Source organism: Ursus americanus, chromosome 20 (assembly GCF_024610735.1).
Source record: "Ursus americanus isolate L20-20 chromosome 20, mUrsAme1.1.p, whole genome shotgun sequence".
NCBI classification, from domain to species: Eukaryota; Metazoa; Chordata; class Mammalia; order Carnivora; family Ursidae; genus Ursus; species Ursus americanus.
In genome coordinates, this window is record NC_142146.1 from 46349595 (window position 1) to 46421683 (window position 72089).

A 72089-nucleotide genomic window follows, 5' to 3' on the forward strand; every position below is an offset into this window, starting at 1 on the left:
ATGATGCGAGATAATAAAATGCCTACGTGATGAAATAAAGTGAGGTGGGTGACACAGGCAGTGTGACATAGCATTAGGCTACTATGACCTTTTGATGAACTTCAGAAGGAGGATCAGTTGACCAGGTAACTGAAACCATGGAAAGAAAAGCTGCAGATGAGGGTGACTACCGTGGACTGACTCTGTCAGAAGATACAGTGGGGACTTTGGATCCAATCAGTGGAAACTAATCCCTGTGTGACTTAGTTTCTTTACCTGAGAAGAAAATGGGAGCATGTTCCCACACCATACAGTGATTGTATCGAGTAGATTATATGGCTTGAAAGCAATGGAATGTGACTGTGGCTAGTGCAAAGGAAAAAATAATAGTACATCTTGGTAGGACTTTGGGAATAGCACAGAACTGAAAGGAAAGCAAAGTACCACATTGTACAATGTATGGGAGCTGGTAAAGTTCCAGAATGCTAAAGCAATAAGCACTCAGTAGCAGTAACTAGAGTGACTTCCAGGATATAGCTGTGGGGATAAATCAGTTTCCAACATTCTTGTACTTTGTCTTGCTGTCTCAGATCCAAATCCCAGTGAATGAGCACCTGATTGAACACTTGGGTTACCTTCCCGTCTATTGACTAAAGGAGGGCAGCCTCTTTATCAACAGCCCTGTCAAAGGCCCCAACCAAGGGAAGGGGGGAGTGGTAGTTCCCTGGATCAAACCAGGGCACTATTACCAAAAAAAAAAATGTTCCCATGAGAAAATCTTTGGCTCCAAGTGCCAATGAGACACATGGATCCTTTGAGGCCACATAACATGCCATTCACATTCATTATACCTCACTCACTTTTTGTAATCTCAGACATTCTTCACAGTAAAAGTCAAGTTCGTTTTTCTTTGAAAAGCCTCTTCTGATTTATCTGGTCTTCATTAATCTTTTTTTTTTTTAATTCCAGTGGGCTCTTTCACAAAATTTAGAAGTTAATTTTATGTTTTTTAAAGCAGATGGAACGCTGACCTAAAAAATGGTGTTAGATCCAGCTTTGCCATCTCCTAACTGTGCAAATTTGTTCAGTCAAACTTCTAGGCTTCAGTTTTCTTATCTCTGAAGCAGAAGGGTTACATAATTTTTAATACTCTGTAAAATCCTAACACAGTAATACACAAAAGTGTAAAATAAGTATGATGTGACTTATAAGTGCCCACAAAATTTTTTAAATGTCCTTTTTGTGGGTACTCAGCAATGATACCTCACACAATGCTAAAAAGCCTGGGCAGAAATAGTAAGAGGGATTTCATATCAGTGACAAAAGTATGGGAATCATGTCCTTTCTCTAGTTTTTTTTTTTTTTTTTGAGGAAGGACATGAACACGTTTTTAGTGAAAAATAGAAAATTCAACCTTTTAATTAACACAATAATTTTCAAAAACTTGAGTGAAATTGAAGGAATAAATAATGAAAGGAAATTTTTGAAAATAAGCCGACTGAGAAAATAAAACAGAATTATGAAATCTGTTATTTTCAAGTAGCCTACAATTGAAAAATAATTAGGCCAGGTATAAAAGCAATTGCCAGTATAGTAATGGCTTTCGAACGAAGTTACTCTTTTTCTAAAACTAATTGTTTAAGATTCCTTCAAAGACAATAGTAAGGCACTACTTTATGCAATAATGTCTCTACAGGTTTATTTGGAATTAATATTCATAAAATATATCTTTTATTTCATTTATTTCTTTTTCATATGCATTTACCATATTTTTGGTTTCTTTGTGTTTTTCTCTGACCATATTTGTTTTGTTTTGTTTTGAAAGCATGAGTCTTATAATTGAGCATTGGGATAGCAGACAATATAATGGAGTCGGGAAAAATGAAGTAATTTTGGGAAAAGAAAACTATTACATAGAGCTTCCCAAAGGAAGGTTAGAGCCAGATATTAATCAGACAGTTAAAAGTGTTAAAGGCAATTTTCTGGAACCATTAAGGGGCCTTGCAATTAGGGCTACCCCCATCTGTTCAGTGGCCTTCTCCACGTCAATATCCCTCCCCCAAGAAGGGATTCTTGTGCTGCGGCTGCTGCTTTGCAAGGTATACCAGCGTCCCTAATGTGCTGCCAGGGTAAAAAGCTGCTGCTGCCTCTCTGAGCCATCCCTGGTCCTCCATCCTGGTTGCTGTGGGTGGGGAAAAAACCCAACACAACAACTTTGATGTTCTTCCTGTGCCGCCTAAAAGATTTAAAGCTAATTTTAATTGAATAAATGGCCTTCGTAGACTCACCTTCATACTGTATTTCTCTCTATGTTCTGGAAAAATTGCTTTTGAGGACAGTTCAGTTACTCAACTGGAGTTCTCTTTCATGGCTCTGACACCAGCTCTGGTCTGGGACGAAGCCTTCCCTGAATTACTCCAAGAGTCTAACTGCGGCACCAATTCTAAAGAACACAGCTGCTCCCTTTCTGAAACACTGTCAGATGTGAGATGTTCTAGAAATACGGCAGACTTCACTGGCAGCTGGCCATGTCTAATGCACTGGACACTGTCACATGACTCCAGCTAGGTTCTGGGCCAGCAATCTTCTGACTCGCCTTATGGTGGGAGTCAGCTAGAAATTTCCATCGCTGTTCCTTAGGTTGCCAGTGGCTCAGGTTAGGTCAGGCGACTTGGATATCCTTGGATAGCCCTCCTATGTGAACAATGGCCACTCATGGTTCCCCACATATCTCTGAAGAGTTTGGTATCCACCCTCAGATAAGCTGAACACCTAAGCCTCACTGTTTGGAGCCTAGTGTACATTTCATGTGTGTCCAGAGGAAAGAAATTCTCACCATCTCAGTGAACTAACTTCAGCAGTTTGGCACAGGGAGGAACAACAGTGGTCTGATATGTCGTGATAACAAAGGTACGTTAGCCTACTCCTTTTTCTTTTCTTCCATTTTTTTTTTTTAACAATTGTATAGTCCAATACTACTTCTAGGTTTCTTTGGTTTAAAGTTTGAAGTTTTTTTCAACCCCTACTAGAATAAAAGTTTACTCACTTTTTCCCCCCTCAACATTTGCTAAGGATTAGATCAAACACCTAACTTCCATCTTTATTTCAAAATGATTTGGCCAGGGAAGAAATTGAACGCATGAGCTCTGAAGCGGCAGAATCTGCAGACAAGGGTGTCAATGAAGTCTCGTTGAGCTCTCCCAGCTGGTGTATTCACTGTGCGTTTCTTCCCAATAGCTTCTGAAGTCGAAGTTTCTGCTTAGTTCAAATAATCATCTTGAGGACGCCAGGGAGAGAGATGGGGCCCAGGAGACCTTCTGTCAGAAAACTGTGTCTTCGCGCATTTTCACGTAAACTTGCGGGATCTTTGCCCTGTTGGGAGAGTGCAGTGGGGGTGGTTTGTTTCCATTTCCTCTTCTGAGGTGCCTCTTGGATTTCACTTCATTTCCCTCCTTCGGAAGTAGCCAATAGCCGCGGTGAGAGTTTAGCTTCGAGACACATCCTCCAATCGCTGAACTCTGTGCTTGCAGCTGCAGCAGGTCGATCCACGTGTCCAGAATCCGTTGTTGCAGACGCTGCCCTGTGCCCGAGACTACTGATCCGGTTCGGTTCCATCTTGCCATCTGTAGGGCCAGGGGGAGAGTAAGGGGAATGCATAGAAGCTCTCCTTGCCCGATAGCTAAGGGTAAGCCTTTCTTGTCGGGAAAGAAAAAAAGAAAAGAAAAAAAAAAAAGCTCTAAATGCAATGCCCTGCCTTTCAAACTCATGGATATTAAGGGTTTTTTTCCCCTATAATTTATGCCCCTTAATTCCTATCATACTGTAGTCTCTCTCAGGAAGGGAAGTTATTTATTTATATTGGAAATATAATATACACTTTTTATTATAATATAAATATGAATATATTTATATTTATATTAGAAATATATATACTTTGAAATGGGGGCCCTGGTCCCATATATACATATGTGTTCATATATTCATAATTTTAGTTAGAAAATCTGTAAAACTAGTTTAGTGTTAGAGTTATGATAATGTCCATGTACTTGAAAGACATCATCAAAATTATAAAAATATTAATAAGTGTTATACTGCTTTTGTAGCTTTATGCTATAGCTAACCTATGTTTGCAGTGAAATTTATTAATCCTGTATTTTGGCAGCCTCTGACTCACCTACTGCTCTAACTTTCACAGGAAGTATGATCCTGAAATTAAAAAAAAATTAAGAAATGAGCTTTAATTTGTTCTGGCTCACATGCAAGTTATACTTAGATGCCACTTCACCGAGAAAATTAGCAGGTTCCATTTGACAAGTGATTTGGCAATAAAACTAATTGAGGAAGAAATACTTCCCAAGCAATTGGAGAAACACCCAACATATGTCTATAGAAAAACACCCAACTTCTCGACTGGAGTGCTTTATTTCCTTAGAAGTATTGAAAGAGGGGCTCCCGAGTGGCTCAGTTGGTTAAGGAAGTGTCTGCCTTTGGCTCAGGTCATGACGAATGGAACCCTGCCTCTGGCTCCCTGTTTAGCCGGGAGTCTGCTTCTCCCTCTCCTCCCTCCATCCATCCTTCATCCTACACCCCCTACTCCCTGCTCATGCTTTCTCTTGCTATCTCTCTCAAATAAAATCTTAATATATATATATATATATATATATATATATATATATATTTACACCTAAGCCCAGGATAAAAGATAAGTACATTACTAGGCTAGATGAGAATTTATAATTATATAATAAGTACATGTAGCTCAGCATTTAGTAGATTGTAGTTCAAAGGTTAATTTATGATGTCTGGGAGTATAGTGGAAAGAATTATGAAATTAATGTTGGCCAAACTAAGTTTGAATAAGTATATAACAATTACTGTATTCCTTGGGAAAATTGTATTTCTGATCTTATATTCTTCATCTATAAAAGGAACACAATTGTGTGTATTCTTTTCCTTAGTTTTGATTTATTCTGATGGAATAGCTGTTAATATAGGCCAACTGTATTAAGAGAATAAGTGAAGTGATTGTAATTTTCAGGAAGTGGCAAGGATGGTAATGAGTGGGAAAGTGTAAGTTAAATGAAAATTATAAGAACATTTGTATGTAGGGAGAGAAAACTATTCTCTTGCATACTTTTAATTCAGCTTGGGTTCATGGAATAGTCTGATGTCCTGAAGTTAGTTTGTGATAGCATATTTCATCAGCTTTAATGTAAACAAGATTTGGCTTAAAATATGGTGGTTTCTTGTAGAAGGAAATGCTTAATAGTGCGAGTCTGATTTCCTCATGCAACATCAACTGTAACAATATGAGTATCCTGCAGGACCTACCATGTACAGGTTATTATTTTAAGAATGTTTCTTAGTCATGACAGTAACTATTGTTACTGCATTACGTAGAATTTCTGGACTGTGATATCACTCAAGAATGGAAGTTAGTTGCTGATCTTTAAAGGGGCTACAATGATATCTTAACAATATTGAGTTTTCTAGTATATAAACAAGGTATGTTTCTCCATTTATTTGGTTATTCTTGATTATTTTCATCAGTGTTTAATAATTTTTAGTAGAAGTTTCATTATATATCCTGAACATATTTTTAAATTTTTTTAATCGAAGACATTTAGTTAAATTTGTACTGAAGTATTTAAGCTTTTGCTGCTATTGTAAGGACATTTTTCTAATTCCAAATTCCAATTGTTTATTGCTAGTATATAGAAGATTGACTTTTTTTTTAAGATTTTGTTTATTTACTTGACAGAGAGCACAAGCAGGCGGAGTGGCAGGCAGAGGGAGAGGGAGAAACAAATTCCCGACCAAGCAATGAGCCCGATGTGTGGTTCAATCCCAGGACCCCAGGATCATGACCTGAGCTGAAGGCAGGTGCTTAACCAACTGAGCCACCCAGGTGCCCCGAAGATTGATTTTTATACTTTTATACGTTTTATAGTCTTTGACCTTGCTAAGATTCACTTATTATTCTTGGGAGATTTTAAAAAATTGATTCTTTGCAATTTTCTATGTAGACAATAATGTGTGTGAATAGAGATAGCTTCACTTTCTCTTTTCCAATCTAATGCCTTTTATTTCTTTTTCTCACCTTATTGCAATAACTAAAACTCCAAGTACAATGATGAATAGTTATGAGTGAGAACGTCTTTGTCTTATTCCCAATTTTAGGGGGAAAGTATTTGGTCTTTCACCATTAAGTTAGCTGTATAGAGTTGTTAGAGGTCTTTTTATCGGATTAAGGAAGTTTCCTTCAATTCCTTTACTGAGTGTTTTTTATCATTAACCAATGTTGAATTATGTCAAAGGCATTTTCTGTACCTTATTTAGATAATCACCTGTTTTTTTCTTTATCATTTATTAATATAATGAATTACATTGGTTGATTTTTAAATGTTGAACCAGGCTTACCTTCTTGGAGTGAACCTGCTTAGTCGAGATATATTATCTTTTCTGTATCATTGAATTTTATATCGTATTTTGTTTGAAATTTTTATATCTATGTTTCTGAGGGTTACTAGTTTACTTATTTCTCTAGTTTACTTATTTCTGTAATGTCTTTGTCTGGTTTCAGTATTAGGATAATGTTGGCTGCATAAAATGAATTTGGAAGTGTTCCCTCCTTGTTATGGATTGAATTGTACCCCACCCCACCCACAATTCATACAGTGAAGGCCTAACCCTCAGTACCTCACTGTGACTTTATCTGGAGCTAAAATCTTCATAGAGTTAGTCAAGTTAAAGTGAGGCTATTAGTGTGGGCTCTAATCCAATATGACTGGTGGCCTTATAAAAAAGAGATAATTGGACATGGAGATACACATACAGAGGTAAGGTAATGTGAAGATATAGGAACAACGCTATGTGAATCTGAAGATGGCCATCTGTAATCTAAAGAGAGAGGACTGGAACAGATCCTCCCCTCAAAGCTCAGGAGGAACCAACTCTGCCAATGTTGTGAACTTTTATTTCTCAATACTGCAAGACAATGAATTTCTGTTGTTTAAGCCACAAGTTTGTGGTACTTTTTATTGGCAGCCCTAGCAAGTAAATATATTCTTCTAGTATTTACATATTATGTCAAATTCTTTCCTTTGATTTCAGGAATGAGGCAAGATTGTCTACTATCACCATTTGTATTCAACACTTTACTGGAGTCCAAGCTTAAAAGTGTAGTAAGTCAAGAAAACTAAATAAAAGTAATATGAATTAAGAAAGAAGTAACACTTTTTAAATAATATGATTATTACATAAAAATTAAAAAGAATCTTCTGATGACATAATATAATAATTTAAAGTCAGTATAAAAATCAGTTACATTTTCCTTATCCAAACAAAAAGGCTATCATTTTAACAGTGACAGGAAATAGAATTTCTCATATGCCTTATAAAGGTATCCAAAAATAGATGTAACAACGACAAAAAATCTAACACTGAACACTATGGGAAAAGTAATTAAATATTACTGTAGGACATTAAATAATCCTAAATAAATGAAGAGGTATACCATGTTCATGGGTTAGAAGATCTAATATCATAGCATTGTCAGTATAACTCAAAATAACTTATGATTTCAATGAAATTGCATGAAAGATTTCAGTACCTATGATGAAACTTGACAATCTGTTTCCAAATTTAAATGGAAGATGGAGAGTTAAGACTGAACAAGATTATGTTATGTAGTTAAGAACAAGATTGGGAAACTTTCCTGCGCTATTAAAACAAAGGAAGCTATAGTAATGAAAAAAAAAGTGATAATGATTCAAGGTTGGACATACAGACCCATGGAAAAGAGTTGACAGTACAGAAAGAATTGAAAATATGAATTGTGACAGTGTAGAAATAACAGATAAGTGGCAAAGTATTTAATACATGGTATAGGGCTAATAACATTTTTATATTAAAATTACAGAATATAGATTTATAAAAATTTAATGTAAATTTAAAAATATAAAAAATCTTAACAATTTATCCATGACTCAAACTATACATAAAGCCCATTTTCAGATGAATTAATGTGAATGAAAGTCACAACTTCAAGAAATAATTATAGAATATTTTTATGGCATCTAGGTGGATTTCTGAGACAAGGCATAAAATATATAAATCAAGGAAAATATTGAAATTTTTCTTTAAAGCAAAAGATACCATATAAAATTTTTAAAAAGATGAGCCATAGGGTGGAACTCTGTAATGGTAATTTATATAATGAAGAAATAATTCACGTTTTAAATATGTGAAACAAAATCACAAATTTCAAATATGTACTAGACTCAAATTTACCTACATGTTTGAAAAAGTTTCTTATTTAAAAAGGTTATATTATGACTGGAGACCATTGGTATTTAAGTATTAAAGTAGGAAATAGTGAGGACCTGTATTTGCAGTCATTTGCTTCCTTCTTATTGATGAAGTCAACATCTCATGTTAAAGACAGCACTAAATATCAGCAGTTTTAATATTTGAACAAAATTAAAATCCACATGTTAGTAGAGACTTTGTTTCCTAAAATGCATTATCTATATAGGATTCATATAGGCTTTGAGGAACTCTCAACCTAAGACTAGACTTTACCTCTTTCTAAATAAAACACATTTGGTTATTCTCTAACTTTCTTAGGGCAGAGATGAGAGAGTGTTATAATGATAATGTTTTATAACTGCTGGTGAGTGCATTAATTATAACACTAACTGCTGATAGGCATATTTGTAGCTGGTATAACAAATTATCACAGACTTAGTGGCTTAAAACAACAGAAATTTGTTACATTACAGTTCTGTAAATCAGAAGACTGAAATGGGTCCCACTGGGCTGAAATCATTGTTGGCACAGCTGCATTTGTCACTGGAGTCTCTAGTGGAGAGTCTGTTTTCCTGCCTTTTCTACTTTCTAACAGCTGACTGTGTCCTTTGGCTTCACAGTACATCACTCTGACAGTGATTCTGCTGCCTCTCTCTTCCATTGTTTAGAGACCTTGTGACTATATTGAAACTACCGAGATATTCCAGGATAATCTCCCTATTTTAGGTGAGCTGATTAGCAACCTTGATTCCTCTTTTTGTGTAATATATGTGTTCATATGTTCCAAGGCTTAGAAACATGAACACCTTTGGAGGGTCATTATTCTGCCTACCATAGCAGTTCATTCCAAATTCCAAATTTATTCCGAATTTGAGAAAATGAGTCTTAACCATTTAGTGTCCAGGTTTTGAAAGTTTTCAGACACCTACGTGTAATTTCCTTAACTATATACATTGGGCCTTTCATTTCTACATATCTGCAGCTGCAATTTAGCTTCATAAAATCACTCTCTTTTCCTCTCTCTCTAATTGGTAAGGTGGTTCCAAGATAGGAAATTTGTTTACTATAATTTCTATTTCCCTTCTTGGCCCTTCTCATCAAGGGCCTCTCTTAGTGTTAATTCCAAAGGCTAATGTGGTGATGGTGGATTTAATATGGTCCATGCCTTTGTCCCTTTAGGCACTAGTGAATTAGCCATTTTAAAATTATTTTAAAATATTAAGCACATACTATATGCAAAGTTCTAAACATTTAGGAGTTACAAGAAAAAAAATCTTAACAATGCCTTCCATCAATGTGTTTACTGCCCATTTAGAAAGACACACAAAACAAGGTGAAATTGTTATGATTCCATAAATGCGCTGAGGTTAAGAGGTTGCTGCCCATGTTGTCCTCTAGGATTTTGGTGGGTTCTTGTCTCACATTTAGATCTTTCATCAATTTTGAGTTTATTATTGTGTATGGTGTAAGAAAGTGGTCCAGTTTCATTCTTCTGCATGTGGCTGTCCAATTTTCCCAACACCCTTTGTTGAAGAGACTGACTTTTTTCCATTGCATATTCTTTCCTGCTTTGTCAAAGATTAGTTGACCATAGAGTTGAGGGTCCATTTCTGGCTTCTCTATTCTGTTCCATTCATCTGTGTGTCTATTTTTGTGCCAGTACCAAACTGTCTTGATGATTACATCTTTGTAATACAGCTCGAAGACTGGAATTGGGATGCTTCCAGCTTTGGTTTTCTTTTTCAACATTCCTTTGACTATTTGGGGTCTTTTCTGGTGCCATACAAATTTTAGGATTCTTTGTTCCAGCTCTGTGAAAAATGCTGGTGGTATTTTGATAGCGATTGCATTGAGTGTGTAGACTGCTTTGGGTAGCATAGACATTTTAACAATATTTGTTCTTCCAATCCATGAACATGGAATGTTTTTCCATTTCTTTGTGTCTTCCTCAATTTTTTTCATTAGTGTTCTATAGTTTTCACAGTACAGATCCTTTACCTCTTTGGTTAGGTTTATTCCTAGGTATCTTATGGTTTTTGGTGCAATTGTAAATGGGATTGATTCCTTGATTTCTCTTTCTTCTGTTTTATTGTTAGTATACAGAAATGCAGCTGACTTCTGTGCATTGATTTTATATCCTGCAACTTTGCTGAATTCCTGTATCAGTTGTAGTAATTTTTTGGTGGAGTCATTAGGGTTTTCTACATAGAGTATCATGTTGTCTGCAAAAAGTGAAAGTTTGACTTCTTCCTTGCCAATTTGGATGCTTTTTATTTCTTTTTGTTGTCTGATTATTGTGACTAGCACTTCCAGTACTATGTTGAACAACAGTGGTGAGAGTGGACATCCCTGTGGTTTTCCTGAAGGGAAAAGCTCTCAGTTTTTCCCTTGGAGGATGATATTCACTGTGGGTCTTTTATATGTGGCCTTTATGATACTGATGTATGTTCCTTCTATCCCTACATGGTGGAAGGTTTTTATCAGGAAAGGATGCTGTATTTTGTCAAATGCTTTTTCTGCATCTATGGAGAAGATCATATGGTTCTCGTCCTTTCTTTTATTAATGTAGTGTATCACATTGATTGATTTGAGGATGTTGAACCATCCCTGCAGCTCAGGAATAAATCCCACTTGGTTGTGGTGAATAATCCTTTAATGTACTGTTGGATCCTATTAGCTAGTATTTTGGTGAGAATTTTTGTATCCATATTCATCAGGGATATTGGTCTGTAATTCTCCTTTCTAGTGGGATCTTTGGTTTTGGGATCAAGGTAATGCTGGCCTCATAGAATGAGTTTGGAAATTCTTCCATTTCTATTTTTGGAATAGTTTCAGAAGAATAGGTATTAATTCTTCTTTAAATGTTTGATAGAATTCCCCTGGGAAGCCATCTGGCCCTGGACTCTGGTTTGTTGGGAGATTTTTGATTACTGATTCAATTTCTTTGCTGGTTATGGGTCTGTTCAGGTTTTCTATTTCTTCCTGTTTCAGTTTTGGTAATTCATATGTTACTAGGAATTTATTCCTTTCTTTCAGATTACCTAATTTGTTGGCATAATATTCTCTTCTAATTGCTTGTATTTCTTTGGTGTTGGTTGTGATCTCTCCTCTTTCAGTCATTATTTTATTTATTTGGGTTTTTTTTTTCTACAACCTTGATTTCTGCTCTAATCTTTTTTATTTCTCATCTTCTGCTGGATTTAGGCTTTATTTGTTATTCTTTTTCCAGCTCCTTTTAGTGCAACATTAGGATGTGCATTGGAGACTTTTCTTGCTTCTTGAGGAAGGCCTGTATTATACTTCCCTCTTAGGACTGCCTTTGTTGCATCCCAAAGATTTTGAACTGTTGTGTTTTCATTTTCATTTACTTACATATATTTTTAAAAAATTCTTCTTTAATTTCTTGGTTGACCCATTTATTCTTTAGTAGGATGTTTTTTAAACTCCATGTATTTGTGGTTCTTCCAAGTTTTTTCTTGTGATTGACTTCAAGTTTCATACCATGAAAATATGCATGGTATGATCTGAGTCTTTTTGTACTGGTTGAGACCTGATTTGTGATCCAGTGTGTGATCTCTTCTGGAGAATGTTCCATGTGGACTCGCAAAGAATGTGTATTCTGCTGCTTTAGGATGAAATTAATGCTCTGATTATATCTGTGAAGTTCATCTGGTCCAGTATGTCATTCAAAGCCCTTGTTTCCTTCTTGATCTTCTGCTTAGATGATCTGTCCATTGCTGTGAGTGGGGTTTTAATGTCCCCTACTATTATTGTATTATTATCAATGAATTTCTTCAATTTTGTTATTAATTTGTTTATATGTTTGGCTGCTCCCAAGTTAGGGTCATAAATATTTACAATTATTAGATCTTCTTAGTAGATAGACCTCTTTATTATGATATAGTGTCCTTCTTCATCTCTTATTACAGTCTTTGGTTTAAAATCTAGTTTGTCTGATTTAAGGATGGCTCCTCCAGCTTTCTTATAATGTCCATTACATGATAGAAAGTTCTCTATCCCCTTGCTTTCAATTTGGAGGTGTCTTTGGGTCTAAAATGAGACCCTGTAAGCAGCATATTGATGGGTCTTGTTTTTTTAATTCATTCTGATACCCTCTGTCTTTTGATTGGAACATTTAGTCCATTTACATTCAGAGTCATTATTGAGAGATATGAATTTAGTGCCATTGTATTACTTGTAAAGCCACTGTTCCTGTAGATTGTCTCTGTTCCTTTCTGGTCTTTATTACTTTTGGGCTCTCTCTCTACTCAGAGGATTCCCTTTAATATTTCTTACAGGGTTGGTTTAGTGTTTATAAATTCCTTTAGTTTTTGTTAGTCCTAGAAACTCTTTTTTTTTTTTTTAATTTAACTAATTATGAGAGAGAGAGAGAGAACGGGGGGGTGGGGTTTGCAGAGGGAGAAGCAGGTTCTCCCCTGAGCAGGGAGTCTGATGTGGGGCTCAATCCCAGGGCCCTGGGATCATAACCTGAGCTGAAGGCAGACACTTAACTAACTGAGTCACCCAAGTGGCCTTGTCCTGGAAGCTCTTTATCTCTCCCTCTATTCTGAATGGCAGCCTTGCTGGATAAAATATTCTTAGCTTCATATTTTTCCCATTTAGCTTGTTGAATATATCATGCCAGTCCTTTCTGGCCTTCCAGGTCTCTGTGGACAGATCTGCTGCCAGCCTTCTGTGCCTACCCTTCCCTTGTAGGTTAAGGGCTTCCTGTCCTGAGGTACTTTCAGGATTTTCTCTTTATCTTTAATTTGCAGGCTTCACTATAACATGTCAAGGTGTTGATCTATTTTTGTTGCTCTGCAGGGGTGTCGTCTGTGCCTCCTGGACTTGAATGCCTGTTTCCTTCCCCAGATTAGGGGTATTCTCATCTATAATTTGTTCAAATAAACCTTCTGCCCCTTTTTTCCACTCCTCATCTTCTGGGACTCCTATAATATGGATATTATTTCTCTTTATGGAATTGCTGAGTCCCCTCAGCCTACTTTCATGCTCTAATAGGTTTCTTTTGCTCTTCTTTTCAGCTTCCTTGTTTTCCATCATTTTATCTTCAGTCTTTGAGTTGTTCATCCTCGTCTTTATGGTCTTTACTTGGGACTGCATCTTGGTAATAGCATTTTTAATTTCAGCCTGATTCGATTTTAGTTCTTCTATCTCTACAGTAAGGGATTCCCTAATGTCTTCTTTTTTCAAGCCCAGATGGTATCTTTATAATTGTGGTTTTAAATTCTAGTGCAGACATCTTACTTATATCCATATGGATTGAATCCCTGGCTGTGAGTACTATCTCCTGTTCTTTCTTTCGGGATGAATTTCTCTGTGTTTTCATTTTGTCCAGAAAGGAAAGAAAGAAAAAGAAAAACAACAATAACAATAACAATGACAACTTCACGAAGTGTTTCTGGTGTATGCCGTGTACACTCTGCTATTGCATTTTAGCTGCTCTTTCCCACTGCCATCCTTTACAGAGTTCCTCCTTGCTCATGGTGGGGGTGTTTGGACCTTTAAGTAGGTGTGCTTTGATTCATTTGTTGATAAGCCTATAAAAGAAAAAAAAATCCTAATCCAAGACAAGAGAAAAGGAAAAGGAACAAAAATGCAAACGAGCAGACAAACAAAAAACTATAAGCCTGATTCCAAAGAGTAAGAAAAAAAGGAGAAAAGAGTAAGGAAAGAAGAAAAGAGGAAAAATAAAAAGGCTGATCTGAAAAATAAGAGAGGGAAACACAAACAAACAAACAAATGAACAAATTATGCCTGGTACCAAAAAAAAAAAAAAAAGAGAGAGAGAGAGAAAGAGAAAGAGAAAGGGAAAAGAAAGAGAAAAATACATAAAAGCTAAAAAATTTAAAATAAGAAATAGAAAAATAAAAAATTTAAAAAATTAAGGAAAAAAAAAAGAAGGAAAAGAGAAGCAAGCCTGGTCCTCTTTCCACCAGAAGCTGTCATTTTGGAGCATTCTTTAACCAGTAGACTTGGTACCTGTGGGGGTTTCTGTGTTGCTCTTCTGAGGGAGAGGCCTGCTGGGCTGGCTCACAAGCTGACTTGCCTGCTCTTGTAGATGCCTCTGCCAGGTGCGGGAGGTTGGGTATTAGTGCAGGAGCCTCCAGCCTCCACTGGAAGGGCCATGTTTCTCTCTGAAGGCAGACTGTGCTGGTGGGAGAAGGAGAGGGAGGGGTAGTAGAGGAGGGAGAATACGGTGTCACCGCACCATCTTGTCCCTGGGGAGGGGAACTCTTGGCCACTGCTGTTCAGGAGACCCTGTCAGGAAAGTGAACTATCTCCTGCATCCCAGGCTTTCTTCAGTTCCTTAACCTGCCTGGACCTGGGCCATCAGCATGCCCGTGCCATTGGCCACCTGTATTTTATCTCTGGCTGGTGGCTGAGATTCAAAACTCCAAGTTTTAAAGGGCCTGGCAAGGTGTAGATCCACGAGCCTCCCCCATAGGAGAGCCTCCCAGCTCGCCCAGCACGTCCTGTCCCAGAAAAGCAGTTGCAGTTTGTGCACAGAGGCTGGAGTTTATTGTAAGCCTCAGCCAAAAGCTGGAATCAGGTTATCAGACATCTGTGCTTGATTCAGTCTCCTACTCCATGCTGTCCCAGAAAAGCAGTCACATAGAGGCTTGACTCTATTGTGGCAGAGAGCAAAAAGCAGTGGCCAGGTTATCTGCAGTCTGCCTGTGTCTGCTCTCTGCTCAGTTCTGTCCCAGAAAAGCAGATGTTTGGTGTGTATGTGGTGGTTTAAGTCTATTGTGGCTCACAGTGAAAAGCTCCTGCAAGGTTATCTGCCCTTTAAGCACACAACTGTTCCTGCTGTTGAGTGCCGCTCAAAGGCTCCAGCTGGCCTTGGAGAGACAAAATACACTTTTCCAAATGTACTCCAGGAAGGGGAGGGATCTCTCCCAGTGCAACCCAGAGGATCTCCTCACTGTGGCTTATTGTGTGATCCCTACCCACTGTACTCTCTCCCGCTCTCTCCTCCTCCCTGACTTTGCTCTGCAAAACAGGTTCCCTCCCCTTCGAGGCTGCGGAGCTCCCCCCCACACCCCATGGCTCTGAACCTCACATTTGCCGTGTTCTCTCCCTCCAACTGTGCAGATTGTTTTCTTAATCCTCAGATCACATTCCTAGTTGTTCAAAAATAGTTCAATGTGCCTATGGACATATACACAAAGTGATCACATGCTGGGTTCCAGCTAGATCAGCATGCAACTATTTAGCTAAATGCTGTGCGCTTGCTAGGTGACTGAGAAGGAAAATCATGTACTTTTATGGGTCAGGAAAATGATGTATTCTGTAGTTACGTTAATTGGGGTTTGCAACTTGCACCCTGGATGGGGTGGCATGAGTCTAAAAATCTGTTTTTGGTTGGTTAAAATGAATTTTCTTATTTATTTTTCAGTGTAAAGGCTTTCATTAGGTTCTGGGGTGGACCAAAGGGCTGGATCTGGATGGTTAGATCTGGTTATAGTAAAATACCCTATTTAGGTATGGTCAGGCTCTAAGTGGAACCACTTTCTTCTATATAGGTATATAGAAATATGGAAATGGGGAATCCTAATGCTTTTATGACTTAGCTAAATGAGATGGTTGGAGGTCTACTCCAGTGGGAATCAGTACTGGTACTTCAGTGTGACCGTGTCTTGCCTTTGCAGGCGTCATGCTCTCTGATTGGCCTGTACTATCTGCATCTGGAGGCAGAGCCCTCCCAAACCCGTTTTGAAGCGTACCTCCTTTGCAGAGATCGTAGACAGAGGTGTGTACTATTACAAAAATGGGATATCATGTTTTTGAGGCTTAACGATCAGATATTTAGTAGGCTGGGAGATGTGAAAGTGATGGGTGTGTTTGCTTTAATCCAAACGTGTCGGTTTGCCTGACACATGTATATGTTCATTCGATTTTAGTTTGTTATTGTTTCTATTATAAATGTTTTCATAACACAGCAAATCAGCTTGTCCAAAGGAAAGGAAGTTGTGATTAGAAGGAGAGAATTAGAGGTGAGTTAGGTAGCATGTAAGCCCTATGGGGAAGGGAAGATCTGAGAAGGGGTAGCCACAGGGGGATTCAGACCTTTGAAGGTGACTGGGGGAGGGCTGCAGAAAGTGGGATAGAAGACACCCGAAGAGTTTGACCAACTTTGTAGCTCTCCGTGGCTCAGCCCTGGTGCTATTCTGGTCCCTCAGGCAGCCTATGCCAATTTTAGAGAAAGACCCAGAGCAGACCTCTTCTCCTTACAAACTCAGTGGGTAGGAACATTTTTCCCTATTGGCACAAGGTGTCAGCCACTTTGCTTTCTGATGGGCTTGTTGATGCAAAATGAGCAAACTTCTCAGAATCTCTAAAAGAAAGAGTTTTGTTTGAGCTCATTAGGACAGCTGCCCAGGAAATACGATCTTCACAAGGAAGAAAGTGTTCCAGAAAATGAACAGTTTTTACAGAGTGCAAGTTTGTACATCTTGTAAAAGTTCGAAAGAATTTAGATTAACATATAGGTAGGAATCTTGAGTTTTAACATCAAGGAATGCAGGGCATTGGAACATTGATTGGTATCTTAAGGACAAGGTGGTTTTCTTTCAGACTACTCATTTACAAAGCAAATACATGACGTATGGCCATAAATGAGGCTTTCAGTTTGAACAAAGTTTATGTACAGTCATGCTGACTTGGAAAGAAATCTAAAACTGTTTCCCTTAAATATCAGGCCTTTAGAGATTTTTCTCTCCTCAGGCTTTAGCTTTCACTTTCTCCTCCTTGCTAAATTTCTGGGTATGGTTCTGTAGTTCCAAGTAAAAGGTCATGACTTGGGGCGCCTGGCTGGCTCAGTCAGTCAAGCATCTGCCTTTGGCTCAGGTCATGATCCTGGGATCCTGGGATGAGTCCCGCATGGGCTCCCTGCTCAGTGGGGAGCCTGCTTCTCCCTCTGCCTGCCCGCTCCCCCTGCTTGTGCTCTCTCTCTGTCAAACAAATAAATAAAATCTTTGTTTTTTAAAGGCCATGACCCTGGGGGTTTAGTTTGTGAATTTCTGCCTTCTGGTCTCAAGTTTATGAAGAAAGAGGAGAGCAGTTGTTGCACAAGGTTTGCGTCACCCACAATTCTGTCATCAGATCTTCTGTGGGTGTTGGGCATTTTTTCTAATACCTCTCCCCTATTCACCAGGTCAGACTTGTAATAATTTGTCATTATTTGGTGACATTATGTATAGAAATTATTTTTGCCTTGAGTCTATTTTGATTAGTAGCAATATAGCTATGCCGGCTTAGTTGGTAATTCCTTGATATATTTTTGTCATATACTGAATGTCAATATTTTTGTGTGCTATATTTTAGATGTGATTTTTGTGACCAATATATGGATATTTAACAATCTTATCAGATGGGGCGCCTGGGTGGCACAGCGGTTAAGCGTCTGCCTTCGGCTCAGGGCGTGATCCCGGCGTTATGGGATCGAGCCCCACGTCAGGCTCCTCCGCTATGAGCCTGCTTCTTCCTCTCCCACTCCCCCTGCTTGTGTTCCCTCTCTCGCTGGCTGTCTCTGTCTCTGTCAAATAAATAAATAAAATCTTTAAAAAAAAACACAAAAAAACAATCTTATCAGACTATTTTATTTTGAAGCTATAACTATTTTTTTTTTTTGAGAGAGAGAGAGAAAGAGAGAGGAGTGTCAGGGTGGCAGGGGCAGAGGGAGAGAGAGAATCTTAAGCAGGATCCATGCCCAGTGTAGAGCCTGACACAGGGCTTGATCTCACGACCCTGAGATCATGACCTGAGCCAAAATCAAGAGTCAGTTGCTCAACCTGGGTGACTGAGCCTCCCAGGCGCCCCTATTCTGAAGCTATATTAAAACAACTTTTGTTGTGGTTGTATTCATGAAAATTTCCCATTTTTAAAAATGTGGTAAACTTTACATAGCAGTAAATTTACCATCTTAATCATTTTTAAGTGTACAGTTCCGTGGTAGTGTTAAATATCTCTACATTGCTGTGCAACAGATCACTAGAACTGTTTTCTCTTGCAGCACTGAAATTCTATGCCAGCTAAACACTAATGCCCTCCCTTCCCTTCCCTCAACCCTTGGCAAGAGCTTTCTACTTTCTGTTTCTATGATTTTGACTGTCTTAGATACTTCATATGAGTGAAATCTGACAAAATTTGTTCTCCTGTGACTTATTTTGCTTAGCTTAACGTCTTCAAGTTTCATCCTATGTTGTAACACATGACAGGATTTCCTTCTTTTTAAAGGTGTGTAATATTCTAATATATGTATCTGCGATGTTTTCATTGTCCCTTTAGCTATTGTTGGACATTTGGGTTGCTTCTACCTTTTGGTTATTGGGAATAGTGCTGCAGTGAACATGGGTGTTCAAACATCTCCTCAACACCTTGCTTTTAATTCTCTTGCATATATTCAGAAGCGGGATCACTGGATCACATGATAGTTCTATTTTTAATTTTATGAGTAATCTTCATGCTGTTTTTCATCATGGCTCCGCTGTCTTACATTTACACCAGTTCCAGTTTCTTCACATCCTCATAAACACTTGTTATTTTTTGTTTTTCTGAACAGTAGCCATCCTAATGGTGTAAGGTGACAGCTCCCTGTGGTTTTGATTGGCATTTGTCTTATGAATAGTGATGCTGAACTTCTTTTCATGAGCTTTTTGGACATTTGTATGTCTTATTTGGAGACTTGTTCATTCAAGTTCTTTGCCCAATTTTTAATGAGGTTGTTTGTTTTTAAGATTTTATTTATTAGAGCACGACAGTGAGAGAGAGCACAAGCAGGGGTAGTGGAAGAGGGAGAAGCAGACTCCCCACTGAGCAGGGAGCCCAATGTGGGGCTCAATCCCAGGACCCCAGGATCATGACCTGAGCTGAAGGCAGATGCTTAACTGGCCACCCAAGTGTCCTGAGGTTGTTAGTTTTTTGTTGTTGAGTTGTAGAAGTTCTTTATATATTTTAGATATTAACCTCTTACCAGATATGATTTGCACATATTTTCTCCCATTTCATTGGTTGTCTGTTCACTCTGTTGATTGTCTCCTTTGATTCCCTGAAATTTTTTAAGTTTGAAGTATTCCCATTTGTCTATTTTGTTTTCATTGACTGTGCTTATGGTGTATATCTAAGAAATCATTGCCAAATCCAATGTCCTAAAGCTTTTCCACTATGTTTTCTTCTAGATTAATTGTTTTAGGTTTTATATTTGGCTTTTTGAGTTAATTTTTGTATAGGATGTCAGACTAGGTTTACTTAAAAATAACATTTACTGTAAAATCAAGCACAAATATAATAAACCACATTAAACAAGTATGTAGTTAATGAGATATGATACTGTGAAGACCCATGTTAACCACCACACTGGTTAAGAAATACAACTTTGCCACATCACCCATGTACTCATCCTTGAGCCACAATTAAATCACAGCTCTCCTCTCTTTCCAAATGGAATCATTGTCCTGAATTTTATAGTAATGACTTCCCTGCATTTCTGTATAATATTATCACCTGACTATGAATCCCTAGAAACTCTAGTTATTCCTTCACGATTTAAAACATGGTATGTCTTTTAAATTTCTTTTTAATCTATTCTACTCCTAATTTATCTGTGGAAGATCTGGGTCTGCAGGGTTTCCTAAAGTCTCGATTTTGCTGATTACATATTTCTTTGCAGTTTACCGTGTTCCTCCACCCTCTGTGTTTCCTGTGAATTATCAGTTGGAATCCAGAGGTTTGATCAGAATTTGGTTCAATCTGTTTGGCAAGAGTATTTATGTTGGGACTTTATTTGATCACGAAGCACATATTTGTCACTTTATGTTAGGTTAAAAGCCATTGAGGCTGTAAATACAGATTCACTGATTCAATGGAGGTTGCAAAATGATATTTTAATTGGATAATTTTGCTTTTGTGTATTACCTGGAAAATGTTATAGAAGATGGTTACCCTCATATATTATTTAGTGTTAAACAATGGCATACTTCATATAAGAAAGGCAAGATAAAATGTTTATTATTTCCTCTTGTTTAATTCCACTTTCTAAGATAATGAATTAATTCCATTACTTCAGAATGTAACCAGTTAATTAAAAAATAATGTATCAGTACAGACTAGAGAATTCAAGCCTATTTTATTGATTAATTTTTTTTTTGAGAGAGAGCGAGCACACACATGAGCAATTGTGGGGAAGGGGCAGAGGGAGAAGGAGAGAGAGAATCTCAGGCAGTCCCCATGCCCAGCACAGAGCCCCACGAGGGGCTCGATCTTACCACCCTGACATCATGACCTGAGCAGAAATCAAGAGTTGGATGCTTAACCAGCTGAGTCACCCAAGCGCCCCTGATTAATTTCTTATTAGAGTAGTTAAATAGCCCCACTTTGGGCCAGTGGAAGCTCTTTCCAGTCTTCTTGATATGACTCGGAAAGTCACTGAGATCTTCCTTGCAATCTGGTATGTCAGTATTTTCCAGGCTCATTTTACATGTTCCCTGAAAGAAATCTGGGATTAGTTATTTATCCAAAAATCCCTGGTTTTCCTTTAATATCTGATTTATTTTAATAGTGGTGATATTTCAATACCACAATCTGAGCACTAGGTTTCTTCAGTGGACAAAACTAGGAATTTTATGCAAATACCCATTTTTAAAGAAAAAATGATTCTTGATATTCTTTTTGTTGTTGTTAAAGATTTTATTTGTGAGAGAGAGGGAGAACACAGAAGGAGAGTGAGAGGCAGAAGCAGACTCCCCACTGAGCAGAGAGCCTGACATGGGACTCAATCCCAGGACCCTGGAATCATGACCTGAGCTGAAGGCAGACGCTTAACCAACTGAGCCACCCAGGCACCCAATTCTTAATATTCCTGATAATATTTTCTATCTTATAGTCCCAGCTCAAATTCAAGACCATAGGGTTTTTAATTAATTTCATTTATATCACATCTCTTTTTTTCTACCCTGACAATCCAAGAATCTAGGCACTTGGGGAAACATGTGTATGAGAGAATAAAAACATCCTATAATTTCTTATTTGTTTTTACTCACCTTACAAATTGAGCAGTCTTACAATAACAATATGAACACCATCACCACTAATTTTGATTACTAAAAACGGTTAATTTTGTCTTTTTGCTCTTTCTTTTCTTCCTTACTTTATCTGTGGTCGCACTTTATCTACACTGTTAGCTAACAATGCCTTTACCAACTGAACCCTCCTCTTTTTAACCATCGCCGAACATTAATTCTATAATAATATATTTCATAATGTTAATCAGTATTTATGTTGCCTCTCTATTAAGTTTGGTTTTATGAAGCTCATTCTCTACAAGATTCCTTAGGAAGCACTCTTGGCACAATACACTGAGTTATTATATGTTGAAAAATTCTGGATATTAAATTATTTACTCACATTACTTTCATTAAGTATGTTATATATGTATTATATTTTCTTTTGACATAAAGAATGACCGTAAAATTCTGATAATAATCAAACTATTTCCCTCATAAGCCAAATGACCTTTTTGCCTGAACATATAAATAATTTCTTTTCCTTTGTTCTTTACAGTACAGTAATTTACAAGAATATATCTTGCTGTTGGCTATTCTGGTTCAGTGTTTTCGGGTACACAGAGCAGTCTCTCATTATGTATTTTCAGATTTTTTTCAGGAAAGTTTTTTTGATTAAAGTTTTTAATATTTTTTGTTACTTTACTTCAATTTTTTAAATGACTGTGATTGTTCCCGTTTGTCTTTTCTTTGCCTGTCTTTAATATTTGTCACTTCCTCTTGAATGTCATTTATCTCTTCTTTTTGATATTTAAAATTTTATTCCTTTCCACATTGCATTTTTTTTATATAAATGGTTTTTGTTTATTTTTTCTGTTTCTTCTTAGTTTCCTTGTCTATGTTGTATAGTTATTTTGTATGAGCCCTGGACCTTGATACTTTTCTTCCTTACCATTTTTTTTTTGAATTTGGTTTTTTGAACTTATAGAAAGAGACAGTTCAGATATTTTCTTCTAATATCACAGAGTTCCTGCTTCAGTTTTTATCAAGCATTAAAAAATAGAGTGGCTTGTTTTCAGATATTTTCTGATTCAGTAGTAACTTCCACTGGCCCCAAATCGGAACTTGGGAACCTCTTTAATATTTTTCAAGATTGTTTTGGCTATTTGGAGCTCTTTGTAATTCCATATAAATTGAAAGATTGGCTTTTTCATTTTTGTGGAAAAGGCTGTTGGAATTTTGATGGGAATTGCATTAAATCTATAGATTACTTCGGGTAGCATTGACATCTTAACAATATTAAGTCTTCCTATCCATGAGCATGTGATGTCTATTTTTTAATGTCTTCTTTAATTTCTTTCAGCAACGTTTTATAGTTTTCAGCATGTAAGCCTTTCACCTCTTTGATTAGATTTATTTCTAAGTCTATAAGTCTTTTAGTTGCTATTATAAATGAAATTACTTTTTTAGTTTCCTTTTCAGGTTATAATTGGTGGTGAATAGAAACAAAACCTTATTTTATATGTTGGTCTTGTACTCTGCAACTTTCCCGAATTAATAAAATAATAAGTAATAAAATAGCTCTGGTATCTTTCTTATGGGTTTATTGGGTTTTCTATACATCGGATCATATCAGTTGCAAATCAAGATAGTTTTGCCTCTTCCTTTCCAGTCTGGATGACTTTTATTTTCGTTTCTTATCTGGTAGCTCTAGAACTTCCAGTACAATGTTAGGTACTAGCAGTGAAAGTAGGATCCTTGTCTTGTCACTGATTTATTTGTGTTTTATTTGTAATGCCTAACTGGCATAATGCATTAATGTTAACGTTGTTTGGGATCTGTCTTAGTTTGCTATATTAAAAAAAAAAACAAACAAAAAAACCAAACAAACTACAGACTGAATAGCTTAAAAAACAAACACTCCGGATTCAGGAAAGTCTAAGATCAAGGTTCAGCAGATCTGCTGTTTGGTGAGGGCTTTCTTCCTGGTTCATAGACAGCCATCTTCTTGCTGTGTCCTCCATGGCAGAAAGCACAAAGGAACTGTCTGAGGTTTCTTTTACAAGGGCACCATCCCACTTATGAAGTCTCCACTCTCATGACCTAATCACTTCCCAGAGCTCACTTCCTAACACAGTCACTTTGATCATTAAGTTTTCAACATACAAATTTTGGGGGAACACAAACATTCAGTCCATTGTAGGATTTAAAGAAATATTTGTATGCATATACCATTAAGAGATCAAGATTCATGCCCACTATGTAAATTCAGTTTGGTGTTACTGGGACGATGGCACAAGTCATCAGGAGGGTGTAAAGAAAGGGGGATTGGTCAACCTTATCTGTCAGGGATCACAAAAAGCAACACAGAAGTGATTAAGCTCAAAATTAAAAGCAGAAAAAGTATTTGATAAGCAGGTAGGATCAGAGAGATCTTGAGGGCTCGTTCTAGGAAAAGAGGTATGATGAAAGCTCCAGAGGCCTTATGTGGCTTTTTGCTATAGGGTAACTTCCAGCAGTTGAAGTTGGCCTGGATTGTAGGGTCAAAGGGGAGACTCTGAAGATGACTGGAAACATAAAATGCACTACTGAGAAATTTGGATTTTATCTTGGAGGGAATGGGAAAAATATAAAGATGTTTGAGGTTGTCTGATCTGGATAGAAGCGAGGTGTGGCAAGGGGCATCCGAGACTCCACAGATATTAGTCAACTGATAATGATATCATGTGGTGGAAGCCTGTGGGGAAAATAAAATAAACTTTGCTCTGAACTGAGTGCACGGTGTTTTATAACCTCACAAGTAAAAGGCCAAAAACTGTCAAACCAAACCATGGTGTGCATAAAAGCCTTACCTTTCTATCATTTAGTGAGTAAAACGAGATAAAGTTTAAAGACAGACATAAAGCAATGCTGATGACAGCTCTGTAAGATAAGAAAAGCCTCATAGTCATTGAGTCTGGGAGAAGATGGTATCAGTTTTATTCCTTCTTCACCTCATGCATCTTACCTGTTCTCCTTCTTTGCTTAACAATGGTGACCCAAGGGACATGGAAAATTGTGAAAGTTGGAGATCTTCAGACACCTAGAGCTGAACCGAAGGAACTGCAATGTGGGACAAATTTGGGGGCTATTTTCTCTTTATCTGTACCCCTCCCTCTAGCTCTTCAGATGTTTTAACCTTTGACTCCAGGCAGAGATCAAACATCCCCCTGTAACCTCACTGCATTGACCTGGATCGGGGAGCCTGGGTGTCTCAGTTGTTAAACGTCTGCCTTCAGCTCAGGGCATGATCCCGGCGTTCTGGGATCAAGCCCCGCATCGGGCTCCCTGCTCTGCTGGGAGCCTGCTTCTTCCTCTCCCACTCCCCCTGCTTGTGTTCCCTCTCTCGCTGGCTGTCTCTGTCAAATAAATGAATATAATCTTAAAAAAAACAAAAAACAAACACACGACATAGACCTGGATCTTCTTGAGGATTCCATACTCTTTAAGTTGCCTCTTTGATCCCAACAACAATGTTGAAAATAATTCTATTAGTAATAATGACAACAGCAACAGGTACTATTTTGTGATTGCTCACCATGTGTTAGGCAAATTGCTATGATCTGATTTGAGAAATTCAGTCATTGCCTCAGATACCTGTGCTTATCTTTCCAAATGTGTCCGCCATACAGTACCTGACTTTAGAAAGATTCCAGATACCTTCTCTAAACTTCTTGGTATATGTTAACTTGACTATGTTTCCTTTTTTTTTTTTTTTTAAGATTTTATTTATTTATTTGACAGTGATAGAGACAGCCAGCAAGAGAGGGAACACAAGCAGGAGGAGTGGGAGAGAAAGAAGCAGGCTCATAGCAGAGGAGCCTGACGTGGGGCTCGATCCCATAACACCAGGATCATGCCCTGAGCCGAAGGCAGACGCTTAACCGCTGTGCCACCCAGGTGCCCCTTGACTATGTTTCCTAAATAGTTCTGATTAGGGCCTTCTTCTTCACATAGCTGCAGCCTGATAACATTTCTCTTTCTTCCAGGTCCCTTTCTGTGTGTGTGCATGTGTGTGTGAGAGAGAGAGAGATAGAGAGAGAGAGGTAGTGTGAAGACAGAAACTTTATCTTAACCTTAACTCTATTTTTCTCTCAGTCTTTGTCATCCATGACCACTCCTGATTTTAGTTTTCAAACTTAATGGTGGATTGGAGATTTCCCCCTTACTAATACCCTTAAGCATTAATTAATCAATTAATTCGGTTATGCATTAATTTATTCAAAATATGTATTTAGCATCTCTACCTGCAAAGCACTGAGCATTTAGCAGTTGCGAAGACAAAAAAAAAAAAAAAAGCATGATGTCTTACAGTCCACTGGGAAAGGCAGGCACACAAATTAAAGTAAATTTGATAAAAGAGTTGCATGATTAGGGTAAGTCCGTTAGTACAGTTTGTCCAGGACAGTTGCACTTTATGCGCATTATTAATAGTGTCTCTTTCACTTGTGAGAGTGTTGTAGATTGAATAACAGATGATATTACTAAGTTATGTCCTGGGAGATTCAGGGAAAACTGCAATGTAGGTGAATAAAAAAAAAAATTTTAATAATGAAATTTAGGATAGCCTTCGGAGTTTTGCTTATGCTTTCAAGAAGCCCAATATATACTTATATTAGACCCCTGATTGGATCGTATCCTGTCACTAAAAATTACTTTCTTTAAGTACCAATCTCTGGAAATGAGCTTGAGAATTGCAGGTTTATTGATTGTTGACTATTCTTTTATTTCCTAGGTCCTGAGATGTCAGACAGAAAATCGCCAGTTCCTTGCATCTCTAAAGAACATCAAAATGATCAGCTTGATGGACAGGGTCTCAGGGGGCAGCAAGCAGAAGTCCAGTATCTGCACTTGATATTGCCACACGAGGCTACTTGGTATAGATTGCTCTTAAAGATTTACCACCCAGGGGCGCCTGGGTGGCACAGCGGTTAAGTGCCTGCCTTCGGCTCAGGGCGTGGTCCCGGCGTTATGGGATCGAGCCCCACATCAGGCTCTTCTGCTGTGAGCCTGCTTCTTCCTCTCCCGCTCCCCCTGCTTGTGTTCCCTCTCTCGCTGGCTGTCTCTATCTCTGTCGAATAAATAAATAAAATCTTTAAAAAAAAAAAAAGATTTACCACCCAACCATAAGAACAAAGTCACTGTGTAATCATTTAAAAAACAGTGTTTCCTGACATACTTATACTGAGTACTTCAGACTATTATAGTTCCAGCTTGGTGAATAATGGCATATGCACAAGTCTCCATACCCCTTATTTTTTTGGCCCAAGGTTTGGTCCACTGCAGCATGCAAGGCCTATTAACATAGTAATCTGTGCTAGCTGCATGAGCCTGCGTTTTGACGAAGTATCAGCTAATTTTTTTTTTAAATTATGTTCACTTAGCCAGCATATAGTACATCATTAGTTTTTGATGTAGTGTTCAACGATTCATTAGTTGCGTGTAACACCCAGTGCTCATTACAACACGTGTGCTCCTTAATACCCTTCACCCGGTTACCCCATCCTCCTACACCCCTCTCTTCTGTAACCTTTGGTTTGTTTCCCAGAGTCCCGAGTCTCTCATGGTTTGACTCCCTCTCTGAATTTTTTAAAGCCTCTTCTTACAAAATGCTGCAACCAACCCATCACAAAATTTTACTTTATGATGTCTTAAGGGCTTTCACGCAGGCTCCGATTTCACACCGAACTTAAGGACGACGACAGCCTGGCAGGGTGAAGAAACACTGTGGGATTTGTTAACTGTTTTATTTTCATATAGGCATGAGCTGTTGTGTTGCAACATCCATCTTGGAATCCGTGTAATTGAGAAATGAGTCACTACTGATGCAATAACTTCTGAATGAAAAATTAGCTTCCCCCTGCTATGATGATCATCTCTTACCCGAAAGGCTTCCCGATCTACAGTTGTTCTGCCATTGTTAGTTAGGATTTGTGCAAATGCTTTCATCTCAGCACATGAAGAGCCTGAAGAAAGGGATATCATGGGGTTCAAAGCTCTGTGTTTGGGGCTTTTTTTGTGCTTTCTTTGCCTCTAGTATGTATGTCCCTATACCGGGTGACATTGAAGAATACTGGAAAGTAACAGCCTTAGATATATTTGCTAAAACTTGCACATTTATGGTAAGTATCGTGTTTTTTCCTTCTGGATATTGGAATGTCTTGTTGACTAAAAATCAATGCTTATGAACTTTTCAGTAATTACTGTTTTTGAAATAACCATTGCTTCTTTGTTTGTTAGAATAAATCAATTATAGGAAAGTAAGTAAATATCTGCATCTGTGCAGAGTGAGGCAGGATTCCTGCTTCCCAGGGGTTTAGATCCAAATGGAAAGATTGTGTCTGTTGTGATATGCGTGAAGTGGTGCTGCTGAAGGGAAAAGCTTTGAGTTTACTTGATAACTTACGTTTGAGTTACATTTGACACACTGGAGTTTTCAGTTAGGTTTTCCTTACATGCATTATACAGATAAACATTATTGGCGTTTGGGGGCGCCTGGGTGGCTCAGTTGTTAAGCGTCTGCCTTCGGCTCAGGGCGTGAGGCGTGATCCCGGCATTATGGGATCGAGCCCCACATCAGGCTCCTCTGCTGGGAGCCTGCTTCTTCCTCTCCCACTCCCCCTGCTTGTGTTCCCTCTCTTGCTGACTGTCTATCTCTGTCAAATAAATAAATAAAATCTTAAAAAAAAATTATTGGCGTTTGTACCTACTTGATGTTAATTTAGGGCTCTCACTATCTCAATGGTTTCCATTGCTTATCTTTCATTCTAAATTGCTAGGTTTCAGAGATTGTGTGACTTGAAATATGTGGGGTTGATTATGAATGTGAGCAAAAATAGCTCCTTGGTAAGGGGGAGATAAGGTTAGAAACCAGCGTTTTTGAGCTTTTAGAATATATAGGCTTTCTATAATATAAACCTCTGTGCGTCCCCACTACATTTCGATTATTTGTATTACTCTATAGAGGAGGAAAAAGAAGTTGAGAGGAGCTCATGCAGGTAGAAAGTGACAACTTCAGAATTTGAACCCACAAATACCTCATTTCAAAACTCATACTCTTTCTGCCAAACCAAGAGGCTCCCAGAAATGTTCTTTGATGACAGAAGCAGTAAGAAGCTGAAAGGAGACAGTGGTGGCAGTGATCAGATTAGACAAGAGAGCAATCTACGGTATCAGAGGGAGAGGCCGTTCCCTACTACTCTGTATTGCAGAGAGGAGTTCTGTGACAACAGCCAACTCTTCCTGTCTGTGTCCGCTGAGTCCTGATACTTATCTCTCTGATTACTTGGAGAGGCACACCTTCACCGTAACTCTCTTCCTCCAAAGCTCTTACCCCTTGAGTTCACATAACTTGAGAGCTGGTGTGGGTAAGCAAGTACCAGCTCCATAAAGGCTTTTCCTTTGTCAGCTACAAATTATTCTCCCCATCGCCAATCTGTAATAAAATTACACCCTTTATAGATTCGATACTGTATATGGATTGTTCTTTATTTTTCAAAAGATAGTAAGAAAAACATCCGTGTATTTACTTTAAAGATTATTCTAGTAAAATTAACAGTCATTAGCTGTTCTAGAGAAAACAGTTTTATTCTTCTCAGTACTGAATTTTGTAAGTCAAAGTTGAGATACCAGGAAGAAAAATTAATTCTTTAACATATGAAAGGGAAGTGAAAATTAAAGTTTTTGAGAAAGTAACCTTGATAAATAAAATGCTTTGCTACGTCCATCGTACGTTAAATTGGAAGGCTGAGTTTGGTAGAAGAGCATGTCCAACCTTGAAAAATTTCCTTAACCCTTCCTTGTATCTTTTTTTTAAACTTAGGAAATGGGGATACTAATCATAAATACTTTTCAGGATCACATATGCTAGAAGAGTACAAAATAATCTCTAAAGTGGTACTTTTGTTATTGTTCAAAATATACTTATCTGCTCAGAAACAGAAAATATCTAAGAAGTGAGAAACAAGGCAATTTGCAAAAAACCTTTTAAAATTCAATTCACTCAATGAAAAATTAGTGTCATTTACCCATTTACCAAAAACCCGCTTTAAGGGATACTCTACCTGATCATATTCAATTAGCATGAAATTACTTAAGAATTTTTATTAGTGAAGAATACTTAAATAAGACAAGCTTTATTGAATACATACACCCATGTATGTACTCTGCTATGGACATTAAAAGTCCTAACTCACTTGAATCCTACAACAACCCACCAAGGGATTTATTATTACTGCTATTATTATTATTATTATTATTATTATTATTATTGAGATTTAAAAAATTGAAGTAGATAGTAATTTGTTTCTGGTCATATAGTCAGTAGGTGATAGTCTAAGAGGCTGGTCTAGAAAAATGGGTGCAGATTTGGCTTTGACATTTCCTGGTTGCAATTTAAGAGCTGCAGGCTTCCTCGTCATCAAAGTATAGGCATTAGACGTTCTTTAAGACCCTGTAATACCTCAAACTCTTGGAAATAATTGTAGGTATAAAGGCTGTTTTATGTACTATTTATTGACCATGTGATTTTTAAGGTTCTTCTTTTGAGTAAACTGTCCAGTGACATGTCACAAAGATCCTAGAAAAGTTGTCAGGAATACCAGGGAGAGCTTTCTTCAATGCTATCAAATACGGGATTTGGGGGACAGGGATCGGGGGGCGAAGGACATAAACCTATTTGGAGTTGAAAACCAGGGCATTTGAATAATTCGTAGTGTAGTCATAAGACAATATTTAAAATTTTGGATTAAATAAAGTGAACCATAAAGAAGAAAAAATGAGACAGCATTTCTATAAAACAAAAAGGAAGGGAAAGGTGGTGCAAGACCTGGATATTTTTCAGATAAGAATTTACAAATAAGAAATACTTATGACAGACATTAAAAAAAAACTGCCGGTAAACTGACAGCTTTTGAATGACACAGTGACAAATCTGAAATACAAAATACTTGAGATGTGCAACAGGGTTATGGACCAAGATCTATGCAGTATTATTTGGAAATAATTGTTACAAACATTCTATATCTGTCTATTTTGCTTATGTTTTCCTTTTTTAATTTTCTCTTTCTATGCATTTGATGTTAAAGATGAACGTGTTCAATTTTGTTTTCCTTTTACAGGCTGTGTGCTTTGAGAGTATAGGTACTATGAAATATGAAGAGGTAATTTCCATGCTATTGAGGCTGGACTATACCCAACCAGTTTCTGATGAGTATGTCACGGTGATGGATACAACATTTGTTCACGTTCCAGTTCGTTTGTACTTGCCAAAGAGAAAGTCAGAAACCCCAAGACGAGCTGTAATCTATCTTCACGGCGGTGCTTTTTGTTTCGGAAGTTTCAGTAAGTTCATCATATAAGGAAAAACTATAACTGGCTGTATATTTTTGATATGAGAACTATTTAATATAAATACGCATACCTACATGTATAATAGGTGTAAGTGTAGCTATAAATATTAGCTATGTAGTAGAGAGACACAGACAGGTTTGGCAAAAATATCATGGAGATCATTATTTCTGTTTCAGTTTGATTTGGTTTTGCTAAGCATTTTCTTCTCAGCTTTTATATCGAATGAACTTATATCAAATGAAAGTAGGATATGAATGAATCAATTATTATAACTTGTTTTCTTTGGGATCAGAATATATTCAGGAGCAGAAACATTGAAGGGATGCAGATGTTTTAAATGGTAAATCAGAGTCATACGTTGGTGGCTACAAGGTCAAGTTTGTAGTTACTGATAATAATGCTAACAGTGGTTAAATTTAGAATGGTCGCTAGTGTTGATTCTTAAAGGAAAACACAAAATAGACCTATGTTCTAATATACTCTTCCTATTCAGGGCACCTGGGTGGCTCTGTTGGTTAAGTGTCTGCCTTCAGTTCAGGTCATGATCTCAGGGTCATGAGATCAAGCCCTGAATTAGGCTCTGTGCTCATCTTGGAGTCTGCTCGTCCCTCTCCCTCTCCCCGCTTATGCTTGCTCCCCTGTCTCTCTCTCTCTCACTCAAATAAATAAATAAATAAATAAATAAATAAATAAAAGCTTTAAAAACAAACCAAACAAAGAAAATAACAGATTTTCCATGTTTATTCTTCATAAATATTCTTGTCCCCCAGAATTCTCTCCCTACCTTTGGGTTTTGACGTTACACACTCTCTTTTCCAATCTTTTCTCTTCTCCAAGAATCCAAGGGCTGCTGACATCCAATCCTTTTTTTTTTTTTTTAAAGATTTTATTTCTTTATTTGACAGAGACAGCCAGCGAGAGAGGGAACACAAACAGGGGGAGTGGGAGAGGAAGAAGCAGGCTTCCAGCGGAAGAGCCTGACGTGGGGCTCGATCCCAGAACTCTGGGATCACGCCCTGAGCCGAAGGCAGACACTTAACGACTGCGCCACCCAGGCGCCCCTGACATCCAATCCTGAACCTGCTTCTCTGATACTATTCCTGAGTCCTGAATCCATATATACAGCTATCATTTAGACCTTTACAACTGGACAAACCACAGACATCTCAAGCTCAATTTATTGTCTTGTGTCCAAATGGCCTCAGAAAACAAACAAAAAACCCACCATTCATCTAAACCAACATCTGAAAGCTCTCGGTAAATAGCAGTTTTAGTCAATTATTTACGGTTCTTTAGTGCTCACATCAAATTACCGTATCCCATTCATTCTACTTCTGAACATTTTGACTTCATTAACACAATTTAGTACTTCATGATCTTTTAAAGATATTCCTCTCTGATGTCTCTGCCTGTGTCCTGTTCAACTTTATTTCATCTTCTACACTTAGTGTACTGGGTCTTTCTAACGCGCAAATTTGGTTATATGATTTCTTTGTTTAAACTCTTCAGTGACTTTCATCACATAATAAAATGAATCTAAATCCATTAGCATAGTGGCCAGATTTCCAGGTTCTTACATTTTTAACTTTTCTTGCTGATGCTCCCCTTCATAATTTGTTTCGATCATACTGCACTGTATTTAGTTCCCAAACGCTCTGTGAATTCTTATTTCTATCTCTGGCTATGCTTTTCTAGAATGTCCTTCCCATCTTAAGAAAACTCTTGCTCACCCTTTAATGTTCAGGTAAATTATCATTTTGTGGGTGAGGGATTGTGTGTGTGTGTGTGTGTGTGCATGTATAGTCTTCCCTGGCTTTAAAAGACTTTAGCAATGTTGCTTTGTGGTCCATTCAGCTTGTGTTCACCCGATGGCAACAATCCTTGTTTTGTTTTATAATTGTGTTGGATGTTTCATTTAGCACATCTCCGAGAAGTGGAACCACCTCTTAGCCTCTACCAAAGCATTTTCCATGCAATGAGTGTTCAACACATAAATGTTTTTTGAGAAAAAAAAAAAAAAGAATGACTTAAAGGTACTTCTGTTGTTGTTCTCTAGAGGGATTATTAATCAAAATGTTTTCCCAGGACTTTTATGTATTTTTCACCTTCTTAATCTTTTCAGTAAATTAGATTTCACCTATAATTTAATTTATGTCATGCATTAGGGTGTTTGGAATACTATGCTTCTTTTATAAAGTACGTTATAAGATATTATAAGATATGTAAGATAAATTAAATACCTGTTTGGCCTCATTTGTCTCTAAAGAGATTTATTAATGCCATTAAGGTTTTTATAAGGTCTGTGAAATATCCAAGCATCCATATACATATTACCTGGGACTTCAGTCATCACTAGAGAAATGCTCACAGTTGAGAAAATATCACCTTTTTGAAAAATCCTTAGAAGTGCTCCTGATTATCAGATTGATTTCCCCTTCATTGACAAATGCAATGATTGTGATCAGTAATTCCTAAAAACGTGTGAATTATTATTCAGGACACACATTCCAATTTCTTGCTCAGCTGAATTTCAGTTGTGTCTTCTTTCTGTGTCTTGGCTTTTTATTTGCACTTTATTTGTTCATAGATCTGTCAGAACTTAATAAATAAACTATAAAAGTTTATTTAGATACCTTCTATTTGTTGACAAATCAGGACATAGACTCTATAACTATTCTATGGTATTTTAAAATTTCAATTTCCTTTCTTTGTTTTCTAGGCTTCCTATTTTGTTTTCTCCTTTAAACTTGCTGAAGTTTCTTTGAGAACTAAGAAATATAAGAAGATATTTCTTTAGTAGACTTTTTTACATGGAACCATGGCTTTTGTTTTTTGACATCTCTCCTAATATTTTCTTGTTTCTATCTGGGTTCTACAAGTGATATAAATTCAATAATTGGACTTAGAAAAGAGAAAAACATGAGCCAACAGATCATATCAGCCAAGATCATGAGTCAGGACAGCTGGAGATAAAGAATGGGAAACAAAAAAACTTAAACTGACTTTTGTTGTAAGACAAGTGAAAAGTATTGGGAAATAAAAATGAAGACAGGCTTGAAGCATATCATTGAGGGGCTTTCAGTGTGAGGGTCAGAGGGTTCTTATGTCTTGTACATTTGGTATTTATCTACCCATTGCCTTGTCTTGCAGATTATCAGCTCAATCTTTAATGAAAACATTATTTTTCTATCTGACTTACTTTTCTGTTTTCATGGTAGTCACACACCCAGTATTTCATTCGTTTTTTTTTTTTTAATTTGAAGTTTTATTAATGTGCAGGAGACATTTTGGAAAAGTTTGGAATTTGATCATGGCTCTAGAATTCTCTGAATTTCTAGGATCCTATGGTAAATAAAGTAGTAACAGATGTCAAAGAGATTGCCAGAGTTTTGTGGCCAGGGCACTGGCAAATTGGATTTGGAGGTACCTGGGATGAGATATGTGTGTGTACTGGGGGAGGGGGGTGGGCAATGGCTTGTGTGCCGTGTGGGCCAAAATAGATATGTACGTCTAAGTCCACATACTGACTTGCCAGAGGCTCTCTCAAAATTTTGTTGCTTTTCCTTAGACTCTGTCTTAAATACCAAGGTTATTGGATCCTTTTCTAGTGGGGCATATTCAAAGAATTTGGAAGTTCAAAGAACCGTATCATCGAGTGCTGTAGTTTAGAGAGTCAGTCATCTATTACTCACTTTCTCCCCAGAATCCCGAACCAGTTGAAGATTATACAACATTCATGTAAATGACAGTCAGCACATAACCATTATTTCTAAAGAAGGCTTTGGGGAATGTGTATTTCAGTACTGTTATGACACTCTTGAGTTAGATTAATTCATCCGTAGTGGCTGGCCCTGATGACCAATCACACTTCCTCGCTATGAAACTTGCTGCCTGAAGGGACAAGCAGAGTAAAATGCAACAAGACACAGAAGGTTCTTGGGAGTGAAGATCCTTGTGTACAGGCAGCAGATGAAAAGGGAAAAATCAGAATAGGCTGAGCCTAGTTTCTCTTCTTCAGAACCACCAATCTGCAAAGTCATTTTTTCATCCCTGGAGACAGTGACTAATGAAACACTCCTGCAGAGTGTATCATGCTGATTCCAGTCCTCCTGCATAGAAATGGAGTGGGAAATATAGGCTCCTTTATAACATTCACAAATCACATTTCTTTCCAAGTTCATAGCTATAAGCATGTCTGTTGCTGTTTAATTACTGAGAATACTCTGACATTTATTTCTTCATTTCAGAGAATACAGCTTGGGACTCCCTGAATAGATGGACTGCAAAGAAACTCAATGCTGTTGTTGTAGGAGTGGAGTAAGAGAATGATTTTCTTTGGTTACTATGATTTTGCCTTCACCGAGTAGAGGTTTGATTTCCAAATCAAGTCGACTATGCCTCATATATAATTTTGTAAAAATCGCTATATTTTATTTGTCGTCATTGCAACATAGACCATTCCTCAAAAGAGTGCACGATCTCACATTCTGTGATTCTGTGAGTCTCTGAGTGACATCCTTGAGTGAGCATTTTTGGAAACACTTGTTCTAGACACATAAAACTCAGGTCCCAACTTGTGCCCCAGATAACATAGCTAGATAGGAAGAAATAAATTATTACACATTTGGGATGGTAGGTAGTGTTTGGGTCGGGGATAAAATGTTTTATTTTGTAAAAATTCTTGTTTGGAGTAATGTAGGAGATAAAGGCTGGGATCATCTAAGAATTTTTTTTAATGTTTTTTTATTACATTATGTTAGTCACCATATAGTACATCCCCGTCTGATGCAAGGTTCGATGATTCATTAGTTGCTCACAACACCCAGTGCACCATGCAATATGTGCCCTCCTTACTACCCATCACCAGTCTATCCCATTCCCCCACCCCCCTCCCCTCTGAAGCCCTCAGTTTGTTTCCCAGAGTCCATAGTCTCTCATGCTTCATTCCCCCTTCTGATTACCCCCCTTTCTTTATCCCTTTCTTCCCCTACCGATCCTCCTAGTTCTTATGTTCCATAGATGAGAGAAACCATATGATAATTGTCTTTCTCTGCTTGACTTATTTCACTTAGCATTATCTCCTCCAGTGTTAATTTTTAACTTTTTAAGGGACCTCCACACTGTTTTCCAGAGTGGCTGTACCAACTTGCATTCCCACCAACGATGTAGGAGGGATCCCCTTTCTCCACATCCTCTCCAACATTTGTTGTTTCCTGCCTTGTAAATTTTTGCTATTCTAACTGGTGTAAGGTGGTATCTCAGGGTGGTTCTGATTTGAATTTCCCTGATGGCTAATGATTTTGAACATTTTTTCATGTGTCTGTTAGCCATTTGTAGTCTCTCTCTCTCTCTCTCTCTCTATATATATATATATATATATATGTTTAATGTTTGGATCATCAGTTACATTGAGAAATGATATAAGCTATAGAGTATATCCAATCCAAAATGTGCTTGGACTAAAAATTATGCTTACAACCTTAGGGAGTTCATAATATCCCCTACTCCTCACACACAATGTTATCCATGGACCTTAGATACAAGGTTGAAAACCTTTATATGAATTTCCATGTTTTTTCAAATAATGAGGAGTCAGTGGAAAAACTCAAGTTTGATTTTTGGAAAATTAAATAATAGAGATTGGTGTTAAATTGCATCTATTTGCTATTTAAAAGCTACATGGAAAGTTACAACTACAAATAGTACTTTAAAAATATTATTTAAATGAATTGTTCTTTTTTTTAAAGTTATAGACTAGCTCCTCAACACCACTTTCCAGTTGCATATGAAGATTCCTTCACTGCAGTCAAGTTTTTTCTTCAAGATGAAATTCTTGCAAAATATGGAGTAGATCCCACCCGAATCTGTATTTCAGGAGACAGTGCTGGGGGTAATTTGGCAGCAGCAGTGGCTCAACAGGTATGTTTTATTTGTCTTTATTCTGAGAGGTTGAGGTCAAAACTCATTTTTTTTCCCCTGTACAGATAACCAGTTCTTATGGCATCATTTGTTGAAAAGATCATCTTTTCTCACTGGATTACAGTGATGCTTGAGTCTAAGTTCCTAATAATATGACTGTTTCTGAATCCGCTCTTCTGTTCTATTGATACCACACTGACTTCATCTTTGTTCCTTCTTCAAAATTGTTCCTACTACTCTAGATCTTTTCCATCAAAATGTTGGGATATCTTGTTAATTTCTAAACTGACAAGTAGTAATTTACTTTTTCAGTGTAGATATCTTACAAATCTTTCTTCAATTTATTCCCGAGTTATTTTGGAAAATTTTCATGTAAAACAATATTTTTCAAATGTTTGTTTGACAATATATAGACATACATTTGATTTTTACCGTGGCCTTATCCTTAAAAATTTCGCTTAGAGATTCTAGTAGTTTTTTTAACATTTTCTAGGATTTTCTACAACATCATGACTAGAGGTAGTTTTAATTCTTTCTTTCCAATCTTTATACTTTTCTTTCTTAATTAGTACACTGTCTAGGGCTTTCAGGATCATATTGAATACAATTGTCTTGCTCTGAATCTTAGGGGGAAATTGCTCAATATTTTACTAATAAATATGATGTTAACTGAAGGCTTTTCATAGTTGGCTTTTGTTGGTTGAGGAAGTCCTTTCTATTCCTATTTTGCAGATAGAGCTCTGAAGTCACAAAATCTTTAACATTATTGATTATAAAGTGCAATATTGTTTTTGGAATTTGGTGGGGTCTTTTTGTTTTTGTTTTTGGCTTAAACAACAGCAATTTATTTTCTCGCAGTTCTGGAAGGTAGATGTCCAAGATCAAATCATCAGCATGTTTGGTTTCTTAGTGGCTTCTCTCCTGGGCTTGTAGATTGCCGCCTTGCCACTGTATCCTCACATGATCATCCCTAGATCTGTCTTTTCTGTGTCCAATTCTCCTTTTATAAAGACACCAGATATATTGATTTAGACCCACCTATAGGATTTTTTTAACCTTAATTTCTCTTTAAAGGAAATGTGTCCAAACCATCACATTCTGAGAGTGAATAATTTGGGAGTGAAATAATTCTGTCCATAATGGTCCCATTATCTTCTCCATGTGTGTATATGTAATACATATACATTATATGTGGGTTTCATATATCTGGAGACTCAACATTTTCTAAATATCATGAAGTGAGTAGTTTTCTCCCCACTCTAACCATAGTATGTGAATTCTTTTTCTGTATAAGGACTGAGACCAACACAGGGGAAGTAAATAGCCATGGACTTGTAGGAAGGGACTGATCTGTATTATATTTGGGACTCAAGTCTCCTGTTTTTATTCTGTTGTGCAATAGGCTCCCCTTTATACTGTTACTTTTAAAATTATAATTATTACATTTTTGGAATTTGATGTCAACACATGTATGACCGGTAGACATGTAGGAGTCTACTAGGTTATGAATGGTCTCAGTTGACTGTCCAACTTTGGGTCCATGGAAAACTTTTCTGCTTGGCTATTCTCATTATTTGCAGTTAAAGATTCATCAGGAGAAACCTCAGTAGAGGTCTTCCAGCTGCCTACATCCTCTTGTGAATCACATGCCAGCTCAAGAAAGCAACAATGTTTGTATGCATTCTTTTGTTCTTTATTAAAGAATACAGAGATGTGTTTGCTAGACGTAAAGCTCTTGTCCATATCCCAAGCTTCCAGGTTGTCCAATGGCAGTATATACTTTTTTTCTTTTTCCTTGTCATCTTTGTACAAGGACAAACTTTCAGGGACAAGGACAAACAAGTATCCTTTAGAGCATCCTTGCATGATGCCGGTGATGCTGATGGCTAGCTGATCCTTGCAAACCACCTAACTTCCAGTTGTGTTTTTCTTGTGAACTTGATGGCTCCTCTGCTAAGCATTTGCAAAGTTAATGAAATCTTCCTGCTTGGTGTTGATGTAGGAGCCTTGGTTGTCAATCAGTAGCAGTACCTGGTGCTTTGTCTTGCCTTCTTGCTGTCAAACATGGTTAGCAACAGCCCTTTTCATTTCTTTGCAGGGTCTGGGCAACTTGGCTATTTTGGGGGGTATACTTCTTGACAGTGTTGATTAATTTTTGTGTTACCATATCTACACTCTTCGAGGAAGGCCCTCTCAGCTTTGCAACTCATAGTTTGACTATTTATTGGATTGCCATGTCTGGAATAAACAACCCTGTCCTGACACAGTGCATGGTTTTGATTGCATAGGTAACCCCCGCAAAGAGGTAGCATATTGTTCTCTAGGACAGCCCTGGCATCTGTTTCTTCATCTGTAAGGTCTAGTTGGGTGATGACTCCAGGGGTTCTCAGAACTTGAGGATCAATATCTTTAGCCAGCCTCAGTGATCTGAGTTTGTAAGATGGATATTGGCTAGGGCAACAGCCATTCTTCTGCATGATGAACTGCACAATCATTTCTCTGATTTGATGCTCACTATCTGGTGGCTGATCTCCCGTGAGCACTTTAGTAACTCTAGGTAGGTTCATGTTTAGAGTTCTGTATACATTTTCTTGGGGGAAAAAAAAGAAAGGGGATTTCAGTACAAAAAGAAAATTTGCAAACCCTTAGACTTACTGATTCCTGAGGTCTCTTCTGACCTGAACTAATTTGCTGTGTATTTAAAATAATATATCAACTTATTTGAAAAATCTTGCTGGGATGGGCTGGGAAGTGTGGTGGGGAATGAAAATTGGAGACTACCCCCTCTTTTATGTTATTATATTCATTGCTATACCAAGTCATATAGCAATCTGATCTTGAATTTTATCTAAAACTAGTTTTATGAATATAGAAATTCTGAAAACTGTCCAGTAATTATCCAGTAACAATCAAGAAGCACCTTGCTACTCCTGTAATTTCTGCTTGCATGTTGTAATATTTTCCAGGCTTTGTAGATGAGGAAAGCTTTTGCAATGCTGCAGATGCAGTTATTGAGAGTCCTTAAAATGTGAAGACCTTACTGCTTTCCAGCAAGGCAATCCTAAATATTAACATAGTCACCAAACCCAAATGCAATTCGCAGTGAAATTTCTGGGGCAGTATAAGTTGTTGTCTTGAAGTGAATTAAAATTTGACGTTATCCTTTTCCTTGAATTAGTTAATTTACAAGAACCGAGTTATCTGTATAACTTCCTGATATAAAATCTGATCAAAGAGATTGTTACAACTGAAAATACTACATCAGACCTCAATATGCTTAAAAAACATTAAAAAGGTGACTTCCTTTACCCTTTCTTGTTTATTTTTATGGCCATACTTGAAGTTACTCATTCATGCTCTGCTAAACTTTCTACATGAGTTATATTTTAATCAAAACGTTTTATTCCCCATATTAGGTTTATTCGTTATCTGGGTCATCAAAATCAACTTTTACTTTGTAAGTATTATAAACCCTTTTTTCCCCCAAAGTCTCATGACCCTGTGTTTAATAGTATGTTATAGATTTATGGCCTGAAAAACTCAGTTTCAGTAAGAATATATCACTGAGAAATCAATATTGTTTTGTACTCTGAGAAGACTTCAAGAGGATATACTGGATTTGTTTTTCCTGTATGGATGCAAAAAAATCATACAGAATTCACGATATGAAAAGATGTTCTCATGGATTAAGAAGTCAAATAATGATTGAGATTTTCTCTCGCTCGCCCTCTGCCCCTCCTGCTCATGCTCTCTCTCTTAAGTAAATAAATCTTTAAAAAAAAAAAGTAATATAAGATATCTATATTTATTAGTTTATAGTTTTGGCCTTTCTAAATATACCATTCTTACTAATTTGAGTCACTTTTCATAAGGTGTCACGTGGCCTCGTGATCCAATTTACAACGATATTTCTATGGCATCTCTACATCATATTTCTATGGCCACATATGGTCTTGTGTTTGACACTTCTTTAAAGATATTTTAAAATTTTTCTTTACAAAATAATCTTAATAGTAAATGTTAATCAGAGACTGTAATTAATGATGATGCTTTAAAGAACACTTGACAATCAGCACCCTTGGACCTGGGATATTTTCAGTTGTAAGTATACCAGTTTCTGCCATGTTTATTTTTCTCTATGTGCTCACAACATCTCAGTGTCACACAGACTACCTGAAATCCATTTAAAGCAGATAAACCTGTCCTCTGTTAATTTGAATTTGGCATCACCATTGCTCTGAAAGCCTCTATCCATCTATGCCAGCAAAACCAAGATGAATTACAAAAGCCATTGTGTAGTCTCAGGAAAGACTTTGTCATAAGGTCTCGGACTGAATATCCCTCACTTACGAGGTAGAGAAATTCCTGCCTTCCACTATAATGAGTTGATTAGCAATAGCTCTTTCTCTCCCTGTGTTGGTCACGTGGAAGATATGTCTAGGAAAAGCAACTTGTCTTGGGATATACATCTTCATCTCAGGGAAAGAAATGTCTCCGTAAATTTGCTAGATTATATAAAAGATTGGCTAACTTCTTCAGGTCTGTAGAACTAAAAGGCCTTTATTAATACTGCATGTTAAGCCTGAAATTCATCTGGCTTTGAAATTATTACCTTTCAACCTTTAAAAGCTGTTTATCTGAGACCCTGTAACAACAAAGTTGCCTTATTCTGAAGTTACAGATGGAAGTCAATTTGATAGGTAAGAAAGTTGTTTTGCTTCAGCCTGACATCAGATATTCAACTATCATAATTTGGGGGTTTTTTTTGGATTTGGGTTCATTGTTTTCCTCATCAGTGGGAAAAATAGTTTGAAATTATGTAATTAATTTGACACTTACATGCTTACCTTTTGATGTGAACTCATAAAAGATGAGAGAACTGGATCTGTTTCAATGCTATAGAATTTTAGATTCCAGTTGGTTCATGATTATGTTGAGGATGCTTTTAATGAAACATTATTTTCCATAAGTAGCCAGGCTTTTTATTTATTTATTATTTACTTATTTTATTATTATTATTTTTTAATAAGGAAGTTTAAGAGTAAGAGATATTTATGTTAGCCAGACAAAGAACAACATGTAAAGAATTTCTACTTATCCCTCTGTCTCTGTCTCTCTTTCCCTGGTTTCCTTCTCTCCTTTAAGAGATCTCCAACTTGAAATTAGTTTTGATTCACAAGCTTATTTTTAAGTCTGATACATTTTCTTAAAGAGATAATGGGCAAATGGCCACCAGATATGTTCTTCTTTTAAACCCTGTATTATCTCCAAAACCAACTGACATATCCACCAACCAACCAATTTTTTTAAAAGATTTTATTTATTTATTTGACAGAGAGAGAGACAGCCAGCGAGAGAGGGAACACAAGCAAGGGGAGTGGGAGAATAAGAAGTAGGCTCCCAGCAGAGCAGGGAGCCCGATGTGGGCCTCGATCCCGGGACCCGGATCACACCCTGAGCCAAAGGCAGACGCTTAACGACTGAGCCACCCAGGCGCCCCCACCAACCAACCATTAAACAAAATTCCTTTGTATATGTTTACATGTCTTCTCCCCTGTTTTTTTTATGGTTAAAAACAGTATTTTGATTTCCATTTTTTATTACTGGTGAAACTAATTTTTATTGATCATTTCTCTTCCTTTTTCTTTTTTTCCAGTTTAGATGGTCATCATTGAAATCTTTATTTAGTTGCCTCTGTGTGTATGTATGTATGTATGTATTTAATTTGAGCACAGTTGACACACAATGTTACATTAGTTTCAGGTGTACAACTTAATAATTCAACTTCTCTATACTTTGGGCTCTACTCCCCACAAGTGTAGCTAGCATCCGTCCCCATAAAACACTATTGCAATATATTGACTGTATTCCCTATGCTGTGCCTTCTATTACTGTGACTTACTCATTCTATAATTAGAAGCCTGTATTTCCCACTCAAAATCACCCCACCACCTCTGCTGGATTACTTCCCTCCCACCTCCTGCCTCCTCAGGAGGCTTTATCTAAAATTTATTCCCTTCCTTTCCAGTATTTTCAAAATCCCAAACTTTATTTGCTCTTTTACTGCCGCATGTAACCATATCTAGGCCTTCTCATCTCCAAATCAAAACAAAAAGAAAGACAAAGCTAATAAGACTTTCTTTTTTATTTTTTATTATGTTATGTTAGTCACCATACAGTACATCCTTAGTTTTTGATGTAGTGTTCCATGATTCATTGTTTGCATATAACACCCAGCACTCCATGCAATATGTGCCCTCCTTGCAACCCATCACCATCTATCCCAATCCCCCACCCCCTCCCCCTCTGAAGCCCTCGGTTTCTTTGCCAGAGTCCAGTCTCTTGTGGTTCATTCTCCCTTCTGTTTACCCCCCCTTCATTCTTCCCTTCCTTCTCCTACCGATCTTCCTACTATTTCTTATGTTCTATAAATGAGTGAAACCATATGATAATTGTCTTTCTCTGCTTGACTTATTTCACTTAGCATAATCTCCTCCAGTCCCGTCCATGTTGTTGCAAATGTTGGGTAATCGTTCTTTCTGATGGCTGAGCAATATTCCATTATATACATGGACCACATCTTCTTAATCCAGTCATCTGTTGAAGGGCATCTCGGCTCCTTCCACAATTTAGCTATTGTGGACAATGCTGCTATGAACATTGGGGTGCATATGGCCCTTCTCTTCAGTACATCCGTATCTTTGGGGTAAACACCCAGTAGTGCAATTGCTGGGTCATAGGGTAGCTCTATTTTTAACTTTTTGAGGGACCTCCACACTGTGCTTTCTTAATCCTTTATCCAGCCTTCTGTTCTATCACTAGTCTTTCTTTTTGTACCCAGTTGAATTAAAAGCAAATTATGCTCCTTTTCTACATACTCATAATACGTACTTTCCTCAGTTCATCACCTTTGTGCTCTCCCCTGGCCATTTCTTCAACTTGCTGTGGCTGAATCTGTCAGGAATCTCATTATCTGTCTATTTAAGGGCATTTTTGTTGTTGTTCTTTTTCTATAACTTCCTTTCATCACTTAGAACTCTTTCCAACTTTTGCCTTGGAGTACTCCTTTTTCCCCATGAGGTCTGTGATAGCACTCTCTCTGTTCTCTTCTTACTTCTCTTCCATCCAATTTTGTCCAAGAGACAAACTCTTGGTCTGTACACTCCCTTACATCTGGTATTCTTTAGGGCTCAACATTTGGTCCTTCTGCCTTTTATCCTACTCTCTGCCTGGCATCGTGGCTTCAGCTCTGATTGATCTGCTGAAGGTTCTTAAAGTTATGTTTCCCACTAAGGCCACTGTCATGAGCTCAAAACCCAGTTTTCCCCACCTGGATATTCCATAAGCTCTAGAAACTCCCACGGCAAACCTCCTCTATATTACCCGAAGCAGTTTTACGCAGTTACAGTATGGTGATTATCCTATAATCTGTTGCATGTGCATATTCCCAACTAGGCTCTTACGTATTTTGGAATCTGGGAACAATAATTTTTTAAAAAATCTTCATGTATCCAAACGCTGACATCATACTTGTCCTCTTCCTGCCTTCTTTCTCTACCCTTCAGAATACTCCAGGATTTGACTTCTGCTTTCTCTTCAGAATGTTTTCCAGCTTAGCAGCTTTCTTGAACCTGTCCCATCGTGCAACAGAGCACAGTGTTACAGATTATCTTTACCATGTTTTTGTGGGAAAAATTTAGGGATTAAATAAAGACACTGCTTCTGCACGCTGCTGAAATGAGCAGTAACTGATTATTCGCCTTTGGAATCAAGTTGATTTTGCTCTTTGCCTGAGAAGAGCATGAATGGATTCATTTTTGTCCCCTCCCTATTGATGCAGTTGCTGTTTGTTTCTCCTTTTGAATCCTGCTGCCCCTCCCGCCAAAAAAGTTCATAGATATTACATCAGAGGAAAGTATGGTGGAGAGTGATGTTAGAAATGTTGGCAGAGGCAAATCATACAAGGGCCTTTTGAATTTTTTCTTTTTTTTACTTGACTCCAGGGGCATTGTGAAGTCACAGAAAAATGTTAATCACTATTTGTATTTTAAAAAATACTGTTATTTGGGGCACCTGGGTGGCACAATGGTTAAGCGTCTGCCTTCGGCCCAGGGCATGATCCCAGCGTTCTGGGATCGAGCCCCACATCAGGCTCCTCCGCTGTGAGCCTGCTTCTTCCTCTCCCACTCCCCCTGCTTGGGTTCCCTCTCTCGCTGGCTGTCTCTATCTCTGTCGAATAAATGGGTAAAATCTTTAAAAAAAAATACTGTTATTTGACTTATTTCACTTAGCATAATACTCTCTCGTTCCATCCATATCATTGCAAATGGCAAGATTTCATTGTTTTTTATGGCTGAGTATTCCATTGTATATATGAATTCACTCACTTGTGGAATTTAAGAAACAAAACAAACCATCATAAGGAAAAAAAAGAGAGAGGCAAACCAAGAAACAGATTCTTAACTATAAAGTGCAAACTGATGATTGCCGGGGGGGGGGTTAAATTGGGGATGGGGGTTAAGGTGTGCACTTGCTCTGATGAGCACCAGGTGTTGTATGGAAGTGTTGAATCAAAAAGAGTTGGTCAAAAAGCGTCTACTCAGAAGAAATAAGAGAAATGAAAATAGAGAATTAGGTAACAGGCCAGATTGAGCAAGTGACTGAAATGGTGAAAAGAAGACGCTTACGACAATGGTCTTCTATGGTATAGTAATACTAAAATAGGGTTAGGGAGAGGGTATGTTTTTTAGGAGACTTCTGTGGTCTGAGCCATGGGTTTGCACAAGAGTTTTTCAGATGTTTGTCCAGCTAAGACACCACTGGTGCATCCTCGAACAAAAATGGAGCTGAGCCAATATTTCCTATGGTTTGCCCAGTGGAAGATCAACAAACATTTTCCCTTCTCCCCCTTCTTCTTCTTCTTCTTCTTCTTCTTCTTCTTCTTCTTCTTCTTCTTCTTCTTCTAAGATTTTATCCATTTATTTGAGAGAGAGAGCATGTGTGGACGCAGATGAGTGTGCATAAGTGGGAGGAGGGGCAGAGGGAGAAGGAGAAGCAGACTCCCTGCTGAGCAGGGAGCCCAACATGGGGCTCAGTCACAGGACCCCGGGATCATGACCTGAGCTGTTAAGCAACTGAGTCACCTAGGCACCCCCAACAAACATTTTCTGAAGCATTTCAGAGATACGATGTTGGATTTCTATTACATTTGTCTCCACAACAATAAGAAGTATAGCTATCATTAACTGAGTGCTTACTGAATGCCCAGAACTATACTCTAAATGCTTATCTCACCCCCGCAAAACTGAGATACTGTACCTACTAATTTACATCAATTTTAGAGATCAGGAAATGGAGGTCTTACAAAGTTAAGTATCTTGTCCAAGGTCATAGAGTTAATATGTTATTAAATTCAGGATTCAAATTTAGATATGAAAAGCTTAACCGTTGAGCAATACTGATTTCAGGCTTTTCTTCCCCAGTTGACTGGGTTTGTACCTGGATATGGTATCACATGAATCCAGGACTTTTGAGTCACATACTCTGTTTCACTGTCCTACTTTTAGGACATAAAATGGGAAGTGCAATTTTCAAGGCAGGAATAAGGAGCAGGAAAGAACAGGATAAATCCTTAAGGAGGAGAGCAAGTTGATCATCTTGGGCTCTTTGAAGGGCCCTGTCTTATTCCATTTGGGCTGCTATAACATAATAGCTGGTACTGGGTGGTTTATAAACAACAGAAATTTATTTCTCCCTGTTCTGGAGTCTGGAAGTCTCACGTCAGGGTGTCAGTATGGTCTGGTGAGGGACCTCTTCCAGGTTGCAAGCTTCTCATTGTACCTCATGTGGGGGGAGGAGGAAGCTAGCTCTCTGGGCCCTGTTTCATAAGGGTATTTATCCCACTCAGGAAGGTGGACCTAGTCACCTCCCAAACACCCCACTGACTAATACCATCATCTTGGTCATTAGATTTTCAACATACGAATTTGGAGGAATATAAATGTTCAGACTATAGCAGGCTCCACGTGGGATTTCTCTAGTGTAGTTGGAACATGCTGCCTAGGATGGGGTCGAAAGGCCTCTCATATTGGAATTCTTTCATGATGGTTCAGAGTTCACCCAAATACACACTGGCTATCTGTATAATGGTGAAATTGGGGGTGGTGTCGTTGGGGATGGTCAATGAAAAGGAAGATTAGTGGGAGGAACAATCCCAGTTGCTATGAAGCTGGGATTCCTGGGTTGAAAAGAGTAGATCTGCTAAGTTTGGTGAATAAGACTTAGCACTAGTGATGCAGGAATTCTACATGTAAGTTAATATTTTGCATACATCTATCCTTCTGTGGACGTCAGGCAATGGATAAGTTCCTGTGGATGTGCAGAACTTGGAGTAACATACATCCAAACCAGGGGCTAGATGGTAGGGAGCCTTGGGAACCAGGGACTGGTTTGAGAGGGGCAGTGGGTAACGAGGGACTCAATGTGGGAACTGTAGTGTAGGCCCTTGGCAGGAAGAACTTAATCTTTCTCTAAGAAGCACCACGCCCTAATAGAGGGTCTTGGGACATCTGGGGAATGGGAGAGGATCTGGTAATGCTTCAGACGGTCTGGAGCAGGCTTTATGTCAGGTACAAGTATCCATGACAGACAACTACTTTGAATGGGCTTCAAAGCAGTGGAGTCAGTAGCCTGATACAGTTCTCTCTGTGCAGGGCATAAAGTCATGAAGCATCTTTTCTCTGAATTTGCTATCAGCCACCCCTCAGTCACCATTCCCAACTCATGCGGGTTGGTTGTAAACAAAGAAATGAATGTAGGAGTGAAAATAGTTCTGACTCACATGTCACTCCAAGCTTTTTAGTGTGACACAGAAAACTTTTCTGAACTGGTTCCAAATTTTGTTCCCAAATATGTAGATTTAGGAGACCAAACTTTTACCATGGTGTGAGTAAACTACTCTCATGATAACAATAATATCAGTGGCATGACCTATAACTTGAAAAACCAGTTAGAGATTCAGATCGCTTGGTTTGATCAAAAAAGGCAGAGGGATAGTTAAATAGGAGAATTCTATTTTAGATTTCATGAATTTAGGATTAATGCTACTTAACTATAAAAGGGAAGTTCAAATGCATCACATCCACTGCGTTCTCATTGAAATAATGTTAATTATTGAAAAGGATTACGAATAAGGATGTGCTTTGTTGAACATATTCCATGGCCTTTTATTGGGTTACCCAAAGGTCTTAATTATACTGAAAAATAAGAAAAATTTAAACAGACAATTCGAAAACAGTTTCCAGTGATAAACCTCAAGGATACTATAAAAAGCAAGATATGTTCTCTCAACTTTTTTTTTGACTTTGTATTTTCATTCTTGTTCTTTTCAGAGTAATAATGTCCTGAGATAAATATTTTATACATCTTTTTGCAGTCAAGTACATATGAGTTGCCCACAAAATGAGAAATACATATCCATTCATGTGATATTCACGTTTACATTATAGGACGGTCCACTCAGGGCTCTCAGTAGGAATGTTTATGGATCAATATTAATGCTTATTTGCACCTTTGCACTCTGATTAGCTAGTTGTCTTTGAGTCCATGTGGGTCTAGAAAGAAAGAACAAAGCTATAGATAATTCAATAATTCAGTGTTATTGTTGGAACCTATTTGTTACACGTCCCTCACTGCTTCTTACATCCTATGATTTTTGGTTCTAAGGATAGTGTCCTCTTAAGAGCATTATAAACTGACCAGCAATATTGACTTATTCATTTCTCTGCTTTTTTTACGCTAGACTGAGCATTTCATTATCTTAGACTTAGTAAGAGATACAATGATAACTTAGATATTATCAATGCTTGTGGAATTCAAAATCCAGTAGAAAGATCCATTATGCACATTTTTATAATATAAGGGGAAAATGATCATTGCCCTGAAAGAGGTAGAGAGCTTTGGAAGTTTAGAGGAGCTTAGAGAAAGACAAGTGAGCTTTGAACATGTACTCACATGCAAAATCACACGTACATGGTTATAAATATATATGTAGACTGTGTAGAAAACATCTGAGAAGGTTCATATCGGACTGATAACATAGTTGTTCAGACTAGGGCAAAATCACCAAACTTGGAGTATCTGATGAGCGGGTGTTCTTCCAATATTGTGAAGGGGGTTAACTTTGAAATGAGCTTCAGAGCATGACAGAGAAATAGGAAGAGGCATTGAATGACCAAGCAAAAAATGATGTAATGGGGACCTAGAGTTGGTAAGTAGTGACACATTTGTGGGAAAACAATGTATTTCACCTGACATTGCAGAAAGGGCAGTTAGGGCCAGATAAGGGTGTTGGTGGGTTCCTTTGCCCTATCCTTGTGTATGTGGTGCTGTTTGTTTCTTTATCTAGGTTTGGGATTTGGTCAGGGGGATGTTAATGGTGGACTTTTGCTTAGTAAATCATCTATCTGAGGGCACCTGGGAGAGATTTGGGAGTTTCTGTCAGGAAACATTGTTTTGGCTCATTTCCATGCTAAACTTGTGACGCCTCCAGCACCTTGGGAGAGCATCAGGGAGGTGTAGGATACTATTTCCCTTGCTGAAGTACCTCTTGAATTTCAGTTTATTCCCTCCTTTGGGTTCAGCCAACCACCGTGGTGAAAGATTGACTTACAGGCACAGCCTCCAGCCTGAGCTTTTCACCCGGGGCAGCAGCAGTTGTTCTTCATCTGTCCAGATGTCATTGTCTCCGATGCTGTGCTCTAGCTAAGACACCTGCTCCTTGGGGATTATGTCCGGGTTCTCTCCTACTGTCCACAGGGTCATAGGTGAATCTCAGGACACCTTTCACCTCTGGAAAGAGAAAAGGGCTCCTTGTCAAATATTTCACTTTTCTCCTTCATGTCAAGCTGTAAATATCAACAAGGCTTTTTTTTTTTTTTTAAATAATTTCATCCCTTTGTTTTCCAAATATCGCCATTCTTTCAGAAGGTAAGTTACCTATCAGTTGGCTTTCTTTTTCCTTTTTCTTTTGTCTGTGTACTTTTACATTTAAATATGTTTCTTAAAATTTATAGTATGATGTTAGAAACTTGCTTAATAGCCAAATATTATTTTAAACTTTAAAATATTTTCATTTGAATGTTAATTTTCAATTTTGATTTTAAACTGTAAGCTAAAATATTATTTTAATAATTACACTTATTTCTTCCATTCGCTATGATTGTTTTCAGTCAAGAATTTTTACAAATTTATGTATACTGCCAATTTCCCCCAGGAATGTACTATTAAGGTTATTCGCATTGTTGATTTTTGACAAAAGCATCATTATATGTATGTATCTCCCTCTCTCCCTGTGTCTCTCTTTTTTCCCCTTTGCCCCACTGTACTGAACTCATTTTATGCACCAAGCCAATTGATGGTAAACCATCAAATTGCTAAAGCAAACCTAGCAGGGTTTGTGCTTAGTGGTTATGAAGCCGGGTTACTGATCCTTCTGTCACTACCTCAGACTGCGGAGCTCACTGTGGCCGTTGCTCCCAGTCTCTCAAATTGCTCTTGGGTACAGCCCAATAGTGCCTCACCCCCTGCCATATGTCTGTTGTTTTTTTTTTAAAGTATAGAAATATAATTGACCTATAAATCAGGTTAGTTTCGGATGTACAGTATAATAATTTGATATATGTACATATTGCGAATTGACAGCACAAGAAATGTAGTTAACACCTACCACCACACATGACTACACATTTTTTTTTCTTGTGATGAGAACTTTTAAGAGTCACTATCTTAGCAACATTCAAATATATGGTGAACTATAGTCACCGCGCTGTACATTACATCCCCAGGACTTATTTATTTTATAATTAGGAGTTTGTATCTCACTTTCTCCTGTCTCACACATACAACCAACATTTTAAAAACTTTACTGTTGAAATGACCTCGACATTTTTTCATGCCATTAAAAGACATTCTAAATATTGTGAAAATAATTATGATATCATATCAACTTATATAGATTTGTTTACCACAAGATTGCTTAAATTATTAAAATTAAATTTCTTCCTCTTGGTGTTTTGGAGGTCTTTGTTTATAAGACATCATTTTGTTTGTTTCAGGTGCAGAATGATCCTGAATTTAAACATAAAATCAAGACACAGGCTTTACTTTACCCTGCCTTACAGGTGATTGATTGTCATTTGCCATCTCACCAAGAAAATGAGCATGGTGTAGTTATAACAAAGGACTTAGCCATAAAATTCGTGAGTTTATATTTCACCAATGATGAAATACTTTACCAGGCAATGAGAAGAAATGAACATATGCCTCTGGAATCAAGACATTTGTTTAAGTTGGTTAACTGGAGTACTTTCTTACCTGAGAAGTTTAGGAAGGATTATGTTTATACTGAACCAATTCTTGGAAGATACAATTATTCGTGGCCAGTACTTACGGATATCAGAGCTTCACCCTTATTAGCCAATGATTCCTGGTTACAGAATTTGCCACCAACGTATGTGCTTACCTGTCAGTATGACATTGTGAGGGATGATGGAGTTATGTATGTTTCAAGACTTCAAAATGTTGGAGTTCAAGTTACTCATGACCATATTGAGAATGGAATCCATGGAGCTTTATCATACACTGAATTCCCACTGTATTTACGTCTAGGTTTCAGGATAAGAGATATGTATATTAGTTGGCTGGATAAGAATTTATAAATATAGTCTAGGTCCCCCCAATAGGGACCAACACCTATTAAAGTTGAGAAATAAGAATGGTTACTGGCAAATTAGAGAAGATAGTTTCCAGGCAGGCACAGAAATTGCAATAGTGAGTGGGAAAAGGAAAAATAAATTTAAAAAATTACAAGGTAATTGTATTAGTTTCCCGTGGCTGTTGTAACATATTACTACATACATAGTGGCTTAAGACAACAGAAATGTTTTCTCTCAGGCATTCTGGGGGGGTCACAAAATCAACGTGTTGGCAAGAACCACACTCCCTCTGGAGGCTCTAGATGGAGCTCTTTGCCTCTTCCATCTGATGGCTGCCAGTATTTCTTGGTGTAGCCAGATTATTTTGTCTTGAAAGTTAGCGTCTTCAAATCTTTCTCTGCCCCATTATCACATGACCTTCTCCTCAGCCTCCCTTTTAGAAAGATACATGTGTTTGCATTTAGGGTCCCCCAAAGTAATCCAAGATAATATCCCCACCTCAAGATCCTTCATTTAATTAACGTTTACAAAGACCTGCCTTTTTTCCATGTAAAGTAACATTCACAGAAATTAGGGTTTAGATGTCTTTTGAAAGGCCACATTTTTTTCACATTTTCAAATCTTATATTTTTAAAAGGCAACAGATCAACATTATAATTCATTCTAATCTAAATATGTACTCAGCAATGTAGCCTAGCTCAGTATGGAGTGAGCAAGGTTTTCAAAAAACTGTCAAATACGTCATTTAAAAATACCCAAATAATAAATCACTTCTACAAGCCTTTTGTTGAGTGAAATCATAAACTAAAGTTTTATTGCTGTGAAATGAATATCTGTATGAATTTTGGATATTAAGTATAACCAGTCGAATCAAGTTAAGAGATTAAAACTGTAGCAAGAAATTTGTGTGTGTGTCTGTGTGTGTGGTAGGGATAGTGAAAATTTACAAGCTACTTGACCCAAGAGCAACTGAGATATCTAACTTCTTCAATCAAACCTACATTTTTCAGCAGGCAATTAAAAATGACAATTTTAACAGTCCACAAACTCATATATATTTTTCATACTTTTTTTAATGTAGAAAGAAATTAAGTATGTGCAAAAAGCTGTTTTTTTTTAGCTCATTTTCAGCACCTAGAGGATAGAAAAACATCTATGACTATCACAAATGAGAGCAAAATGAATGTCATTGGAGTCAGTTATAGTTCTCCTTTGAGGGTGATAAAATCTATATGGAAAGTTGATCCCATAACAAATTATATTGTCATAGTTTTTTTTTTTTTTTAAGATTTCATTTATTTATTTGACAGAGAGAGAGACAGCCAGCGAAGAGAGGGAACACAAGCAGGGGGAGTGGGAGAGGAAGAAGCAGGCTCACAGTGGAGGAGCCTGAAGTGGGGCTCGATCCCATAACGCCGGGATCACGCCCTGAGCCGAAGGCAGACGCTTAACCGCTGTGCCACCCAGGCGCCCCTATATTGTCATAGTTCTGATTTAATTTCCTTTAAAATATTTTTTAAGTTGGAAAAAAAATTTTTTTAATGTTACTGAATCTGATTCCAGTTCCTTTTCATCATTTGGTATACTGGCCACCAGTTCTAATGGGGGGGGGACCTCTTAGAAAACTTCATGATGATAACACATTCAGCAAAAATAACGGATATGCAAGGAAGCGATAAAAGGAGCAGATCTCCAGAAAGCACATTTTGTCGATTGTCCACTGTCTGGATATTCTTCATAGGGATTCTAGTTGAAAGCCTCTTTCAATCTCGTGAGCATGAGTGTGTAGTCTCACCAGCATGCGGTTTCATATCCTTGGACAGAAAGGCCGGCTCACAGCTAGAGAAAAGGTCAAAGAGTTTAATTCCTGAAAAGCCTTACATTCTACAGAGTAGGAAAGCACTTTTCCTTTATTTTTTTTAATTTTAATTTTTATTATTTTGATACTTAAGAATGTGGCAGAAATGTATGCTAAGGTAGCCCAGTCAATCCTCATTTATGTATTTTGTAAATTTGGTCTCAGGATATTTCTGGAAGAGAGACAGTTTGCAAAAGCCACTGCTAGACAGCCTTCCTTTGCAATCCCTGACACTGTGCTCTTGGCTACCCAGTGGCTTTGATCACTGTTGACATGCTACAAGGTTAGTTTCACTGGGCCATACTCCCCAAATTGGTTGCCTTTTATGTGATGGTATCGCAGCACTGTGATAAAGCCATCAAGATTGGAAACATCCAGGGCACCTGGGTGGCTCAGTCGCCTAAGCATCCAACTCTTGGTTTTGGGTTAGGCCATGATCTCATGGGTCGTGGGATCGAGTCTGACCCCAGTTGGGCTCTGTGCTTAATGGGGAGTCCACTTGAAGATTCTCTCCCTCTGTTCCTCCCCCACTTGCTCTCTTTCTGTCTCTCATATAAATAAATAAATGTTTAAAAAAAAGATTGTAAACATCCAAGGGAAAATCATGTACTCTAATTTCTTTGTTGGCAATATGAGGGAAGATCCGATTACATCCCATACCATGTCCGCTAAAATCACCAAGCTTTTCATCCTCTTTTCTAGCTATGTTATCCAGACATTGATTAGTGTCCACACTTTGTATCTGTCCCAAAGAGAAATAGTGATATGGAACTTGCTAATCAGGGTAAATGTTCTCTAGGTAATTATAAAGCATTAGAATATAGTTTTCCTCTGCTTTGTGGGCAGGTTTATGCTCTCATTGCCTGTAGAGAGGTTTTTCTGCTTCCATTATGCTTGCTCTTATATTAATTCCAAGTAATAGGTATCTCCAGTCATCTTTCTGATGCTCATTTTTACACGAAACGAATTATCTTAACTTCTAGAAGATCGGGGGGGGGGGCATGATTTTACAGATTTTTAACTTTATGACTCTCGAGCTCTCCTGTTAGTCCTGTGAAATACTACCTTTCGTTCCTGCCATTTAATCTGCATTGTCGCCCCCCCCCCCCCCAGGTCCTGGTAATTTGGATTCTATTCCCCGCAGTTTTTAGTCAGTGTGGAGCTCTGTCCTGCAAGAAGCTTTGATTGGTACCTTCAGGTCTAATTGCAGATAGCTTGTACTCACCTACTAATAGAATGCACAAATCCCTGCCAGTTTCAACTGTTTTCCAAAATTTACTAAGATTCCCTAATACATGTTGGTAAATTTTGAGTCTATCAAATGCTCTGTTGCTTCCCTCTGCTGTCTCTGCTGTCACCGACGCTGCACAGGCCTTGCAGTTGTCACGGATTGTTCCGACCATTCATACTTGGAGGTTTGTATACATACTTTATATTCTGGTTCGTACGTTGCTTCATAGTATATTGTCCATAGATTTTTGGTTTTATTATCCAAATTTCTGTGTGGATTCTCATAGGAGGAGGTTTGGGGACTTTCAAAAATTTAGGACCCATAGTGGAAGTTCTGAGTCCCTCTGTTTTCAGTAAATGATGGAGAAAAACAGAAAAATTAATAAGTAGACAAGATTTTCACAACATAATTAATAAAAATGATTTAATTTACACATATTGAACTCAGTAGCAAATAATGTCATAATACACATTCTTTTCAAGTACACATTGAACATGAAAACATCTTCTTGGCCATTAAGCAATTATTGTCAAATTTCAAAAGATACAGAGCATATTCTCTAACTACAATGGAATTGGGCTAGACGTTAATAACAACATGATAATTTGAAAATCCCCCATCAGTTTCAAAGTAATAAATGTATTACTAAATAACTTAGAGTTAAAAACTAACTCATTATAGAAATTAGAACATATTTTGAGTTGAAAGGTAATGAAAATACATGCATCTCATGACTTGTGGGATGCAGGTGAAGCTGGTCTCAGAAGGGAATGAATCACATACATTATAATTTCTAATGCATGAGTTAGAAAAGAAGCCAGGTCAATTGTCAATTAGCTAAACAATCCATCTAATGAAGCCTTCAGCTTGTATTTCGCAGGATCCCCTCTGCTTTTCACAGCCCAGTCATCAAAATACCTTAAAGCCCCACAGTCATGTCAGACCGTCATGCGTGTGGAACCGCGCTCATACATACACCCCTCTACTTAGATGACCATCCTGGCCGCGACTTGTGTCTGGCCTCCATCTGTGCTGTGGCACTTTAATTGTTTGTGTAGAGAATATGAATCTCATTTAAGAAGTTACATTTTTAAAAATATTTTTTTCTTTTTCCTTGGGAGCTGGGGGGAATTGTCTGGCTGAGCAGCACAGGGGTCTTTGGGTTGGGGGAGAGCCTATGAAAGCACGGAAGGTCTTAAATGGACTCTCTGTTCAGCTCACACTTACTGCAGATTGCCCACGCCCTTCAGGAGTGAATTCATGTCCTTCTTTCTTTGTCTTCTCTCTCTTTTGAAAGTCTTAATAATAAAACACCATGAATTCGCTATTACGTCCCCTTCAATGGAATATTACCAATGTGTTTTATCTCCCTGTATGTTACTCCTCTCCAGTCTGTGTTACTCTTGAGAAACAATTAAAATTCTGATTTGGAGGTATGCAATTCTCTTTTTCTTTTATTAAAGATATTTTTTAGATGTGTGTAGGCAGTCCTAAGCCAAATGTTTAGTTTTGCTTGTTTCAGGGGCAAAATATGGAATCATACTTTATGTAGTCTTTTGAGACATGACTTTCACTCAATCATTAGCCATAGATGTTGCATGGAATGTAACCTTATTAATTTTCACCAATGCATAAAATGTTCTATTATGAGAATATGCTACAATTTATTTAACCATTCTCGTTTTGGAGTAGTTTTTTTCCCAGGTTTTTGTTTTGGTTTTGTGGGGTCTTTTTTGGTGTTATTTTGCTATTACAAAATATGCTGTTATAAATATGCTTTTCCAGGCCTCCAGGTGCACATATGTAAGAATTTTTCTCAGATACACGCACGCACACACACACACACACACACATACGTGTGTGTGTGTGTATATATATATATATATATATATCTGAGATATAGTCTACTACACATATATATGTAGGAGTAGAATTCCTGACTCATAGAAAATTTAATGCTGCATTATTTTCTAATAGCTGTACCCGTTTGCATTCTCAAAAGCAGTATACAAATATTCCCATTGATCTGCATCTTTTCCAGGAATTTGATCTGTTACACTTCTTCATTTTTGCCAATTAAATCTGTGTGACGTAGTATTTTATTTTGGTTTTAGTCGCATTTCTCTAAATACTAATGAGTTTGGTTATCTACCTGTGCTTAGTGGTCTCAAGTGTTTCTCTTTCATGCAGTAGCATACTCAAGGGTTTTGCTTGTTTTTCCATTGCTTACTTTTTTCTAATTGTGCAATGCACATTTTTTCTATATACAGATGCATACGCATACATAGAACTCTGAATTTTCTGGCTGGGGTAGGAAGTAGAGAGAATGTTTGCTCACGTAGTGTCAGGGGGTAGCTGTGGTTCATCCAGGTGGAAGGCCTACCACTTGTGTGTACCGGTCTGGAAATCAGGAGAAATACTTCGAGGAAAGCTCTTTGAGAGGAGCAGCAAGTTAAAGGTGACTAGTAGGCTCTTTTTTTCTATCCCAACTTCAGAAGAAATTCAGACATAATTTGCCTTCGCTTGGATGGGACTCCAATATGTGTTTATCATCTTCCTCCAGGGATGTCCGACCCCTCTCAGATACCGTCACTACTGTGTTAGGGGCAGTTTTGACCTGGTGAATATTAAGAGGACGGTAACTCATTCTAGTAGTGTATCAGGATAATTTCTCTTTGGGGAGAAAACCAAAGACTATATTGAGACACATGGTTAGCTGAAGATGGTTAAACAACACAGGTAAGATACAGGAGCTCACCTAATCAATAGATTTTCTAAGAATAACTTGAGTCAGGATCTCGAGCTACATTCCTTGGATGTATGGAACTAACTAGTCTCTGCGGGCTGAACACTGAGAGATAAACACAGTCCCTGCAGGCTGTTTGGATATTGCTAGATGTGTATACCAACATAGGCACCCTGCTAACTCCTATGCATTGAAATCACGAATTTGGCCAGGGTCTGGAACAAAAACTGGCCTGCACGCAGGATTTTGGAGGCGTTCACTAGACGCTTGCAGGTAAAGTCAAGCACTGCCACCCAGTGGTGTCTTTTGGAATTCCGGTTTCAAAATGTACTTGATGCAGTAGCAAAATACTACGTTTTTGAACAATTGCTAGTCTATTATTGGGCCCTGCTGCAAACGTCTTCCATTACAGAAGTCCAGTAGATAATCTTAAGAGCTGAGACACCTTTTGTGTAATATGTAGTGTCAGAGATAACGTGGAAACTACATATACAGGACGTATGGAGAGATCTATAGGGATGAGATTAAATCGTCTTGCTATTTGTTTCCTATTTGTTACATTTGCTTTTCCCCCACCATTTTCCTTCTTTTTAAAATTATTTCAGTATCTTTTATAGTGTAATTGTTTTCTCCACTATTGGGTTATGAGATATACCTCCTGGTTTTATTATTTTTAGGGGTTGCTTTAGAATTTGCAATGTGCATTTTTATGTTATCACATCTAACTTCTTGATAGGATTAAATTCATAGCTAACTAGGAATTTTTATTAATTGTAGTATAGTATGGATATTTTCTTTTTATTTTTTAAAACAATTTATTAATGTTTAAAAGTTGATAAAGCTATGTGCAAATGATTCACAGAAGTCCGAAATCTATTAAACACTTTTTTTTTTTAAAGACGTGTCTTGGTTAAACTGCCCTGAAAACTGTACTAAAGAGACAGCAATCTATTTTTATTTTTTGCAACATTTATATGCATCTTTAACTATTTAATGAACAGCTATGTTGAAAAACTTCTGGTATTCTCTATCAGTTAAAGTAATGTTTTAATGGCGCAAGAGGGTCGTATTTTCTTAGGAAATACATGTGTGTTCAACGGTGTTAACACAGGTTAGAAAGATCCAATAAATGCTGAAACAAATACATTCAAAAATCAAGGAAGTACTTTTAACACAACAAAATACAACCATCCTGTTTGTTGAACTAATTCACACAACACTGAAATAAACGTCAACAGAAGTGCCAAAGACAGATGTATTTGTTAGACGGCTTCATTAAGAAATCTCTCTTGGTTTACAGTCACTCCACACAGCCTCCCCCCCCCCCCCCGTCTGGTTTCACCTGGTTTTGCTAGTTTGTTTCTCCTATGACACAAAGGATCCTGCCTGATACTATTTAGATAAATTGGACTTCCTTATGCAGATTTCAACCACCGTGGATCATGATGTTGTAACATATTTCGTTGTAAAGTTGTTAAAAGAAAAAAAAAACCAAAGTGACTTTAACCAAATTCCAAAAAATTGATCCAGCTTACATGGAAACTTTGGCCTCAGCAATAAAATTGCTTTACATCTCCAAACCACCTCCATTCCTCGCAGTTTACCTCCCGGACACAGCCTACGTGCTACAGACCATCAAGAAATGGACCCTGCCACGACCCCAGCCCTGATGAAGGCCAAGTAGTTCGAATATAAAGTAACAGAATTTTGAGGAGGGGTGTGAAGGGGAAGGGAGGGTGGGATACGCAGAGCATACCCAGAGAAGCAGAAGGCACACAATTTTGGGCTGGAAACTAAGGTGAAAAAAAATCATCTCAAAGCTCCCAACAGATGCTTTCACACTGGGACATTAGTCTTCGCGGGGGGGGGGGGGGGGGGGGAGCTGGCAAATGAACCCTTCAGGAGCTTGGCGATGTTCGACCTTGGCTCAGTGCAAAATCAAAGCTCCAGGGCGGGGTGGGGGGGAGAGGTACGGGGAGGAAACAGATTCCAGGCGAGGACCTGATCTCCACACTCCCCAGTGCGTTGTTCACAGGAACCAACGCACCAACACTCTCGCGGCTCTTACTCCGCCCGCCCTCCCTCTAGTTCCCAGCAGCTCCTCCCTGGCAGGAGTCAGGACAGATTTCCCCCCCACCCCAAACACTGGGTGGTGGGTGACCACGCAAGAACTCTCCCCATGGGTCGGCAGCTTTCAGTTTTAGGAAGAAGAGTTGGTTTCTTTTAAGTTTTGTTTACAATATACTTAAAACAAGTCAAAAAAGGGGATAGAGAAGAAAAGGTGGTTTTGCATGGTATTCGACTTTTATGTTTTTCATATTTGAGTAATATTTATTTCTTCCAAAACTATATCCTATTTTTTTTTCCACAAGGGGATTTCTAGAGAAACATTTAGAAACAAAATAAGGTATATTCATGGCACTTTAGGTGATTAGGAAACAAGAGGTTGTCCAAGTGGTTGTCCAAGCTTGAGAGCTTCTCTTTTCTTGGTGTCCAAACTCCTTTGGCAAGTTTAAGGAAAACTTAAAACTTTTTTTTTCTCCCTGTAATAATATATACTCAGTTAAAAACACTTGACTGATATGTTTACACAACCTCATATTTCCCAATCACTTACCTAGATTTTCACTTTTATCAACCAGAATATTCCACTGTCCTATTAAATCTAAGTTAGAACTATTAAATAAACATTACTTTCAATGTTCTCATAGAGGCAGGACAATATAATAGTGATTCTTAATACTATGGAAGGCAGGGCCACGTCAGAATAATTTAAGAGGTGTTTTTTGTTTTTGGTTTTTAATCTTTACGGTACCCGGTCCTCCTCCCCGCATACATCACCTGCTCCATTAAGGCTTTGATGATTTGCTCAAGGGCTACTTGGACATCTCATTGGAATATAACCCCCACTGCGAATCATTACTAATGAATCTAGTTAAGGAATATGTTCCTGAACTCTGTTGAGGCTGGAAGAGGGTAGGAAACCACCAAAATAAAAGAAAGAGCACACGTTTTATAGTCAAACATACCTAGTTTTAGACCTTGGATCTTGACAGTAGAGTCAAGGACTAGGAAGCATCATGTTTATTTAACAAACCTCTTGCCGTGTGATGATGGGCAGAGTCCTTATTCTTCCCTGATCCCCAGTTTCCTCATTAGTAAGAATTGGTAAAATAATACACAACTCATAAAATAGTTGTAAAAATTGAATTAAGAAATTTATTTAAAACTCATAGCACAGAACTTGGAAATAGTTGTTAAAATTGAATGAAAAAAAATTTTTGAAGCTCATAGCACAGAACCTGGAACGTGGATAGGCACTCTTAAAACATGACTTCCCTTTGAGCTGGATCTCAAATAGTCATTTAATCCTGTCTTCTACTCTTCCCAAGTGAACACATGTAAACAGAAAAATTTTCAAAAGATAACTTTATTGCCAGGCAACACTACACATGATAGAAAAGATTTGCACTGGGTAGTTTTCTGAGGGGGAAAGAGTCAAAGTCAAAATTTTTAAGTGCTAGAAAGAGGAGAATTGTTATAATGGTAACTGATGATTAAATAATGATTGAAAATGAGCTCAAAGGGTAGGCCAAACGAATCCATAGGTCTGTACCTATTCGTTAGACAAGTCTCATCGTTCTTTGGCCTAGAAAAAATCTTCGCTTACATTCAGTGTCTGACTTAGCGAGGTTACTAAGATCATGGTTCCTCCAGAGCATTAGTGTTAGAACAGTTGATGTGAAGTACAGCATTCAGCAAGTAATACTATAAATCCAAAGTTGTCACGTTACAGTCCCCCTCTTCCTATGCAGGAGTCCCCTTAGTAATGCAGAACGAGGTGCTCATCCATCTTCTAGGCAACAAAACACATACACCCGGAGTCCAGCTGCTATGAATCAGTGCAATTAGTCACAACGAATGGAAAGAACACTATCAGCCGAAGTTGTGTATTAACTAAGATAAAACCTATATGAAAGAATGGTCACATATTAAACAGAAATTTCTCTAAAATATTGTGTTTACTGAATCTCCTTCAGTGCTCCTTATTTGAAAAGACTTTTGGCTGAAAAGTGTTACTTTCTCTAACTCACCAACCCATTACCCTTTCCCAAACATGTGGTTCAGTATAATCTTTGCCGTAATTTGCATGTTACGTAACTCTTGCATTTATCTTCCTTCATAAAAAATTTCAAAATTTATAGAATTCCTTTAGCCTCCTCCCCTCTTCAAGGGGGAATGCTGACTTGAACATATGTCCCCCATAGAGATGAGCTCTTCGCAATCAGAAAACATATCTTCATCTTTGCATTGCCAGCACTAAAACCACATCAGTCACATTGAATGAAGGCAGCTACATAGATGTTGGTTCCTGCTACTGGATTTGGTTGGGTCTTGAGAGAATGGAAATGTTTGGAATAACCAATGTGGAAATGGAAAAGAAAGCTAATCAGGACAAGTCACTGAGCAGTATGAGTTGATGTTTGAGACCACTCTTAGATTTTCTTCCTAGGATTTTACAATGTAAATTGCAGAAAAATAAAATTGTCCTGGGGGGCTTTCTATAAAGAAAAAAATTAAATCACATGATTTGTTAATTCTCATTAATATTTTGATTTTGTCTCTTTTGAACTCTTCAGATATGATTTTCTGTCAAGATGGACAGTAGACAGATGACGTGTTATCAAGTAATGGAAGCATTTAATTATACTTTAATCCAGATGCCCTATATGTCAAAATCCTCTCAACTTTCTTGAATGCTTTATTATGCCCCAAATAAATCTGTGTCCCAGATAACACTAAGTATGGAAAGAAAAGCTGATGTTAGTACTTTCTCAGTGAATAGTTAGAAAAGACAGACACAGGTAGGTAAAAAGAGATGCAAGTCCTGAAGTTTCAAAAAATGTTTTGAATAAAATTAATGGTGACACTGCATGGACATAACCAGCTCCTATGGGTTTCCACTTCTCATTGATTTGCAGAGATTTAAGAATAAAGACCTCAGAGCCAGAGGATCTAGGCTAAAATGATAGCTTTGGAAATATATAATGGATGAGACTCTGGGAAAGAAAGAAACCCTTCATAATATTAGTTCTTATATTCCAGTGTCAATATGAGAGCTAAGTGATGCAGTATGTTTAAAGTGATGTGAGGATTACATCACAGATTTTAAGTCCACCATGAAATTTACTTGCTCCAGGAGAAGACTCTTATGGAGTTTGAGCAATTAAACCCTTGGGTCCCTCAGCCATCCAAACTACTTATATTTTGTGATACTACCATTTTAAGAGATAGTTTCCAGGTCCTATGACTCTTCTGTCTGAAAATGCCATGTGACTTTCTACCAGCTCCCTTTTGTCAACACTCGTCCCATGACCTCACTTAACATCAAGAGAAGGGATCTAAGAATTATAAGCGCACATGAATGTTTAGTGAACAGTGAAAGTCTCTGACACTGCTACTTGATTTTGTATGACCTTGACAAGTTAGAATCTTTCCAATCTCAATTGTTTATCTGTGATCTGAAGACTGAAACAAGTGAGTTCCACATATATTTATGGAGGAGGATTGTATTGGCTTCACTCCATACTATTCAATGAGCTTGTACAAGCTTCTGAACTTTCCTCTGCCTCATTTCTCTCTCACTCATGCAGCAATAATACTTTGGGGTTAAATAAGATTTCATTGTTTTAGTACTCTTTCTTGGATCAGAGTAAGTGCTCAAAAATTGCTAGCTCTCTCCGTGATTATTGTATAATTTTAACATAATTAGTATTATTCACAGGTAGGTTCAATTGTAGCAAAATAATAAAAGTAATATAAAATGCATCTGACCCTATCTTACTTTATAAAAGCTCTCAGTACTTCTAAAATATTTGTTTGTTCTCCCCCACTGAGATTTGTTATTTGAAGCAGATAATGAGTTTCTATATTTTATAATGGCCTTTTCTTTAATAGTTTAAGTATTCTTAACCTAGTAAGTGTGCAAAAAAATGTGTGTTGCCTGACTTCCGGGCAACATAATAAGGCTGGATATGGATATGACAAAATTGGGAGACAATAAAATTCTTTGTACTTTTACTAAGTTTGATTGTATCTGGACAGCTAGTGAAATGACAGACTGAGCAGTAAAATCTGTGTTCAGGAAGTTAGCTAACACCTTATTATGGTGCCAAAATGTGGGTTTAAATTTCAGCGGCTGAATATTTCAGGTGTACTTAATGTGTTGCAAGTCAAAAGAGCAGAAGGGAACCATCATGGGAAGAAAAGCTCTTTTGCTTCTGATCATGGGGGTCTTCGTGGCATATTATATTTATATATCTCTCCCAGAGAATATTGAAGAGCCATGGAAACTACTGTGTATGACCACATCTATGAAAACTAATAGATGTGGTAAGTATCGCGTTTTATTGACTCTGAATATTTAACATTTTAATCAGGAGAAAATATTTGTATTGTTATTTTAAACATTTCTACTGTCTCGGAAATTTTGTTCTTAAAGCTTGCTGCAGATGTTAAAAATATATATATATATTTAAACTATTCCTTAATGCAGACCCCTAACAGAATGAATATGGAAGAAGTAGTCAAGTAGCTTTAATTTTAAATATTAAAAGACAAAAAAATCTTTTAAATATTAAAAGACAGGAAGACAAACAAAAGTTCTTATTCTGAGCTTCATGGCATGGATGCTGTCACAATGAAGCACTTTTTTTTTTGTTGTTTTTAAGTAAGAACTTAGAAATGGTAGCATTGAACAGCAGCGCGGTGATGAGTTACAGAATTCTGTGCAATAGTCTTGAATTCAGACATGAAAATGCATTCATGTTGAAATATTTGTAAACAAGTCAGCTGGTAAAAAGCCAAGGGAAACCAGATGCACATGACTTCAGGCTGTATGAGGGTGAGCTACCAAGGTGAGGAGGCAGCTGGTTGGCTGGCTGCCCCCACCATGCCCCCGCTGCCCCTCGAAGACCTGTGGTTCTTTTCTAACAAGGCTCGTTATGTGAAATTGAAACCATTTTTTATCTCCTTTAGACATCTCTGTAGTAAGTTGCCTTCTATGGCAAAAAACAAAAAATAAAACCTAAAATAAAGTAACAGTAATTCAAGGACAGTTAGTCTGGGTATTAAACCTTTGGCTCATTACCTCTTTCCTTGCATTTTTTCAAGGTGTTTTTTTTAGGTCTCTTCTGGAATTGAATGTGGCTCTGTAATAAGTGCAATGCATATCTTATTTTCATTTTCTTAATTAGTGATTTGATCATTTGTAGTAATTTTATTTGCACGTATGTTTTTGGATTTGGGTCCGTTTCACTGGAACAGAGCTTCAAATCTCATTTCTTGTAAATTATTCTTGAATAAATTTAATTCAATATTAATTTAATTTAATATTTTAAATTTAAAAATATTTATTTTGGAAAAAATTTAAAAATAAAATATTTTTGTTCATAGTTTTGTTTTCCCTTATTATTTAGATTGATTACATGTGTATATATACTTACATATACATGTTTAAATACACATACGGTCCTCTTTGTATGTCTCTAAAACGATGTCACTTTCTCTCCAAGTACTTTTTAATCTTTTTTCTACATTTTTCCTTCCTTTGTTTCCCTCATTTTTATTATATATAATACCTTTGGTTTCTTTGAATTTGGTGTTTATTTCTGAAATTATTTTTCTTTTTTTAAAATATTCTTTTTCTAATTTCTACCAGTGCTGGTTTTCAGTCACTCCTTCTTTTTGACTAGTGATCACCTCCAAATATCTGTCTATATCTTCCATGAATCTGTTCATTTCTCCTTTGTGATATTTCTTCTTATGTTATTTTTAAAATCCGTTCCATGATATTGTGTAATATATTTCACCCACTTTGTAGCAACGTGTTTCTACTTGTTTTCTTCATTTTCTTCATGTGTCGGAAAGTGTTATTTTTCTTATAATACCTAGTACCTTACATGAATATCATATATACAACTTTTGTATTATTTCTATTTGACTGAATGGCTTTTCCTGAACAAACTATTATTACAAGGGTGTCCTGAGGAATAGAGTTAGGGTCAATATATATTTTTTTCTTTCAGTTTCTGTGCTAAGTCACAAAATTGTTACAATTTATACATATATATTTATACTCTCAAGAATGAGTCTTACCAAATCAAAGACTCTCACAAGTAGGATTAAAACATAATAAGGCTTGACTCTGGGAGAAGTAAAGAAACTCAGAAACTACCCAGGAAGATTCAGAGGTAATTGGTATCTTCGTAATCATTTATTTGTTATTTTCTTTCTTGTTCTGTGTGGCTTTCTACAGAAGAAAAATGTAGATTTACCTTAAAGCCTTCACTCCTTTTTTTAAGAAAAAAAATTGAATTTATTTATTCAATACATCAAGTTACCATATAATATGACATCTTTCCAAACCTCTGTAAAGTCCATCACACATTGATGAAGTCGCCAGTTTTTTGCCAATCCTCCTTTCCTCCCCCCAAAAGAAAAAAAACCCCTACAATTTCTTGCTTGAATTTAATGCCATCTGGTTCTATTTTGTGCTTCTCCAATCAATTTGAACGTAAGATAAAGAGCAGTAATTCACACTTTTGATAATTCAGTGATGAAGATAAATGGAAGTCACGGAATACAATCACCTGTCGACTTGTTTGTGGTGCCGCATTATCTCCTAGAATAGAAATATCGAATATAGTTACTAAATGCCAACTCTAATAGATTGCTCAGCATTACTTGAAAGGACTAAGAGGGTACATCCAGTCTTGGTAAGAAATAGCATTGTAGTCAAATAACATAACACTGTCAGACCCGTCCTGGGTTTGGATTATAAGCATTTGTGAAAAGTGTTTTCCACCACAATACCAGAACGTAAGGTTTTCTTTAGTTGCATTGAGACAATTTTTTTTAGAATATGTGAAAATTGTTTTTTTTTATTATTTTGTTCAGTTAGCCAACATATAGTACATCATTAGTTTTTGATGTCATGTTCAACGATTCATTGGTTGCATATAACACCCAGTGCTCATCTCAACACGGTTTGAAGCTTCCTAGGTTTGAGGCCATTTAAAAAAAAATACTGGTTTTATCATCTCTGTTCTTTGTTTACACTTGGCCCAGCTTACATCTTTTTGCTACTGCGACCTCAAAGATACACTGGTTGGCCTGTAAAGGGTGACTATTTTGAGGCCCAAGGATCATTTTAGTTTCCAAATTGCCAAATACCTGCACTTCCTAGGCAAAACCCTAACTTGGGTGCAGTCAATGGCATAAGTACGGTTTCTTAATTTTGAATGCTCAGAAATTCAATTTTATTATTTTGCCTTTAGGGGCTAGGTGTCCGTATGACAGATTAAGATACAAGACATAATTTTGTACATAAATTTAGGGATATAAATTCCAGAGGTGGTCAGAATTTTCCCTCTTTATTATTTGGTATTTCAAATTTACATAAAAAATTCCCTTTAGGGTATAGAGTTAGTATAAAGAGAGTAAGTGATCTGAGAAGATACATCCACTAAGCAATTGCTCTAATTCATCACAGTTCACTAAAGGAAAGACAAACAAACTGTAAAATCGTTGTGATTCAATTCAGTTCGTTATTTTTAACACACTGGTAACTTCTTAGTCTTTTGTTATATATTTACCACACTTCCTAGTAGGATCCAAAGTTTGTGAGATTATAAAGTCATTTTACAAAATTTTATACTTAGTACTGTCTTACACAACATGTTACAATTACTATTTTCATAACTAAATTCTTATCTTTAATTTGTATAACGTAGACCATTTTCTATCATTTAAAAAATACTTATTTGAACTAATCAGTCTCATTTTTGCAGATGAACTACTTGAGTCCAGTGATTTATGTTTTAAAAGAGGGCCTTAATATTTTGTGTACTTAACTTTGATTTAAACCGGAGGGCCAACTAAATTAGCATATTTAGAAGCAATTACTTCTATGACACCTACTTTATGTCGTAAGTTGTAGAAATTTTAGATTTGTTAAAATTAAGTAAATACATGTTTATGATCTATTACTTTTCTATGTTGACATTGAAAATCAGCAGGCCTGATATGTACGTGATTTCTTCAAACATTCTTGTTAATTGGTTGGAGTGCTTGTACAAGAGTCATACCCAACGGAAACACGGAGGATATTATTTAACGCTCTCTAAAAATAATGTAGAAGTAAAGAGGACAGAAGGTGGTCTGCTGGAGGTAGGAGTCTCCTTGTGTAATTGTAGAGAGGAGCATGTAGGAGACACCCAAGTGCTGGAGACATGGTCAGCATATGTGGAGCTGTGTGTGGGGGGAGTATACCCAGAATATGGAGAAGACATGGAGCATACTCATAGCTAGAATAATTGGTCTCCCAAAGCCTGCCAGGCACGGACTAAGCATTTGCAGTTTACTCCATATGAAGTTCTACCCTTCTGGCTGCAGTTGTAACATGAAGGCAGTCATTTCTTGGAAATGTGTACTTATTGTGAGTCTAACAACTGACATCTCTTTGGGAAAGTTGCTGGGCTCTAGTAAATAGGGGTATTTGCTTGATAGTTGAACACCTACCCAGGTGTAGCATGAGTAGGTTGGGAAATGCAGCTGGCCATGGGATACACCATTCCACTAGACCCTGGGCCAGGCCCAAGGTGACCAGAGAGCTAGGTTTCTGCCTAGTCTCTCATTGGCATGTAATGACGGTCACTAAGGGCCAGCATATTGGCTAGTCAGGAGTGACACCTGGCTCCAGAGTCAGACCTGGGCTTGAGTCCCGTATTCGGCTTACTTACTGCCAGGGTAGACGTGAACAGGTATTTTAAGCTCTCCTACCACGATGTACTCAACTGAAAATCTGGGACTATATTACTACATATCAGGTCTTAGTAAGAATTGAATGAGTACAAGAACAAATCTGGCAAAAATTAAAAACAGTAAGTATAGTTCTTACTTATATTATCTCCATACAACTGCCTGTGTTATCACTGGATGTTTCTAATTTTTTAAAGATTTTATTTATTTATTTGACAGAGAGAGAGAGAGAGAGAGCACAAGCAGGGGGAGCAGCAGGGAGAGGGAGAGGGAGAAGCAGGGAGCTCGATGGATGTGGGGCTCAATCCCAGGACCCTGAGTTCACGACCTGAGCTGAAGGCAGATGCTTAACTGACTGAGCCATTCAGGTGCCCTTGGATGTTTGTAATTTTATAGCCGGATACAATCGTATGAAAAAATTTTCCAGCTGAACATTGGCAATACTGAATAAAATAAATATTGAAAATCATGTTCAAGTCAAATTTCTGTAAAAATACCTATAAGTTTTATAGAGATAGATACAGACATGGATATGGATATGTGAAGACAGATTTGGACTTGGTTAGACATCGATATTAATAACATCTATAACTCTATATAAATAAAGATAGTACAATATATACATGTGAATATATATATTATAAAGTTGCTAGTATTTATCAATTTATCTGTCATCAATCTGTTAGTTGATTGCATGCTGTCTTTTATCCTTTTTTTTTTTGGACTATAACTAACTTCTCAACTTCAGGACAATCTAATAACAATTCCTCAATATATGTCCATATTATAACATTATTGATTCTGGATCAAATTAGTCTGAGACATTAGACTAAGTAAAACAGGACAATAACTGGAAATAGCCTTTCAATACATGAATTAGAAAATTATAAATTGATTATTACCAGTTAAATTCCCAGATATTTCACAATGTCTACAATTTACATTTTCTAATATTTTAATAAATTTTCGATCATTATATTTAATGATACATATATATGATATATACCATTTATTTTTTTGTTAGCTAGTTAGAACATATTAAACTGCTTGCTAATACTCTTTTAAAGAAAGAAGAGACCACCATGTTCTGAAAACAGCTCCCCACAATGCAGACTTAACAGAGCTTCCCAATATAATTCAGTGTAATTCAACCATAAAGCCTAAGAAGGCTAGTTAGCTTCTAGATAACTTCTAGGTTTTTATCAATACTTTGTCATTTTTTTCCTTCAGGCTTTTGATCAAATTGTCTTGCCTCTCTTACTAAACCTAAAATTTTTAAACAATCATGATTCGCCAATCTAACAGATTTAAAAGCACCCGTCAGACACTGTCCTCTTATCGGTCAGTTAGAATTGATCCCCTTCCTCTTCCTACCTCACCACCCTATTCAAGGTCTTTCTTCATTCTGCCTTTTATTACAGATTATTTATGTAAATATTCACTTTTACCGATAGTCTGTGAAGGTTGAAAATTCTATTGGGATGCCTGGGTGGCTCAGTTGGTTAATCGTCTGCCTTCAGCTCAGGTCATGATCTTAGGGTCCTGGGATCGAGTCCCACACTGGGCTTCTTGCTCAGTGGGGAGCCTGCTTCTCCCTCTCCCTCTCCCTCTCCCTCTCCCTCTCCCTCTCCCTCTCCCTCTCCCTCTCCCTCTCCCTTTGTCTCCCTCTCCTTCTACTTGCTGCTCCCCTTGCTTGTGCGTGCTCTCTCTCCCTGACAAATAGATAAATAAAATCTTTTAAAAAATTGTATCCCAGACATCTTGCATCAGTGTATATTCTAGCACTGTGCTTTGCACACACTGACCATGCAGTGTATTTTGTGAAGTCATACCACGTTCTCTTGCACTGAAGAAGCTTGCACTTCAGGGACTCCCCTGATGTGGGCCTGAGCCCCTCCTGCACAGACGTCACTGGTATCCTGACTCCTCTATGCTTTCTTCCCTAAGGAATCCCAGAGGGATTATTGCTCCCAGAACTTTTAAAGGGGACTCCCCTTGGTGAATTTGTCAATCCAATAAACATTCAGGTTAGAAGTAATTTTGATGTATTTTTTCTTAAAACCCAGGAAGGCTGCAAGAAGTACAGTTTGAGAATTCAATTAGGAGTCTGTAAAAAATGGGAAACTTAAAAAATGAACAACAACAAGAGAGTAAAGTGGTAGATTTTGTGAGAGCTGAAATGTGAAAGTGTGATTATTTTAATGACTATTTCTCTGATGCCAGTTTTGTTTTGGTGAATCTGGAGTCTTTGAAGGATACGTAGGCAGGAACTATGCATAAAGGAAGAAACTAGAGGTACAGTTACTGCAATTAGGGGGAAAGAAGGAGTATGAGAGCATAGAAAAATCCCAGGTCCTAAAGGAAATCTGAACATAAAGGAAACATAGACTTTGCTGGATGGGTGTGTGTGTGTGTGTGTGTGTGTATACTCATAGATACAGTTGTATACGTATTTTTACTCATATACACAGCCATATATATATGCTCGTATATAAACACACACCATACATATGATTAAATACAAATATATTTCTATTTTAGTAACACATGTTTCTTAAGTAGAGGAAAACATGAGCAAGTTGTAAGACAAAAGTGGTGCAGATGACTAGTGAAGGAGTAAGGCGTTCTCACTGGGAATTTGTACAAAACGTTATCAGTGCTTAAAAGCAAGCCAGGATCATTATCGCAGAGAGGGCAAGAGGACAAGGAATGGATCTGATCAAAATCATAAGTTCCTGAACTCCTAACAAGGCTTGCCACAACCTCCCTACCACAGCCCCTAGTTGCCCCCAAGCCTTTGCTCACCATTGGTTCTGCTCTGGGACAGAGCAGTTTGCAGTGCTTCCTGGACCAGATATGGAGACTCTCTTGTCTTTAGTTCTCACTACAATCCAGCAGGCTGAGTATTAGGCTTACTTGATAAATAATTGGGAATATTTTGCTACCTTAATCTGAAGTGAGTCACTGAGCATTTTGCCCCATTTTTAGTGGTGACGGTACAAACATAGCAAACTTTTTTCACTTTGTAGACAATATCCAAGAAGCCCCAGACTTCTGAACACCCAGAAACCAAAGGAGCAAGTCCCTAAATTTCCATGAGGTTTCCTATGTATCCTTCATCACATATATGATTTACCAAGGCATGCATAGTATTTGCTATTTCCCCATCACCAGATCTATAAGCTTGATGACCCAGTGTTGTAGACCAGTATGATGTCCTGTGACATACAGAGATCAGATTATGGGGGGAGCAGGACAGTTCCTATAGACTCAAAGCAAGACAGTGATGGTGTGCTGCTTTCCTTGCTAACTGGTGGAGAAGGTGACAGGCTCAAATGCATAGCCGTGTACTAGAAGCCAGGAGCTGTGTTAATTTGTTCCATTCAAGACATCATATCTGGAGTAGCAGCTGCAATTGGAGTTATGACCTGATTAAGATAATGCTGTCTTTCTGAAATATTCATCTGTCCTCTGTAGAAGTCATATAGTTGATACACCCTTTGACAAAACAAAAGTAGGCCCTAGTTAAAGTGATAAAATCGGATTTTAATCAGTAATATGTTATTGCAATAAGGAGTGGGTCAGCATGATTTGAACTCAACTTCAGTTTGTACAGAGGTGAATGGATGTTTTAAAGGGAGAAGGGGAGTAGGGAAGGGAGCAAGGGAAGGCTCAGGAGTCAGGAAATGAGAAGTGAAAAGGGGTTGATTATTATACATGCATTTAGGCCCACTGGCAATTATGGAAGTTTGGATTCTATTCTCTCAGTTCTTCCTAATGATTACATTCCCAAGGAATGGCTTTCAGGTCCTTGAGAAAGACACTCCTAAATTGTAGGAGATACACATACATTTCAAAGAGACAGGGAAAGGATTCATTGTTGTAAGCCTTTTTTAGTAAGTACTCTCAGGAAGGATGATCTGGGGCTTATCTGTCAGGTGTTGGCTGGAATAAGCAGTACATTTTTGCCATAGCATTGAGCTTCCTCAGGCAGGCACTTCAAGGAGATCTAGGGTCATCCTAGGGATGCACCTTGAGCCTGACCTCGTTAATATTTTAAGTATGCTAATGTGGAGGAAAGGGGGTAGGTGAAGTCATT

At 37.5% G+C, this 72089-nt stretch overlaps 2 protein-coding genes and 1 pseudogene across 2 annotated transcripts in view; 2 read left to right on the top strand and 1 right to left on the bottom strand.

Moving 5' to 3' along the window:
* Window positions 1–27373: 27373 nt before the first annotated feature.
* On the top strand, window positions 27374–51801 carry AADACL2 (arylacetamide deacetylase like 2). The gene is made up of 5 exons (XM_045812524.2): window positions 27374–27472; window positions 30470–30692; window positions 34949–35018; window positions 36449–36620; window positions 50735–51801. Exons 1-5 carry the CDS (start codon window positions 27389–27391, stop codon window positions 51335–51337), a joined length of 1152 nt encoding a protein of 383 aa, XP_045668480.2. The 5' UTR covers window positions 27374–27388; the 3' UTR covers window positions 51338–51801.
* LOC148108423 (dynamin-3 pseudogene) lies at window positions 37260–39187 on the bottom strand (annotated as a pseudogene).
* Window positions 51802–63426: 11625 nt separating the features above from the next.
* The window catches only part of AADAC (arylacetamide deacetylase), a 23803-nt gene continuing 15140 nt past the window's right edge, over window positions 63427–72089 (top strand). The window contains 2 exon segments of the mRNA XM_087870336.1: window positions 63427–63559; window positions 67460–67464. Coding sequence (XP_087726462.1) covers window positions 63427–63559; window positions 67460–67464 — 138 coding nt within the window.

Excerpts from the sequence above, each read along its gene's own strand:
- AADACL2 (XM_045812524.2), top strand. The coding sequence starts at position 27,389 with ATGTATGTCCCTATACCGGGTGACATTGAAGAATACTGGAAAGTAACA. Across the intron at positions 27,473-30,469 it reads CTAAAACTTGCACATTTATG|GCTGTGTGCTTTGAGAGTAT; the intron begins GTAAGTATCGTG and ends TTCCTTTTACAG. Across the intron at positions 35,019-36,448 it reads GCTGTTGTTGTAGGAGTGGA|TTATAGACTAGCTCCTCAAC; the intron begins GTAAGAGAATGA and ends TTTTTTTTAAAG.